This window comes from Mya arenaria, chromosome 8 (assembly GCF_026914265.1).
Source record: "Mya arenaria isolate MELC-2E11 chromosome 8, ASM2691426v1".
Classification (NCBI taxonomy): Eukaryota; Metazoa; Mollusca; class Bivalvia; order Myida; family Myidae; genus Mya; species Mya arenaria.
Window position 1 is genome coordinate 20,072,067 of NC_069129.1, and position 70,744 is coordinate 20,142,810.

At 34.4% G+C, this 70,744-nt stretch overlaps 1 protein-coding gene across 1 annotated transcript; it reads left to right on the forward strand.

Moving 5' to 3' along the window:
- The first annotated feature begins 43,589 nt into the window (after nt 1–43,589).
- Nucleotides 43,590–47,225, forward strand: LOC128243836 (uncharacterized). Its single transcript, XM_052961807.1, has 2 exons — nt 43,590–44,772; nt 45,622–47,225. Exons 1-2 carry the CDS (start codon nt 44,438–44,440, stop codon nt 46,985–46,987), a joined length of 1,701 nt encoding a protein of 566 aa, XP_052817767.1. The 5' UTR covers nt 43,590–44,437; the 3' UTR covers nt 46,988–47,225.
- Nucleotides 47,226–70,744: the final 23,519 nt, after the last annotated feature.

Below are 70,744 nucleotides of genomic sequence, written 5' to 3' on the forward strand. Positions count from 1 at the left end.
TTATATTAGTTTAGTAAAAATGCAATGTTTTAAGATGAAATAGTTGTATATCTTGATTTTCTTGTTCATTATTTGTCATGTTTATTATTTGTAGATGTTTTTATGAATAAAAGAATCACCTCTGAGTGATTCCAAAAAGAAAAAAAGATCACTGAAGCGCTCTTATTTTGAAGTATAAATTGTGCATTTTAATTTCAGTTCTTTACCTTGTCTCAAAGACTAATGTTTCTAATAATCAGTGTAATATCGGTCGGCAGGCAATAATGTTATTTACTAGAGGCTTGCGGGATAAAGTAAATTGATCAGATGCAAACACGTACAGAGATGGTATGTTTTTTTGAACGCTACTCACAGTCGTAGTTTATAAACAGTGAACACTTGTCAATGGAGTGCCTGTCAGTCAATCCTTCAGAGGAATCAAACATTGTGGCAGATAGCAAAAAAAACATTTTCCGACAGACGCATTTCTGGATAAAAGTTTAAATTTTCAGGAATGAAGAATAAGTTACTGAAGAACATTAATGACTAACTTGAGAATAATCTGTCAGTAATGCCATTGTAATTAAACCGATACTCATGCAATTTTATTTTCTAAGAGTTGTATCATTAATTTGCCAGCGCGTAAGATGCTTCACATTTTTTGCAATCTTTCCGATTCTACAATATCCATGTTTGTAAACGGACAAAAATCCAATGACTAGGGCTATTCGTTTTATACGTGTTTTTATTAGACGTGTTCTTATAAAAACATATGAATCGTTTAAGAACACTATTGACATAGACTGAAATTAAACTTTTTCAAAGTCTACAAAAGTTAAAGGTGTTCACCGACATATCCGTGAACCTGGCAGCCTTGAAGCTTGGCAGCGTGAATTAAGCAGCCTTACAACCTGGTACCATAATGTTGGTAGCTTGGCAATCGCACTGTCTTGCAGCGCGAAGTAAGCAGCCTGGCAGCGTGAAATAAGCAGCCTTACAGCCTGGTAGCGTACAGTTGGTAGCTTGGTACCTCTCACAGCCTGGCAGCGCGAAGTAAACAGCCTGGCAGCGTGAATCAAGCAGCCTTACAGCCTGGTAGCATACCGTTGGTAGCTTAGCAATCTCAAAGTCTGGCAGCGCGAAGTAGGCCGCCTGGCAGAGTGAAGTTTAATCGAGATGGATATCTTATATGAAAAAAGTGCAAGGAAAACACCAATTCATGCAGTTTCGATATATGCGGTAAGAAAAATGTGCTCAACATTACCTTTCTTGGAGAAGCTCCGGACAGTCTGGACCACTATAAAGCCAATTGATAAATGTAGTTTAATGTTGTTGTTTTTTCCTATCTGTATTATATCTAATTTAAGTAGAACACATTAAATACATCATTTATTTTTCTTCCCATTAATTACTAATATTTCATTTTCGTTTAAATTCCTCTTCTTTAAGGTGGAACGCGTCCCTGAGCGAATTTTAGAGTTAATTTCCAAGATTTTTTATAACAGCATTTGCACAATTAGAGACTGTTTTTAGATTTTAACGAAGTCGTTTTGAAACTACGAGTCTTCAAATTATAACACTGACGTCAATATTAAGACGTCTGTCATTTGTTTTGCGTTTAAGGTATATTAATATATATGTTACTATATATAGTAACACATTTGTAAAGGGAGTTCGCGATTATTTGCATGACTCAGCGATTATCAGTTTTGCGGCCCGGGCCGATTTTCGATTATCATTTTGCGGCCCGTAGAACGTTCGCAAGTGAATTCAATTTTCGCCTTAAAATGAATTTTGGCGACTGTGGAATAATGTCTTTACTAAATAATCAAAATTTATTGATCTGCTTGAACATATTAATTGTTAAAATCTTAAAGGGAGGCAAACGCGAACTCAGTTTAGAAGGATATGCTAGTGTTTGATAACCAGTGTGGACCGTTAGGGTGGCGTTTTTCATTCTGCGTTGACATTCAAAAAACAAAACAAAGGGAGCGGCAAAATTGAATTAACTTGAAAAACAGCAACTGTTCATACATGTTGACATCATTAATACGAGGTATTGGTTTATCTAAGTACAAGCAGTCTTTTTCTACTTGCTAGATGTTCAGACCATGAACAGAAAGATGTGAGTGATTCGTACAGAAAAAATCGGATAGACGTTGTGGACTGTTCAAAGTGATCAATTGAAATTGGAATGGGAACATAAAAGTGATAACAAAATGCTGTTTGCCTGTTTGGCTCACTCTCAAAAACGAAATAAAAGTAAATTTAATTTGAGGGTGAGTTAACTCATCGTTGTCAAGCGAGAGCAAAATAAGCACAATTGGATAGCAGGTAAACTTTAAAAAGCAAACTGTAGACTTACAAATAAGAAAAACATACATATGTATGAAAGAGGTTAATACACGGCGTAGCCGGGCCGTTGAGTGAAAATTGGCCCTCGTGCTCATAATGTCCCTCGACTACGTCTCGGGCCATTATGAGTCACTCGGGCCAATTATCACTCAACAACCCGGCTACGCCGTGTATTAACCTCTAATTACTGTCATTGGCTAATATTTTTTGATTTTATTCAATTATTCGTTTGCGCAATGGAATTTTCATTTCGAGTGCGTCTTGCGAAAACGTTGACAAGACATATTTTTCCTATTTCTTGTTTTACGTTCCTTACTGTAATGTTTATTGGTCATTGGATATTATAAGGTAAATTTTCGCTGTGAAAAACGTCGCCGTGTTTAGTTGAAAAAAGTGGTCCCTTCGTTAAAAAAACTGTACGCAAAAGTGTATAGATTCATAGTTTTGCTTTCCTATTTCTGTTAGATGAACAGTTTTAAATACACAGAAAACGATAATTTGGAAGAACAATACACACCCGGTAATGTCTTTACGACATGTATGTAATACCTATAAGGTATGTAGCCTTAGCAACATAACAACACGTATATAAACATTCGAAGATTATTTCGTATCAGCGTATTTAGTATACTTAGTAATATGGTTTTAAGTATATGAACACTTGTTTTAATTATATAAATCATAAGCGTTATGGACACTGTTTGCAATGGAATCAGACCTTGATAAACCTGTTATTGCCGAATCACAAGCGGAAGTTATCGAAGAGTCCCAGCCTCCTGTGAAAAGGGCCAAACGAAAATACACATGAAAGCCACTGTTGTCTTCACCCGTCATCGACCGAACAGAAGTTTATATGACAATAAACTTGATGGAGGATTCTTAACTTCAAATGTTATTACGTATCATACAAGAGACCTTGAGGATATCAATTTGCCATTAAATAAGCGGAATGGAAAAGAGAGGACCTCGTTTTAAACGAGTAAAACCTGACGAGAAGTGTTTAAAGGACAAGGCACACACAAAGCTTTCAAACAGGAAATTGATCGTGCAATTGGCCCACTCAACATCGAAAAAGCCTATGGAAGAATTCATCAATGAGAGGCCTTTCGACCCAGTTGGGAGCCTTTGTGACGAAAGAGTCTATCTACTCATCAATGGACGAAAGCACGCATCAGTCGGTATGCGATTCGAACAAGAGAGGACATGTCAGATGAAGAAGAAGAGATACCAGAGGAATCTGACCAAGAGACAATGGTTTTGAATCGCGGTTCACCTGATACGAAAATAAAGTATTTGATACCATTTGCAATATGGGAATGTAACAAATGTTACCCAATGACGGATATGACTAGATGTACCAGTTCTAGTACTTGAGAGCCAAGATGAATTCAAATGATTGGCTGTGGCAATAGTACGTGAAATAGACAAGTGATATGCACAATATCCTAAATCACGACAAAATTGCGAAGAAAACTTTGAAACTTTATTCAAAAACAAATACACTGTATGTCCCATTAATTAACAGGTTGGCTTATTCGCTCCTTCTGGCCAAGTTTACAACTAATGAAATGTTGTGTCAAAATGTATGGGTACGTACATATTCAAAACGACTCATATCAAAACTGTATTATGTCTGATTTTACTTAACCTTTACGCAGTAAACTTACCGGAAGTTACCTTTTTTTAGAAAATGAAATGTTCATATTTAAGTAAAAGATGTTGATAACGCTTGACACATAGCTTTTCCACGACATAGTTTCTGTAGATACATGCATGCAGGACATTTATTTGAGCCTTCCTGAAACAAACAAACAGCACCACAGTGATTAAAACTATTTGTTGCCAGAAGTAAACAAATAATCCCTTCCCAAAACGTTTTACATGCAGCCGAACCGTTTTTTATTACAGTAAATTTATGTATTTGCAGGTCAGAGCAGGACAACAGATCAGAAGATTCCATTTAATTCGAATGCAACAGCATACACAATGTATCCGAACTTGTCAGTTAGTGTGAATGGAACCCTTTATTGGCCATGTAATGTTTCGTATGCTCCAGCTGCGCCACACAACACTGCAATTGAACACCAAAGCTTCAATGAAATGATTGCCGAGATGACCTTTGACCCTAAAACCCTGTCCAAAAACACCCGGAGGTACATAAGCGCCCCGGACGACCGAACCTCTTCCGTCATTATTGGCACTTTCGCAATGGCCGTGATTTTTTCGGTGGTGTCATTTATTTTATTACTCGACAGTAGCAGGCTGGTCACATGGATAGCGAAAATGACTCCAAAGTGCAGAAAGCTTAAAATGAAGTCCCCTACACGCAGCTTGGCTAGTATCGAACAATCTTCTAAGCCTCATTGCAATGATTTCCGCGATGACCCTTTATCCCAATCACCTGTCAGAGACCTCACAGAAGTACAAGAACGCCCCGGACGTCCTCCCCTCCTCCGTCATCATTATAGACGATGGTCAAAACGCCGATTAGCTAGTGTCGTACAATCACCAGACAATGTTACATTGTCGGAAATAAATTAATGACGCATTGACTTTGATGATTCCCGAGAGCAGATGTGTCGTAACTGCTGCCATAGCTATAAATCATAAACTTTCACTTAGTTTCCAGATTATTCACAAACAAGCCATTATCAAACACGTACTGCTGTAGCCTCGTTTTGATGTTTTTGGTGATAGGAATATTTTAATACCTCCATTGGTACAAAAATAAGCAGTAAAAGGGACTACACTGTAGAGGAGTTCAAATATTTTACAATTATATGTGAAAAATAATATTGTGTTGATGTTACGGGGTTAGTAGGTGACCCGATATGGAATATACGGGGTAAAGGAAACCATATCTGGTAAGAGCGAAGCTGTATATCCCATATCGGGTCACCTAATAACCCCATATCGTATATATAACGTCACCAATCTGTTAACATGTTTAAATGTTTCTTTTATTCCTCGAAATCGAAAAATAGACGCCGTTTAGGTGCGACATAAATTTGGTGACACAATATGGAATATATATATATATATATATATATATATATATATATATATATATATATATATATATATATATATATTGAATGTTTCGTTTGTTTGTGATTTGTCCATTATTTGGTGATACAAATATTGCATGTTTTAATTTCCACCATGACATCGTAACTCCAAATGACACATATAAAAATGGCTTTTTTATATTTTGCGTCTATATTAAATGCTAGTACACAGTTAATAATAATGAAGTAAATCTGATCAAAATCTAAATGATTAGAGACAAATACGGGTACGAAAAGGCAAATATAAGATCTAATATTAAATTCGCAAACGAGAAGTTCATTACAATGCGGACACAAAAACATGCAACACAAAACGTTTTTCAAAATGCTTCATTTCGATTTTTAATAATATCTTTTGTATGATATGATCGTTTTATTGTTAAACATTCCAATTTCATGCATGTTTGTATTAATATTTTGTATGCGATAATAAGCTGTATATGCTTACATCGAAAATAAACCTAAGGCTTATGTAATCTTATGTTATGTAATGTTTTGCAATTAAACAGGACCTGTACACGTACCTTGTAGGTACTACTATATATGGTGGCCTTTGGAAAATGGTCGACAAATAATGCAAGAAAATGTTCTCACGTTCACATCAAACGAGGCTGGGACACAATTTCAACGACGTCATTTCCGAAATAACGTAACGTTCACGTACAATTTGGTGCGCTGTTCTAAATCTCTACAATTAAATGAAATGTTAGTATCTTTTTTAAAAAGACACTCGTATTTAAAATACATACACATGTTAAAAAACGAACATAAATTTTGAATAAAAACTTTAACTACTTACTTAATAATGCATTTACGGAAAATATTAATCACTGATGTCAGTGATGATCAATATTGTAACCTTGTATCTAACAGCTGAAAACGCACAAGTATGAAATAAGATTACAGTGATTAACTGTCGTCTGATATGGTAGAAATACCGTCTGTACTGCACCTTTCAAATTCAACACGGTATCTTTCATCAGACCCATTCTTTTCGAGATTTATTCATCCTTTTCGGTAATTTGAAACATATAAAAGCTTATAATAAAACAATTTGTTTATGTGAAAATGACTCCAAAGTGCAGAAAGCTTAAAATGCAGTTGCCTACACGCAACTTGTCTAGTATTGAACAATCTTCTTAGCCTCATTGCAATGATTTCCGCGATGACCCTTTATCCCAGTCACCTGTCAGAGATAATGAATCGTCAATATTTTACTAGTGGCTAGCTACGCCACCCGTGAAATGTAGCTTTTGTGATCTTACACTGAAAGTGACAATTGTCCTTTATGTTATAACGCTGATTTCGGAGGAACCGTCAACGCAAATGGTAAAGTTCAGAAGAAATTTATCTCTTTTTTGTGTTTAAAAAGGACATTAACGATACAGCAAAAGAGCACATCCAATAACACTTTGGAGCAGCAAGTGTTGTTTTTAACGATAGTGTCTAGATTTCTAGATTTTTAGAAGTGTGTATATTACCGTTGTTATTATCTAGGGGCGTAACCAGGCCTTGCTGAATGTTACGCACGAAAGGGGGAGGGTGTGGGAGTGGGAATAACCCTGTAGCCGGTGGTGGGTTCGGGGGCCTCCCAAGGGGAAAAAATGGAACTAACATGTTGAGCTCTGAAGTGTATTTGGAGGGATTTATAGGTTCGAGGCCGCCGACTTTGTAGTTACCACGTGATTTATTTAGGCTCAGTAACTTTAGCGGATTTTCCCTTTATTCTGATATCAATGTTTAGCTTAGTCCCCAACTTTGATGCCATTTTTGGCCATAGTTATTTTTTTTCATTTTTTAAACTGATGTTACGCACATGCGTAAGTGCGTGATGCTGGTTATGCCCCTGTTATCCACACACTACTTATTACTCTTCATTTATCATCAATCGTATACAACTTGGATTACCCTTTGAACATTCCTGTGAAAGTTGGGTTATCTCTACTACAGAGCGACATTTCGAAAACGCGGAATCACTCGCCACTCTTGTGTTCATTTTAGTTGTTCGCCAGTGAACAATAAACCAATTTTACGTTTCATTTTTTATATAAGAAGATACAATAGTTTACTTACTGCCTACAAAATACCCTCTTTTTACGTCATTTGTTTTTGGCTTGCATGCGTTTCACCTATTAGATGATATTCGAGGTATTAAGACAAAATTTCCTATGCGAAGACTTAATTCGACTTATAATAATAAGTTTGAATTTCGAGATTCTTAGTAACTATTTGGTGCCAAAAAGTCGAACATTCTATTGAAAAAAAAGTAACTATTCGAAGTTTAATGTAAATAAGTACACCTTTCGTGTGATTTAGTCGAAATCTTAATATATCTACACCAATATGACACTTACATGTATAAATATATATATATATATATATATATATATATATATATATATATATATATATATATATATATATATATATATATATATATATATATATATATATATATATATATATATCGGTTTGTTATACATGTGTTGTTGTTATACATTGTGTTGATAGTAGTCAATAAAAATATGTGCAAGCTAATGTTTATTGTATCTTGCCTAACAGAGATTGTGGGAAGAAATATGATTTCTAAATATGCATATAGCAATTGACTATAACTTATTACCTTAAGCTCGCTTAAGTACATGTTTTTCCTAAAAAACAGTATATTTGAAATATTGAAGTTATGTATTAACATAATCGTTGAGAGATAGCACTTTTAAAAATATATTTTGAAACTTGCTTTACTATTGCGTGGTAAAGTAAATAAAGATTAAGATTGAAATGTTTTGTCAAAACTTATATAATCCGCTTAGACAGTAATTACAATTAAAGATTGGCTTTATTTGTTATGCGACATAAGTAAGTGTGCTTTTTTGTATGAAACTAAGTATATATATATATATATATATATATATATATATATATATATATATATATATATATATATATATATATATATATATATATATATATATATATATATATATATATATATATATATATATATATATATATTGTCAAAACTTATATAATCCGCTTAGACAGTAATTACAATTAAAGATTGGCTTTATTTGTTATGCGACATAAGTAAGTGTGCTTTTTTGTATGAAACTAAGTATATATATATATATATATATATATATATATATATATATATATATATATATATATATATATATATATATATATATCCATGTATGGTTTCTTGGTGACTGGGTGAAATACAAATAACTTCGAACAATAAGTCGTATAATAACAGTAAATTACTAATTTCAGGTGAGTGTTTGATCTCTAAAATAATGACAGAAACAAATTAATGAAAACATTTCCGCCAGTGCTGTACTTCAAACATTCATAGATAAAGTCTAGAACAAATCAACATTGAAGTACCTGAGTAAACAGTCCTTTTAATTAAGTTTAAATTTCCTAGTAATAATATAATTATTTAACACTATAGCCAATAATGAAAACTAATTAATTCGATGTACGTTATTATAAAGTATTACATTTCATAAATAACCAGGAAGGTACTTCAAACATTTACCTAGGGCAAACAGTTGTTTAATTATCGCAACAAATATTTCGAAACCTTTCCTTATACCGTGATAGAAGGTAACTTAGAAACATACTTTGGTGAAAGCATAACAAAAATGTCATTGACCACTTCTAATTAGTTTCACATGTTACCGTTTTGCAACTTATATTATTGAAAATAGCTGTTATATGCCCCTATTTCCTTTTGAAGTATTCTTCCCATAAAACGTCGGTAGAATTCAAGAGCAATAAGAACAGAATAAATGATAATATGTTTTACCATGTTTATTTTACAACCTTTATGTTTGTTTGGAAACAGTGGGTTTTAGCGTTCACTGCAAAATGGAACTCATATCAAAACTGTTCTAAAAATCAACAACGTCTTTTGGGCATTTATTTTAAATATTCGTTACAGAACTAGACGAAATGGTATTCCAAGTTTATATTGTATCAAATACTGGCAAATGCAATCCTTTTCGTCTGAAGTTTTAATAATAAAATAAAAAATACAGGGACAGGCACAACAGTCGAAAATTAAGAAGCCTGTTTAGGGGCACAAGGCAATGTCCCAAACTTCAATGATCTATAGACATGTTACCCGTGCCCCGTCTCTTAGTATTTATAACGAAGGTTTCAGATTCACACTTTATTTAAACTCCAAAGGTTTGACTTTGAATAAATACTAAAATGTACAAAATAATCAAATAAGTTCTTAATACAAGTAAAGGTAATAAATAACACAATTCAAATAACATAAATAATTATCTAATACATCATGCACAAGATAAATTCAAAATGCAATTACAATACATTTCCAATAATACAAAGTACTGTAAAACAAACACTTACCGGGCAGTAGAATAAAATATGAAAAAGTTATCTTTGAGATGTGGTCACCTCAAAACCTGACTCGAAAGTGATTTGTAAAAATAAGAGCGGGAAATATGCAAAAATGTTAGTGTCTCTTAATAAAACTAATTAAGTTGAAAAACCAGTTCTCATACACACATAATAATCACCCATGAGGGCAGTGGACAGCACAATACATGAACAACACAACTAACAACTCAGTCACACTTGAGTTCGCATGTTAAATAAACCTGCTATTTTCCTTAAGGGATTAACTTATTAAAATTTGACTATGAAACCTGGGTAACAGACACAAACAAAATGGCACCACATACACAAATGCAATCACCCAAAACGAACTAAAATAACATACACAAATACAAACACCACAAACAAATCATTACCGTATTAAAATGCTTTACCGTTAAATGATGCATTTTCTAGGTCATTTATCTCATAGAGTCTTAATATGGAGTTATATGGTTAAACATTGACACGTGTAATACCCTAGGCTGAGTTCAGGGGACATAAACTAAGGCGAACATTTACGTGTTTAATAAAATATTGCCAATAGTTTAACATTTTCAAAATATTTACTAAACATTTATAACAATTCGAGTGTGTTGTCGTCGTGGCCTCTTCTTTCTACACTGTGATTTCTGCTATGTTAATTTGTTTATATCTCGGAGGGGATTGATAAGTGGATATTTTTTAAATGCATTTCTGGTATTATTTTCCGGATATTCAAAAAAAAAGTTCATGTTAGTTGGATAAATCTTTTACGACACTTCTGAGACTGTTCTTCCATTCTGAAGCGTACTTTAACAGGACGCAAATGTTTTTGTTTTTTTTTTGTTAAGGGAATAACATCATAGTATACTAATTTGCTCTGGAGACCTCACCGATCCACGATCTTTGTTCTGGTACCTGAATAGTTCTTTTTTTTTCGAATGTAAATAAGTGGCAAGGCACGTTGCGATGTATTTCTTTTTTATTTCGTTATTAGTGTTTGAGTGCAGTTGTGATTTGGCTTTTGCAGCTTTTATGTTTAGACTTTCATTGAAATGCGTTGCTGCTGGTCTTTTAAAATTTGTGTATTAACTATGATACTGAACTATCCACATTGACTTCTGGTTACGTCGGCAAATTTGACATTGCTTGTAAGGGCGACAAGATGTCTGCTTTGCACTCTTCCTTTGTCTCAGAGTCCCCATTTGAAATAAACACATTCAATTCATCAGCGTGAGTTTTAAATGCGATCCGTGTAAGGATTATACAGTTCATACTTTGCCACCGTATCAAAAAGAGTCATTTTTTGGTCCCTTATATGCACCATCACAAACGACATTCTTCAGTGGAAACGTATTCACTGGTGGGCAATATATACATTCATTTTGAAGTAATTCATTAAGGACTGAAAATAATTTCGCTTTTTTATACGATCTTAAAAGCCCTAAGTCAAACTGGATATTCCCTTATCTTTGGTAAAATGGCAGTTTAACCTAAAGCATTCACGGTGACATGAATGTCCCCGGTATGAATTTCAATCCGTATATTTACATGTATTCATTGCTTAATTCGTGAGAATTAAGGACATTTGTAAGGTGGTGTCGATTACTAACAGGAAATGACTCGTAGTCAAACCTTAGCTACACCCTATATATGTATTTTTGCCTGTACGCATATAAAACATTTAGATGCGTTTTTAATTAAATTTTTGACACCTATGTGAAAAAAAGAAAATGTAAAACGGTGACCCTCTACATTGAAGATTTTAAGTTCCTGCATTTAAAGCTTTCATTACTAGGCTTCTGACGCAGAAATTGCAAGAAAAAAACAGCACTTTTGAATTTTGTTTGAACTATTCGTTTTAAGTATAAGTCGGTCTGTTCATTGGTTAAAATTTCTGCGCAAGTAACTCGTCGAAGACAGTTGATGGAAAATGATTATCGTTTTTTTTTGTTGTTTTTTGTTTTGTTTTTTAAACTGAACAATGTTAATTTGTAAAATATACAGTGGCCTGGTATAATAAGTAATGCGCGAGTGCTTTCCAATCCTGCTCCAAACATGAAACAGAAAAAGGGCAATAAAGACTTCAGACATTTAGCTTTAAAAAATATTTTTCTATTTGCAATGAAACTTGCAAACTATCAAATTATGAAAACAATTTATGTCGATGTTGATTAAAATAATACAAAACATTAATGTCCAGGAAACTACTTCAGCAAGTTAATTGACGATTTCGATAACAAGGCACGCAAAGGACTAACGCAGAGTTAATTTTGAAAACTTTTCCGTAATCATCTTGATAAGTTCACCAGGAGGAAGCGTGTAACAGAAATTCAACTGACCGCTATTAATAAGTTTCGCAAATTACCGTTCCTTTATTACTACGCCATATGCCACACTTCCCCTTTGAAGTATTCAACCTATAATATATAAAAAAAAAGTTCTGCGTGGTATCAATTGAGGGTATTTCATTTCACAAATCAAAACAAGTCGATTATTTTATTTGGCACTCTTTTTTGGACTTTGACAAACTTGCTATCGCATGTATTGCTAGATGATCATAAAACTATATTTACAAACGAACTGCGTTTTCCGGGCATATTTTTGGTATTCAAATTGTATATTTTACCTCATCTCTGCCAAGATTTCCTAATCCATTGATCAGATGGTCTTTATAACGATGTTATAGCCAATATCAACACGTGGAATACACAGAACTACAGGCTGAATATAGGGCCATAAACTAAGCGAAAATGCTAGACTGAATAAGGGATCGTATAGGCTTTATTTAACGTACCTGCTTACTGTATGCCTACCGGTTTTGACTGTGTAGTCGACATGTTAATTGGGCACAGTATACTAATGTGAAACCAGACCTGATCCAGGGACGCCCCAAATTGGTTTCAATAACATTGTAAGACTGATTTCCTCCGTCTAGCAACCAGTCGTTAAAAAATCGGAAACCCCCTTAGAGGCTAAAATACAACTCCAAAGATATATTTTTATTTATGATGTTTACACGATTTACAAGAATGCATATAGGTACTGTACTGAGTCTGTTTACACCACCTGTTCCAAATATGTTAACATTACATGTACCAGTCATGTTAAGACCACGTGTACTAAGTATGTTTACACCACCTGTACTGAGTAGATTAACACCACACGTACGAAGTATGTCGCACCATTGCAATTAAGTATGTTTAGACCACTGTAATAGGTATATTACACCACACATACAAAGTATGTTTACACCACCCGTAAAGTATTTTAACATCACCTGTAATAAATATGTTTTGACCGTCTGCACTAAGTATGTGTACACCACCAATACTGAAAATGTTTCGACCCCCACCCCCTGCACTAAGTATGTTTACACCACCTGTAGTAACTATGTCTACTCCACCTGTATTAAGTATATTTGCACTACCTGTATGAACTATGTCTACTCCACCTGTATTAAGTATATTTGCACTACCTGTATGAACTATGTCTACTCAACCTGTATTAAGTATATTTGCACTACCTGTATGGACTATGTCAACTCCACCTGTATTAAGTATATTTGCACTACCTGTATTAACTATGTAAACTCCACCTGTATTAAGTATATTTGCACTACCTGTATTAACTATGTCTACTCCACCTGTATTAAGTATATTTGCACTACCTGTATTAACTATGTCTACTCCACCTGTATTAAGTATATTTGCACTACCTGTATTAACTATGTCTACTCCACCTGTATTAACTACGTCTACTCCACCTGTATTAAGTATATTTGCACTACCTGTATGAACTATGTCTTCTCCACAAGTATTAAGTATATTTGCACTTCCTGTATTAGCTATGTCTACTCCACCTGTATTAAGTATATTTGCACTACCTGTATGAACTATGTCAACTCCACCTGTATTCAGTATGTTTGCACTACCTGTATGAACTTTGTCTACTTCACCTGTATTAAGTATTGTTGCACTACCTGTATGAACTATGTCTACTTCACCTGTATTAAGTATATTTGCACTACCTGTATTAACTATGTCTACTCCACCTGTATTAAGTATATTTGCACAACCTGTATAAACTATGTCTACTCCACCTGTATTAAATATATTTGCACTACCTGTAGTAACTATGTCTACTCCACCTGTATTAAGTATATTTGCACTACCTGTATGAACTATGTCTACTCCACCTGTATTAAGTATATTTGCACTACCTGTATGAACTATGTCTACTCCACCTGTATTAAGTATATTTGCACTTCCTGTATGAACTATGTCTACTCCACCTGTATTAAGTATATTTGCACTTCCTGTATGAACTATGTCTACTCCACCTGTATTAAGTATATTTGCACTTCCTGTATGAACTATGTCTACTCCACCTGTATTAAGTATATTTGCACTACCTGTATGAACTATGTCTACTCCACCTGTATTAAGTATATTTGCACTACCTGTATGAACTATGTCTACTCCACCTGTATTAAGTATATTTGCACTACCTGTAGTAACTATGTCTACTCCACCTGTATTAAGTATATTTGCACTTCCTGTATGAACTATGTCTACTCCACCTGTATTAAGTATATTTGCACTTCCTGTATGAACTATGTCTACTCCACCTGTATTAAGTATATTTGCACTTCCTGTATGAACTATGTCTACTCCACCTGTATTAAGTATATTTGCACTTCCTGTATGAACTATGTCTACTCCACCTGTATTAAGTATATTTGCACTACCTGTAGTAACTATGTCTACTCCACCTGTATTAAGTATATTTGCACTTCCTGTATGAACTATGTCTACTCCACCTGTATTAAGTATATTTGCACTACCTGTAGTAACTATGTCTACTCCACCTGTATTAAGTATATTTGCACTTCCTGTATGAACTATGTCTACTCCACCTGTATTAAGTATATTTGCACTTCCTGTATGAACTATGTCTTCTCCACCTGTATTAAGTATATTTGCACTACCTGTATGAACTATGTCTACTCCACCTGTATTAAGTATATTTGCACTACCTGAATGAACTATGTCAACTCCACCTGTATTAAGTATATTTGCACTACCTGTAGTAACTATGTCTACTCCACCTGTATTAAGTATATTTGCACTACCTGTAGTAACTATGTCAACTCCACCTGTATTAAGTATATTTGCACTACCTGAATGAACTATGTCAACTCCACCTGTATTAAGTATATTTGCACTACCTGTAGTAACTATGTCTACCCCACCTGTATTAAGTATATTTGCACTACCTGTATTAACTATGTAAACTCCACCTGTATTAAGTATATTTGCACTACCTGTATGAACTATGTCTACTCAACCTGTATTAAGTATATTTGCACTGCCTGAATTAACTATGTCTACTCCACCTGTATTTAGTATGTTTGCACTACCTGTATGAACTATGTCTACTTCACCTGTATTAAGTATATTTGCACTACCTGTATTAACTCTGGCTACTCCACCTGTATTAAGTATGCTTGCACTACCTGTATGAACTATGTCTAGTCCACCTGTATTAAGTACATTTGCACAACCTGTATGAACTATGTCTACTCCAACTGTATTTAGTATATTTGCACTACCTGTATGAACTATGTCTACTCCACCTGTATTAAGTACATTTGCACAACCTGTATGAACTATGTCTACTCCACCTGTATTAAATATATTTGCACTACCTGTAGTAACTATGTCTACTCCACCTGTATTAAGTATATTTGCACTTCCTGTATGAACTATGTCTACTCCACCTGTATTAAGTACATTTGCACAACCTGTATGAACTATGTCTACACCACCTGTATTAAGTACATTTGCACAACCTGTATGAACTATGTCTACACCACCTGTATTAAGTACATTTGCACAACCTGTATGAACTATGTCTACACCACATGTACTTAGTATGTTTGCACTACCTGTATGAACTATGTCTAGTCCACCTGTATTAAGTACATTTGCACAACCTGTATGAACTATGTCTACTCCAACTGTATTTAGTATATTTGCACTACCTGTATGAACTATGTCTAGTCCACCTGTATTAAGTATGCTTGCACTACCTGTATGAACTATGTCTAGTCCACCTGTATTAAGTACATTTGCACAACCTGTATGAACTATGTCTACTCCAACTGTATTTAGTATATTTGCACTACCTGTATGAACTATGTCTAGTCCACCTGTATTAAGTATGCTTGCACTACCTGTATGAACTATGTCTAGTCCACCTGTATTAAGTACATTTGCACAACCTGTATGAACTATGTCTACTCCAACTGTATTTAGTATATTTGCACTACCTGTATGAACTATGTCTACTCCACCTGTATTAAGTACATTTGCACAACCTGTATGAACTATGTCTACACCACCTGTATTAAGTACATTTGCACAACCTGTATGAACTATGTCTACACCACATGTACTTAGTATGTTTGCACTACCTGTATTAACTATGTCTACTCCACCTGTATTAAGTATATTTGCACAACCTGTATGAACTATGTCTACACCACCTGTATTAAGTACATTTGCACAACCTGTATGAACTATGTCTACACCACATGTACTTAGTATGTTTGCACTACCTGTATTAACTATGTCTACTCCACCTGTATTAAGTATATTCACACCACACATAGACAGCAATATGCAACTTCCGCTTCAAATACAATTCCGTTGGAATTATGATTTTCGTGTTTAATGTTATATAATTGATGCGTTACCCTAATTATGGTAAAATACAACACGCAGGAGGATAACCTGTAATGTAATTGCTATAGGTGTTATTTACAGCAAAAATATGATCAACATTTATTCTCATGGCAACAGAATCTTTTATTATTTTCCTAGAATTGTACAAATAGCCATCAATATAAAAAAAATCGTTAACCGGGTATATAGGACATAAAGTGTTAAAGTGCAATAAACGAAGAGGGCACGGGACTCCATGAGTTTAAGATATTTATATATACCAGTTGGATGTTCCTCAAGATGGCTCCCTTTTCTTCTTTACACATTTTCGGCGCTTTTGAACCATCCAGATTTCATTCATTGGTGCCTTTATCATATTATGGTTTTGGCATTTACCCTATCAACCAGGTGACGGTATCTATTCCATTACCGCATTAACTTTAATTATAGAACAAAATAGTTCCGTCACCCAATTCCTATGTAATTGAAAATATTCGTTCGCATTAAAGCACTGATGTATAATTTCATAATCCGAAAAGCCTTTTCGTAAAAGTTAAATTGGTTTTATCGGAAACATTCTCTAATTTTAGATAAATGAATAATCAATAAAAAATATAAAATAATAACTATAATTAAATTGGACAGATGCGTATGGAACGCCGGCACTGTCTTTCGTAGTCCAAAAACTTTATTATTGTGTTTGTTTCTTATTACATTATGTACCAAGTGCTTTACATGGTGTACAAACATAGTTATGTTATGTCAGTTTATCTTTATTTGTTGTGGTTTTGTACTTATTTTATGACAGTTTTTATTATATTATGCGGATACATCTTTATATCATTTTATTACGTTATGTGCATACTTTATTATATCATGTCCAAACTTTATTATATTATGCACAAATATCATTATATTATGTCCATACTTTCATACAGCCCCGTATAAAGCCTCTTATCAACACAGGAGGCAAATTAGAGCCCGTCTAATGCCTTCTGTCAACACAGGTGGCAAATTAGAGCCCCGTATAAAGCCTCTTATCAACACAGATGGCAAATTAGAGCCCCGAATAATGCCTCTTATCAACACAGGAGGCAAATAAGAGCCCCGTATAATGCCTTCTGTCAACACAGATGGCAAATTAGAGCCCCGAATAATGCCTTCTGGCAACACAGGTGGCAAATTAGAGCCCCGTTTAATGCCTTCTGTCAACACAGGTGGCAAATTAGAGCCCCGTATAATGCCTCTTATCAACACAGGTGGCAAATTAGAGCCCCGTATAATGCCTCCTGTCAACACAGGTGGCAAATTAGAGCCCCGTATAATGCCTCTTATCAACACAGGTGGCAAATTAGAGCCCCGTGTAATGCCTCCTGTCAACACAGGTGGCAAATTAGAGCCCGTCTAATGCCTCCTATCAAAACAGGTGGCAAATAAGAGCCCCGTATTATGCCTCCTGTCAGCACAGGTGGCAAATTAGAGCCCCGTATAATGCCTTCTATCAACACAGGTGGCAAATAAGAACCCCGTCTAATGCCTCCTGTCAACACAGTTGGCAAATTAGAGCCCCGTATAATACCTTCTATCAACACAGGAGGCAAATAAGAACCCCGTCTTATGCCTCCTGTCAACACAGTTGGCAAATTAGAGCCCCGTATAATACCTTCTATCAACACAGGAGGCAAATAAGAACCCCGTCTAATGCCTTCTATCAAAACAAATGGTAAATTAGAGCCCGTCTAATGCCTTCTATCCACACAAATGGCAAGTAAGAACCCCGTCTTATGCCTCCTATCAACATAGGTGGCAAATTAGAGCCCCGTATAATGCCTTCTGTCAACACAGGTGGCAAGTAAGAACCCCGTCTTATGCCTCCTATCAACACAGGTGGCAAATTAGAGCCCCGTATAATGCCTTCTATCAACACAGGAGGCAAATAAGAACCCCGTCTAATGCCTTCTATAAACCCAGGTGGCAAATAAAAAAACCCGTCTAATGTCTTCTATCCATACAAATGGCAATTTAGAGCCCCGTCTTATGCTTTCTATCAACTCAGGTGGCAATTTAGAGCCCCGTCTTATGCTTTCGTTCAACACAGATGGCAAATTTGAGCCTCTTCTTGTGCTTTCGTTCAACACAGATGGCGAATTAGAGCCCCGTCTAATTCCTTCTATAAACACAAATGGCAAATTAGAGCCCCGTCTTATGCCTTCTATAAACACAGATGGCAAATAAGAACCCCGTCTTATGCTTTCTATAAACAACAGATGGCATATAAGAACCCCGTCTTATGCCTCCTATCAACACAGGTGGCAATTAGGAGCCCCTTCTTATGCTTTCGTTCAACACAGATGGCAAATAAGAACCCCGTCTTATGCTTTCTATAAATAACAGATGGCAAACAAGAACCTCGTCTTATGCCTTCTATCAACACAGATGGCAAATTAAAGCGCCGTCTAATGCCTTCTATAAACACAGATGGCAAATAAGAACTCCGTATAATGCCTTCTATCAAAAAAGATGGCAAATTAGAGCTTTGTCGTATGCCTTTTATCAACATAGATGGCAATTAGAGACCCGTCTAATGCTTTCGTTCAATACAGATGGCAAATTACAGCCCCGTCTATTGCCTTCTATCTACACGTGCCTTGTGTGTCTTTTATTGTCTTTAATTATCCTTGGACCTCATAATGTGCGTTATAACAAAATGCTAAGTGCAGGATGTGGTTCAGGATGCCCTTTTATGCTGGACAAAAACTTTGTGGTCTTCCGGCCTGATGCCTCATGGATTCCTTAAAAATCACGGGACTGAACATCAAAGTGTGTGATATTTCTTATAAGAAACGCTACATAGATTTTTATTGTTTAAATCAGTTGGTTTTGAACTAAAATTTAAGAAAATGTATTGTTGTCATACATTTGCAACGAAATAAAAACCCATGTTTTCAAATATGAAGTGTTGCCTGTTTGCATTGTTAAAAACGGATAGGGAAATTAATAAGTTTTGTCTAACCATATTTGTTTTCCCTGGGGAGAGTCAAAAGCGGTAATCCTAAAATCTGCGGTTGTTTGTTTTTGGGCTTTTGCAAGAATACTTGACCATACAGTGTTGGTTTCCTCATAAACTTACAGGAACTTTCAGTCCTATTTAAAGGGTTTCATGAATAAATTTTATAGCAATTCTGGGTCAGCTAGTCTTTAAAATGGAGGAAATATTATTATTGATGATCGCAGGTAAATAAAATAAATATTTTGAAAACACATGTTATGTTTATGTGTTAATTATATTAATAGTTAAATAGAGAAGATATATTTAAAATTTAGAAATGTATATATCAATAATATTTTATTATGATTATTATATTATAAATAAGGAAAATATTTTTAAAACACATGTTTATAGTAGTAGAACTAGAAGTAGTAGTAGTAGTAGTAGTAGTAGTAGTAGTAGTAGTAGTAGTAGTAGTAGTAGTAGTAGTAGTAGTAGTAGTAGTAGTAGTAGTAGTAGTAGTAGTAGTAGTAGCAGCAGCAGCAGCATCAGCAGCAGCAGCAGCAGTAGCAGTAGCAGTAGTAGTAGTAGTAGTAGTAGTAGTAGTAGTAGTAGTAGTAGTAGTAGTAGTAGTAGTAGTAGTAGCAGCAGCAGCATCAGCAGCAGCAGTAACAGCAGCAGCAGCAGAGCAGCAGCAGCAGCAGCAGTAGCAGTAGCAGTAGTAGTAGTAGTAGCAGTAGTAGTTGAAGCAGTAGCAGTAGCAGCAGCAGCATCACAGTAGTGGTGGGAGTAGTAGTAGTTGTAGTAGAAGTAGAAGCAGCAGAAACAGCAGCAGCAGCAGCAGCAGAGGTAGTAGTAGTTGTAGTAGAAGTATTCTTATTCTTATTTTTATTCTTTTTTGTAATTATCGATTTCGAAAATTAGATATCAAAAATCATGAGAACCGAGGGCTTATGCGTTTACTAAATTGAGTATTCCCCCTTAATCCCTTTTTATCAAAGTACAGGTTGTTACAGTTTGAAGATGTGGGCGAGTATAGTTCATACTTGTTTATTTCCATATAAGGCATTAATCTTGAATTTATGTTATTACTAATTAGATATCTGTTTTACAGGATTCACAGGATTTGCCATGTGTGAAACTAGTAAGTTCATTTCATTAGCATTTAACATAACCATCTTATAATACATGCGAAACATAAGATTTTAAATGGCTTTTCACACAATTAAGCTGCACCATGTTTATCCACACATGTATATAGTTTGCCATACTTAGCTGTAAAAGGCGTTTGGAAGTTTTGGAGATTTTGGCATGGAATCCCAACAAATAGTAAATCATACAATTTTCAACTTTTAACTCATGTGCTGTTATTGATAAGTATATAACACATATAATAAAGCATAAACGGCCCATAAAATGAATCTCAAAAAATATTGTGAGATACATACAAACATCTGATAACGTATACATGTTTAGCTTCAGAAATATACAGCGCACCTTACAACCTACGTAATCAATTAAATCAGCATAATGGTTTATTCCTCTTTTTTTTAAATGATGAACAATATTCTTTATTTTAGGATATAATCATTGGTTCTCTATCGGATCTTCCCTTAACCGTCGATTTTTTGTGACCGAAACAACTTCAACATATGAAGATTGTACCAGGGAATGCCAGAACTTACGTCCGTCAGCCGGGTATTCAATTATTGCACCAAGGGATGACGAAGCTTTCAAGTTTATAGTAGCTAATCAAGATGGTGGTGTTCAGCGATACTGGTACGATAATTTGTTTGACGCTGTGTCAGAAACAAACATCAACTGCACGATTGGACTTGGTGCTCGTGGGATGTTTATTCAAAGCCCCGGGTTTAATTGCGATTTGCCAGCTCATTGTATTTGCGCCAACATTATTCAAACGACCGTAGCCACAACAACAAAACCAACACGTGCAACAACAATAAAAACAAAGACTTCAGCAGCAACAACAACACCACGAACAACAACAACAACAACTGCTACGACAACAACTTCGATAACAAAAATAGCACCAACAACAACAGCAACAAAACCTTCAACAACAACAGCTTCAACAATAAAACAAACGATAGTTACATCTTCAGCAAAACCGACCCTCACAACGACGCCAAAAACAACTGCCAGACGAACGAAACTTCGATCCGTTTATAAACTACAGCGAACGTTTGCTTTGTCACCAAATGCAACTCCTTTGTTGTCCTCAATGCGACCCAATTCAATCCGCTGTGCTGCTTTGTGCGAAATAACCTCCGAGTGCAAATCGTTCACAACGGACACTAGAAGTCACCTGTGCACTCTCTACAACGACACATTTCCGACATCCGGATGTCAACAAAACGACTTGGAGTACTATGTTAAGTTGAATATTTAGCAATGGTTTCAAAGACATTTATGCAGTCAAACTGTACATACAATTTCGTCAACTAGCTTTCGTCATCGGATGGACACATTTATTAAAAGGACGACTTGTGATACGTATCCTTATATAATTTCTAATTATAATTATAATTTCTATCTCATTATTTTAGCTTTGCCAATAAAGTTCTCTTGTTGAATTTCTCTTGTTTAATCAAACAGTGGCGTTGGCGTCCTATGTCAAGCTGGATATGATGTTATGGACATTATCGGATTCTAAGTAACATTTGAAGTCACGTTTTCTGGCCATGAATTATGTTAAATGCCGTAAAGAACCAATTCTTTTTTTTTTAATGTGTGCTGTTTTCGACCATTACTACCTAATGATCATAATTCTTTTTTCATATAACTTTGCAAATTTATGAATATTACACTGACACACATTCTGTCTGCCAATTTGCAACATATCAGCCACGTGCACGTGTGCCATCGTCAAATTACTTAAACGGCTGACAGTGCCTTTCAAATTGAAATAGGTATTCGATATATTTGATACTACTTTAGAAATATTCCAACTTAGGGACTAGTTCATAAATTGCAGAACAATGCTTTCAATAGTTTCCACGTTGCATGATAAAATATGAAATTTAGTTTGTTTTATAAAACTTTACACTTTAATTGATAATGAAACCTTAAATTATAAAAGCCCTGCTTATCATTATGAAAATTTTGATTTCAAATACCAACTCAATCATAATAACAACTTGGCCATCTCCGAGATAGATACAGGCCGAGGTGTTCTGATTGATATCAAATAGATGAAGGTTACACGGTCCTATTAAAATATCCTTTATGTTTGTAAACCGCCTACGCAGTAATCTCCCTTGGTGACAGCAAAAATGCCGAGTTTTGAAAAATTAACCTTGAGCATAATTGTTTATTTTGAAAATGTCATTCGAAAGAATGAACTGCAGATAATTCTCCTTTGATGTATATTTTTTCCCCGTTCTATATACTCATATGAGTGAAATGTGTTACAAAAACTTATACAAAATATAAAGCAAGGAATTCACATAACATGCCGGTACAAATAAAAGGTGAATTTCATGCTATTGAAATCTATGTATTAGACCAATGACTCTATTTCATCCGAAGAAACGAATGTATATTTTTGTTATAATTTAGTTTAAACCGGGCCCCAATTTCTCGAATCTTCTTAAGTCCCTTATAACAGGATTAAGTTAATCTCACTATTTTTGTTATTCTATAAAATGTGTTATATTTACTTCTTCAAGAATTTTCAGAAATTATGTAGGAATAATCTGTATGATTATCAGAATAAACCATTTTTTATTTACCAAAAAACATTTTCAGTATGTATTTTAGCTAATTGAAATAAGCGACTTAAGCCTGTTAAGCTTAAGAAGTTTCGAGAAATTGGGGCCGGAGGATTAGCTTGGGGAAAACGCAGAATATCTATAATTCCGGGCTTAAACTATTGTAACAATATTATTAACCATAATGTCCTTCGAGCATATGTACACCCAACATAAAACAAACTATTATCATTGAAATAATAACCATTTTTGGTTATCTGCATGCACGTTTTTCTTCTAATTTCATTGCGCCGACGTGATGCTATGCATCAACTGTTTTCTTGTTTGTGTTCTGAAACTACATAGGTTTACAACTGACAGAATTACACTGTCGGCGAGTTCTCGTCCGCCATCCGGGGAAAATTATGTGAATGAAAAAAACAGGTAGTACTACAATCTATGTCAAACAAAATGTATAGCAGTTCAATGGAGGGACGTTGCCATACAGTTTCGTTGATTTCTTTTTCAAGTTTATTCTAAATGTGTGCTCGTGTTTAACAACTATATAATTAAAAATAAAAAAATAAAAGGGACAAGTACAGTCATTCGAACATTCGAGTATATATACCTTGTTAAGAGACACAATGAAATGACCTAAGTGACACGGAACGAGAGGAACAATCGTACAAAACACTATAGACAGAAAATGCACGCAATAAATATTTTTATCAAGAAATGATGAGATTATTTCCTTAGAATGGTCAGTGAAAAACATTCTTTTCTAAATTCTTTAAACGCACAAGCAGGTTCTTAGCAATATTTAATAATTTTGAATCATCTTCAACAATTTTATTAATTAAAGGTCACTATCTCCTAACATCAATTTCAGACAAAATATTTTTGTCAATTGTTGTTATGTCAGCATCTAACAACACTGATGCATTACTAACCTCTTTTTCCAGAGCATGAAAGTACCGTGGTTGTACTCCTTTCAAGTATACAACGTTTGTCGCGGCCATTTTCTTTTACTGATATCTTCACACTTTTATTTTCAAACACTTTGATAACTTACAACACCTTTTCTCAAGTTATTTTTACTTTCCCTCTTTACCACCACTGTTACACTTTAACAGCTCCCATCGTGCAATTGTATTCCTGTTTTAATTCTTTAATTTCTTCTTATTGTTTTTTTATTATTATTTCCCGTAATATTCCCGGGTTCCGACATCATTTAATGTGGCGGTGTTTTTATTTTAGCCACATTAGATTTTATGTCTTAACTATGAAAGACCACAAACATAATGTTTCACTGTTTCTTTCTTTATTTATACAGTTTTAAGTCAATAAAAATTCACACTAAATGTCCTAAATAGTGTATAGTAAGTAATGAATTTATTTAAGGAATTAATTGCGGGATTGGTGATAATGACATCATTTCCGCAATTCATTACTTATATTTACACCAATAACGCATTATTTCATTCGAAAATTGTTTAAAAATACTTTATTTCAATTAAGAATACCTTTCAGTAATCCTTTCTTACCCATTCCGTAAATATATTTCTAGCACACCGGACAGGCATTTCCGGTGAATTCAGCCGTGCTGGAAACTCCATCTGGCACTCCCCCATGCCAGATGAGTCACGCGCTGTGACGTAATAATTTCAATTTCTTTTATAATAGAAGTTATGTAATCATCATTATGAGATTTAAATAGATGAGTTCCATTAACATTAACTTTACAAAAATATACTTTAAAAAACAAAACAAAATAACCCTTAAAATACGTAATGTCGAAGGAACTTATTGACGTATGCAGTGAATACAAATTACTGCGCGTCCTCGGGCGCTCTGCGTTACCTCAGCAAGCCTTGTTACCTGGCAATGCAGGTGCCCTCGGGTCGGATTTTTCTATCCGGAACGGAAACACATGACAGATATTGTTATTCTAGAACACCGGATAGGCATTTCCGGTGAATTTAGCCGTGCTGGAAAATTCCATCTGGCACCCCCCCCCATGCCAGATGAGTCACGCGCTGTGACGTAATACTTTTTATTTATTTCATAATGCACTTTATGTAACCATTATTATTCGATTTCAATAGATAGGTCCATAAACATTACCTTTACAAAAATATATCATCAAAACAAAATAAAATAATTCTTAAAAGACGTGATATCGTAAGAACTTATTGACGTATGCAGTAAATACAAATTACGCCAGTAAAGTCATGACGCCAGTAAAAATAATCGCACGCGCTTTTTTGTGAATAGAACAAAAATGCGCTATTTATGTATTTTCTTCAAAAACAATGTGATTTAAGGTATGCTAGAACAAATATCTATCACGTGTGTCCGTGCCGGATAGAAAAATCCGACCCTCGGGCACGCTGCATTGCCGGTAACTCGGCAAGCCTCGTTACCTGGCAACGCAGGTGCCCTCGGGTCGGATTTTTCTATCCGGAACTGAAACACATGACAGATATTGTTAAGAACGACCCGACTTTAACCGGAAACGTTTTATCAAATGACGTCACGATTACGCGGGAAAAGATCAACCACTTGAAATCACTTTTAAACGTAAAATTGAAACACTTATGGCAACGATATATTTAACATATCATATTTAAACACTTTCTAAAAACAATATTTATATTTTACGGCACCTGCAGACACAATACAAACAATAACAAGATCAAAAATGTTCATTTTTATTTTTATGCGATAAATAGCGATCCGAACATATCCGAAGATGTTGCGTTCATCGATTGATAAACGCAATTTCCGAAAGGCAGTTTATTTAGGGAATGGAAGCTGAGGTGTAAATATTTCCAGATGTTAACACTTTCTTAATAATGAAATCCAACAAGTTATCATATATCCAATTTATAATTGATAGTCCGATGTTATAAACCTTTTCAAGTTATTTTTATGTAACTCCTTTTAATTCACTTTTAACTCGTTTTACTTCTAACTGACCTCTAAATGCCTAACAAAGGCCTTTAATACTATTATTTTCCGCCAAAACAAACATGAAGTACACGAGTATTGTGGGTAGCACGAATTCATGTGTTATTCGTGCGACTCCACCGGAGCAATGACACCGTTGAAAGCACCGGTAGACTCATAGCGATTAGTGCTAACGAAAAATGTTATACTTCAAAGTTGTTACTGTAATATTGTAAAAAGCTTCAGATAATACAAATTAAAGTTTAAACAAATGATAACCATATAACATCTGTATAACATAAGAATCATTCTCAAAAGTATTGCATATTTAACTAACTCATATTAAAATACAAGTCTGGTATTTCGCGATGTTCGCGATACTCCCGCCGCAATAATAATTACTATTTATATACACACACATGGGTTAACTTTGGCATTAAATTATCAACCATGAATGCATTTTTATTACAATTAAACAAATAACAAGTAATACGTTACACTGTTAACAAGGCGTATCAATAATATTTACAATGAAAATTAATACGAAAACAGTTCATATTTCAACATGTCTTCTTTTTTTTAAATTAAAAAGAATCTTAGCGAAGGCGACCTTCCCCTCATCAAAGTTACTCTGTACGTCTCTGATTAAAGTTAACACATTGTTTGAATTTTTCCCCTGGCCGTTTACAAAGCTTCACGTACACGACGTTGTAGATTGATGAGCACTTAAGTCTTTATCTCCAGAAAAGGTTGCGCATTTGTCACTGATACCCTGGCTACTAGAATATTCAACCGGAAACAACAAGTTGATAGGTCTGTTCATAAATAACACTTCCGGTGGACGTACGAAGCGCACCTGAACGTACTAACCCATCACAGCTTAAACGCATCTGCAATATTTTTCCAAGTTTCCACTGTCCTCGCGGTAAATCTTCTTTTATTAGAAACACTTTTGTCAAAGAGGGGTACTTTTCAATGACAATTGTTACTTTGTTTACATAAAATAACTTGGTGATTATGATTTACAGGGTGAACATGAGGTTACTAATTGTTTATGTGGTTATTTGGTGAACATGAGGTTATTTTGTATACATGAGGTTACTTGGTATGCATGACGTTACTTGGTGTACATAAAGTAACTTGGTGGGCATGAGTTACTGTGTGTTCATGAGATTACTTGGTATACATGAGGTTACTTAGTATGCATGATGTTACCTGGTGTACATAAAGTAACTTGGTGTACATGAGGTTACTGTGTGTTCATAAGGTTACTCGATATACATAAGGTTATTTTGTGTACATAAGGCTACTGAGTATACATGAGGTTACTTTGTATACATGAGGTTACCTGGTGAACATAAAGTAACTTGGTGTACTTGAGGTTACTGTGTGTTCATAAGGTTACTCGGTATACATAAGGTTATTTTGTGTACATGAGGTTACTGAGTATACATGAGGTTACTTTGTATACATCAGGTTACTTTGTATACATGAGGCTACTTGGTATACATGAGGTTACCTGGTGTACATAAAGTAACTTGGTGTACTTGAGGTTACTGTGTGTTCATGAGGTTACTCGATATACATAAGATTATTTTGTGTACATGAGGCTACTTAGTATACATGAGGTTACTTTGTATACATGAGGTTACTTGGTATACATGAGGTTACCTGGTGTACATAAAGTAACTTGGTGTACATGAGGTTACTGTGTGTTCATAAGGTTACTCGATATACATAAGGTTACTTTGTATACATGAGGTTACTTTGTATACATGAGGTTACTTGGTATACATGAGGTTACTTGGTATACATGAGGTTACCTGATGTACATAAAGTAACTTGGTGGACATGAGGTTACTGTGTGTTCATTAGATTACTCTGTATACACTAGGTTACTTGGTGTGCATGACGTTACCTGGTGTACAATAGGTTACTGGTTGTAAATGAGGTTACTGTGTATACATTAGGTTACTTGGTGCACCTGCGGTTACTTGGTTTGGTTTAAACAGTATTTATTCATAAAATCATGTTGTTAATATATCAGCATAATATGAACTAAGGCGCTGCCTCTACGGGCTTGAAGTGCTATTGCCGGACACTTTAAGTCTACTTAATGACTAAGTGAAACATACTAGGAATAAAAGAGAAACGTTTTTTTTTGTATATATGTTAATAACACTTTTTAAATAACAAGCAGTTCTGTTGCTGTTAGCAATTTATTTAGTGTATATGCAACAATCTTCAATAATAGTGTATGCATAATATATAATGCATTACTCTATATTCTATATGAAGTTTAGAGTTATTCTTCTTAATTAACTTAAATAAAGCTACAATGCATTTGAGATCAAGTACACAAACGCATTTGAAGAATTTGTTACAAACAGAAAATAAATAAAAACAAGAGCTGTCACAGAGACAGCGCGCTCGACTATTCCGCCGCGACTATTCCGCCGCTTTTCGGTGTATGGACAGAAAAGTTTTAAGTTGAAAAAGGGGCATAATTTTGTCAAAATGCTTGATAGAGTTACCGCCTTCTGTGTACAGGTTGGGGGCATGATGGTGAACAAGCGTGCAAAGTTTCAAACCAGATGTTAATGGACTTTGAAAATATGTGTGGTGGTACCCAAACTTACACGTAAATTCTAAGTAAAAAAGGGGCATAATTCTGTCAAAATGCTTGATACAGTGACCTCCTCCTGAGTACAGGTTGGGAGCATGATGGTGAACAAGCATGCGAAGCTTCAAAACAGTATGTCAATGGACTTTGAAAATATTTGAGGTGGTTATGCAAACTTTAACATAAGTGGTAATGCTGATGCTGACACTCGGGTGACTAGGAGCGCTCTCCTTATTCATCAAATAGTCAAGCTAAAATGATCACATATCAATAATGTTGCACTAAAGTATATTACAAGCAGGGGTAATTATAATTTTAACTAGAATTGAATGGGTAAAAATCTGTTTAAATATGATGGTAAAACATGGCAAAACATTTAATCAATTACTAATAATTATGATTGTATATGAACAATATGTAGCCAAGCAGCTCTGGAAAATTGTCTGCAAAATATCTCAGTGAGAATACAGAATATATTCTTATTTGTTTGTTACAAAAACACACCACATCCCCGCCAAAAAAGTTGCAAAATGTTAATTATGAACAAATGTGTTGTTTAGATTTTAAGGGCAAATACAATTCTGCTTTAATTACAGAATTATCTTAACGATGCTTTCAATAAACTTTAAAATAATTTGTGTTTGCAATGACAAATCTGACAAACATCATGTCAAATGATCAAAATTATCTAAATTTCAATTAATGAATATTGTGAACAGCTTTGCTAAAATCAGGTATAAACCAAAAGACCTGTGACAGTTAAATATGCAGCAACACATGTATTTTTTACAGATCACCAACAGTGACCTTTTTGTCTTGCTTTTTGATAAAATGGTTGTTGTTTTTTACATCTGGTGGGAAATAAAATTGTATAAATAAATTAATGTTAAAATTTTCTAACTTCTAAAGGCCATATATGTTATGACCTCTTATGAGGTATATTCTAAAAGAAACATGAAAATAGTCAAAACCAATTGTTCATATCATGGGACTTTCAAGACCCAGTGTATTAAAGATTAAACTTATCAAGGTGTAATTACAAACAAATGACTTCTAACCCTCACTTAATGTTTAACCCACAGGGTGATCTAAAAAGAAATGATAAATTGCATTTACAATCAACATTCAACAGAACTGAAAATATATTCTAAATTTAGCACCTATATAGAATATACAATAAAATATATAAAATAAGAACCCAGTGAAAAACTGTCAGCTGAGCTCACTAAGCACTATTTCATATATTTTTTTATATTTGTTGAGTGTACCAGCCAATAGAGCAAGACCAAATTTCAGTTCCAAAACCATTTATATATGAAAACAATTGAAACAATTAAAATGATTATATTATATAATTTATACAGAATGACATCATGAGGTTATTAAACTATTCATATATGTAAATATGCACAACTTAAGGCTACAGTTATCTACTATTAATTTATAGATATTTGAAAAAATGATTGCAATATGTACAGTGTCAAATTATGTTGATAAATTTCAGTGTTTTCAAAAGCACAATCAATGTTTTCTGTACTGACAGCTGGATCTTCAATGTTTAACATATATATCAGTTCGACAACATACAGTGATCTTGGATTCATTGACAGTTAAAACACCATAACTACTATACACCAAACTGGTGTCTTCTTGAAAAAATCATGAATAAAAGAAACCGAACAAACCAACAAAAACTGAAAGTATCTGGTTTTAAATGCTAAATATGGCACAAAATTAACAGAACAGAGTTTTGCAATTGTCTATACGCTGCTCAATTATTACATATTTGCTGTAAATGTCACATTTTGTGCTATTCACACAAACAAGTTTGACAGGGGTGACTAACATCTGCATTCTCTTGAAATATGGGATTCTGTGCTGAATCCAGTTTCAAATTGTTTGACCACTTCAGGCTGCTGGCACATCAGAATCTGCAAATAACATAAATGCAATGTTTTTAACAGAATAAAAGTACTAACTACTACTGTGAAGGTATACCACTAACTACTACTGTGAAGGTATACCAGTTAACAATCATTTGAGGCATACACACTTCTTTATGTTGTCATAAATTTGATATAGTCACATATGGTGATAATTTAAGAAGTCCAACTCCAACACAAATTATTTATTTATGAAACAACGTTTCGGCCATTCAGCCTTCATCAGGTTGTATGTATATAATGAACAGGAAATGACGTGAACATCAGATGACGTCAACGTTGATAACGTTGATATAGTCACATAATGATAGTCAGAGTGGAATTTGACGGATTCAAAGATCAAGACAAAATAGATGAAATATATTATGTTTGAATATTTTGCAATGAGTATTAAACAACTCCAAGGTAATTGACTACAAAGAAGCATTTTGGAGGAGTCAGAAATGCACTTGCTTAGAATCTCTTCTTACTTGAAGACATTTTCCATTCTCTGGAGGTGATATGGAATTCCAGACAAAACTATCTTGAATAGGATTTTTTGTCCATAAAGGTCCTCTCGAGCTTCAGCAACCAGGTGGTTATAAAAAAAAGAACCAATACATTTGTGCTTTTACAGAATGTTCAAATGTATTAAGAAGTGCTGAGGGATAAGTCAAAAACCTAAAATTTATAAAAAAAAAAAAAAAAAATAAAAAAATAGTTCATTAGAAAATGATATAATCTCATGGCCGTGACCGGAAATAATTTACAAACATCATGAAACAATGTTATTTAGGAATGGAACAAACAGAAAAGATAAACTTAAAAGATTCAAACCCGCTACAGTTTTGATACATTTTCATAAAGTGATTGTGAAATACTAATAATTTACCGCATGATGTCTAATCCAATTTGAGTTCGGCTGGCTGGTCTGTCATCATCCCCATCTCCAACCTGTTGCAAACAATAACAAATTAATAATAAGGAAATGGATTACTAAAAAATGTCCACTATACCTGGTTGATGTAATTACTAAAAATCTTAATTTCATAAGGACATTCACCAAAGGCTTCGAGTTGGGTTGGTGAAGCTGGCATTTATGCACCAGTCAATTGTAACTAAAATGACAACTTTATTTTATGGACTATTGTCATTGTAATTTGCTAAAATAGTGTAATGATTCATGTACACTGAACTCCTTCTCATTGTGCTGTACCATTGTATAAAGTTTTATTACATTCCATCCGGTAGATTTCAAGTTAAGCTCCGGACAAGAAAAAAGTAACACAGCACAATAACTCTGTAATTGGCTCAAATAGAATTGCGGTTTCTATACACTGCACTTACTCTCATTATGATCTATCACTGTATGAAGTTTATCAAATTCCATCCAATAGTTTTCAAGTTATGCTCCGGACAAGAAAAAATAACAAAGGGCAGTAACTCTGTAATTAGCTGAAATAGAATTGAGGTTCCTATACAGTGCACTTCCTCTCATCATGATCTATCACTGTATGAAGCTTTATTAAATTCCATCCAATAGTTTTCAAGTTATGCTCGGGACAGGAAAAAAGTATTAAAGGCCATAACTCTGTAACAAGGTAAAATAGAGTTATGGTTCTTGTGCACTGCACTTCCTCTCATTGTGCTTTACCATTGTATGAAGTTTCAATAAATTCCGTATAATAGTTTGCAAGTTAATGTCTGGAAAAACAACAACAATTGGAACACAAATAAAGGGCAATAACTCAGTAATTAGCTAAAGCAGAGTTATGGTTCTTGAACACTGCACTTTCTCTCATTGTGCTTTACCATTGTATGAAGTTCCAATGACTTATACTCCGGACAAAAAAGTAACAAAGGGCAATAACTCAGTATTAAGCAAGAATAGAGTTATGGTTATTGTACACGGCACTTCCTCTCATTATGCTTTACCATTGTATGAAGTTTAATCCAATTCCATCCAGTAGTTTTTAAGTTTTGCTCCGGACAAAGTTGCAACGGACCGACTGACAAACCGACCGATCACAGGGAATAAATATTATTAAAAGTTGGAAAAAACAACAACATGATAGTATTTAACAGTTTTTTTCCATCGATCTTTTAATTGAATTGTCCCTGACATGAGGAAATAGTAACTAGAATATGTTTTACTTCTTATATTGATACTTATTGTTCTGGGTGGTGAAAGTTATATTCACAGATTTCCTAAACAAAGATGAAGTTTACAGACGCAACCTTACATTTGACAGTTTAGACATTAGTTTTTGTATTAGATGAAAGAATCAGCTTATTTTTGTAGCATTACAAAAAAACAGATCTCATGTGTATGAAAATGTCCCATGAATTACACTTTTTCCTAAAACATTATTAAGTAACAGGGCTTTTTCTGCCCAATTTGGGAAAAAGCTCTAAACATTTTGGATAATTTTGCGTCATGAAAATGCTGAAATTGGGAAAATTAACTGTTATTGTTAAAAGAAAAAGTTGTCTAGTCTCCTGCAAATTAGGAAATGATATTATATTAGTTTAATTCCCTTTAATAGAACCAAAATGGCTGAAATATCAATACTTGGGTGTAAATATCTATTGCAATTAATCAATCATGACAGATAATATTTCATACAGATATATCTGAATGTGATGAAAATCAATGATTTCCGAGTACAATTATCAAAAAAACTTTACATAATTTATTAGGATATTGAAAAAGACTTTCTAAAAAAAAAATTCTGAATATTGGGAAAAACATCTTATATTTTGCTTTGGGAATGGGTCCGAAAGTCGAACCTGTGGGTACTATTGATAAAGCCCTGAGTAAGTACTACGCTCTTAGCAATGAAACATATTTTTTTTAATAATAAATTCCAATGAAACTGTCCAATTATGTATCTAAAACTCACATTGGCAGCTAGATGGTTTATGAAAGGGCTAGACACCAGATGGTCTAAAAATCAGCAAATATATTATTTCCCAGTTCATATTGTGAATATTTAGCATGTAAAAGTGGCTTGATAAAAACAGACTCATATACTGACAATATTTTAAATCAACAGGTATTTATATGGTACACAAACAGTTAAATTTTAAATTGGTCAAACACAAAAAAAAAAACAGCAAAAGAAGCATTGCGCCATTAGCAAGGGTTTTCACTATTTCTTTTTTCTTGCAACTGTACAATCTGGTGTCCCTTAAAGTTGCACTCCCACAGATTTAACGTTTTGACAACTTTCTTATTTTTGTCTTTTAACGAGCCAATTTTTATGTAAATGCATGAAAACAAATTATATAAGACTGCTGACAAAAAAATGATCGCAGATTTTTATATCTTTTTAAAAAAAAGAAAGATATTTTATTCATTTTTCTTAAACCGTTAGTAACGTTTTAAAAACATAAAACATTAATGCACAAGTCAAATGACGTAACCACGCCCCAACCCCAGGTCCGGGGAATAGCGGGGACTTTGACTTTCGGTCCAGCCAACCCCGGGTAAAATCACCGCTCTGCTGGAACGAACTGGTGGTAAAACCCCGACCAAATGCCCCCGCACCCCAGAGACTCAATATAAGGCCAAATTTCCGCTAAATTTAGCGCTAAGACAAAACCACCATGGTCACCCGGCCCTGGGGGCCACCTGGAAAGTAAAAACACGGCCCATTTCCCTGGCTATCCCCGGTATGCCCCCGGACCTGGGATGGGGGGGGGGCGTGGTTACAATTGACTGGTGCATAATTTAAAGGAAATATAAAAATCTGCAATCAGATATTTTATTAGCAATCTTTTATCATTGGTTTGCAGATATTTATGCAAAAATTTGCTCTTTCCAAGGCAAAAAAAGGTAAAATGTAAAAACGGTAAATCTGTGAGAGTGCAGCTTTAAATTCAATCACTGAGAAATGAAAACACATGACATGAATAGGATCATAGCTCGACCTGCTAAATTGTCATTATTTATTGTCAGAATTTGAATTTATCCATTGAAGTACAATTGGGACAGAAAAATGTACGACAATTGCAGGGCTGGAACCCGGGACCCCTTCGCTAACAGGGCGAGTTCTTCACCAACTGAGCTACTGAGATGCATTCACATTTTCTGACAATCTAAATAAAGAGGATGGTACCATGCCATAACCTATGTGCTATAACTTAAAGAAAGAATAAATAGTGAATTTGTTTTGTTTTAGTGTAAAATCCTGATGTACATGAATTTCACTGCGTGAGAATCAAAAGCTATATTTTAAGAGTAATGAACTGAAATATTTTGCAATCTATCACAAACATAATAATTTAATGTCAGATCTTAAAAGTGTATAAAATGGCATTCAATTATAATTATTGAAGTAGGGCAACAAATTATAATTTGTATACAAAGGTTGCATTATTTTGGCAATGAAGTTGTTCAAATTGTGTCCCAGCCCTCTTAGCACTGGCATTCAATATCTATTTGAGAGCTGGCTGAAATTTCAAACAGTAAAAAAATATCAATATGTTGGAAACAGTGAAAGATTGTTTTTCTATTGTTTATAAATGTCTATAAATCACCACAAAGCATATATAATAAAAATGTTTTGAATTTTCCTATGCCTATGCTTTACTATATATTAGAGCTGGCATTGTAAATTTCTTGTTCATTTTACATGAACAATATCGCTTTTTAAGTAATTCATATAGATTGTGTTTGAAGAAAAAATTGAGAAGAAAATATTTCTCGATCATATTCTATCTCAAGTCGAAACAGCAGTTAGGAAGAGTAAATTGCACACTGCACGAAGAAAAATCACTCATCTACAAGCGTGTTAAAAATTTCTGAAAAATATTGCGAAAACCGCCACTGTTTTTGCGCTGAATTGATGACCCCGCATTTTCTGATTATATGCAGAAGAAAAAGGTATTATAAACATTGCTTGTCGTGAAGGGAAACCGCTCCCGAACCCACCTCATTTAAATAACTAATTACTTAAATGTCATTTTTTACTTTGTAGGAAAGAGTTTGTCTAAAACTGTCTTGCATGCTTATACATGCCTCTAGCTGAATAATATTGAAAAGATGTTAACTTAAAGAAATTTTGTGCGGAAATATGTGCCAGTTCAAGCGAGACATGTCAATATATTTCATCTCGTCTAAAGGTATCCTTCTGAAAACCTTGGTAAAAAAATCACCAGTAAGACGCTGTAGCTATAGTGTTATCATGTAATTCTGCCAAAAAGAAAACGCTGCCTTTTATGCTGAAATCTCCCCCGGGTTCATAATCTATAATACTCACATTATTATGCTTGTTGAAACCAGGTCAAACATGCCAAATTTGATGGTTGTCGGGAGGGGTTTCCCTCCCGAACCCTCCCCTGAAAAACAAATAATGAATTACTAAACATTTGATTTCATTATTTGTGCTAAAGTGGTTTTCTGTAATTTAATTCATAATCTTTATCGCTTAAAGAATTCGCGAGTCATCTGCCCCACTCTGCCATGACAAAAATATTAATTCTTATTTTATCATCTGTGAGACAGCCCTTTAATGGCGGACAAGTCTAGCCTGTGTGACCAGCTGCCCGTTTAACTCAGTTGGCAAGAGCGCCGTGCTAGTGTTCCTGCAGCCATGAGTCTGAGCCCCACACCAGGCACACTTTTCTTCTCAGGTTTACCATAATCATGCAAAATGTTTTTTTTTAGATTTAGTTTTCACTACTTAGCGATGAAAAAGTCGATTGAAGGACCAAAAATCTAAAATATTGAAAAATTCAACTTCTATGTAGTTTTAAGGTTCAATATTTAACAAGCATGACTTATATATCCGATGCAACATAAAAAGCTGTAATTAGGAGTTGAACATTTTTTTATGAAAAGAATATTTTATTAGATTTCTATTCAAAAAGCATAAATTTAAGCTTTCCCGGAAATGTCGTAAAGCAAAAATAATGTATGTTTGAGAGTCAAATTTATCGGGACTTCCCAATCAACGATGTCTTGTGGATTTGTGTTGATTGCAGCTATTTTTAAAAAGATTTATGCATTTTTGTAACCCGGAAAGGAATTTCAACCGCGAAAATTCATTATTTTTTCTGAATAACATTCTTATTTGACAAAATATTATCAGGATCTCTCAAGACATTGTTGGATAAGTAGTCTGTAGCATTTTGACATAATGACGAAGTACTTAACGTCGACAGACTTTTTCGTTATAATGTGAATGCTTTTTGATCCATAATCCGTTAAAATCTTTTTTTGTAAAATTTGTTCAACTCCAAAATAACCCCAAACATGTCGCCAAAAATAAATGTTTCAACCCCCAAAAAGATCGTTTCTCAAATCTAAATAAAACAAGCATTTTCAACGTTTTAGTTTTTGACCTTCCCCACCCACTTTGGAATTTAAGTGGATACCGTTTGCATCACTTTTTTTGACAAACATATAGTAAGCTTTGGGCTAAAAAAAGTCATTTTCGCGGAAATAAGATTTTGATAAAAATCTGAAAGTAGGGTTAGTTTTGGCAAAAATATTTTTTTTTGACAATAATGTATTGAGTTTTGACTAAAATAAAGTTATTTTCGCGAAAATCAGATTTTGATAAAACTCTGGGTTAGTTTTGGTGAAAATAACCTTTTTGACAAACATATGGTTAGTTTTTAGATAAAATAAAGTTATTTTTGCGAAAATAAGATTTAAAAAAAGAAGAGAAAATGCCTTCTTCTGTTGTCTTAAATGACAATTTTTAATAAAAAATATTAAAATACTTTTATTTGGTCTACATAACACATATGACCGGTGCATTAGTGTTTCGAAACAATTATGTTTTTAGGAAAATTGAACAACGATTATTGAAAGTATTTTAACATGTTTCTGTTGATCACACCTCCATCCGAAATGTGCAACATCAAAGCGGTTATACACACTTGTTTGTCATTAAGCGGATTAAGTTGATGACAAAGACCCATAATTATAGACCGTTATTGCTACCCATAATTATAGACCGTTATTGCTACTGAAGCAGGTACACGATAAAACTAAAGGGAACAATCGAAGATATATCCTACAACTTAAGGAGATGCCGACATATATGCCTATGACAGGCTGAGCCTAAAATGTAAATCGTGGTGCGCTCGCCGAGTATAACTTGTAACTATTATAACCCGAGTGGCGAGTGTAAAAAAGCTCACCCAACCACCCATGCCTATGGCACGAGTAGAAGAAAGTTCGAATAGTTTTTCGCCATAAGTAACCAGATTTTTATCAAAATGTTATTTTCGCGAAAATAACTTTATTTTAGCCAAAAATCAACTACATTTTGGTAAAAAAAATATATTTTCGCCAAAACTAACCCTATTTTCAGATTTTAATCAAAATGCTATTTCCGCAAAAATAACTTTATTTTATTCAAAACTAACTAAATTTTTGTCAAAAATGTTATTTTCGCCAAAACTTTCCAGATTTTTACCAAAATCTTATTTTCGCGAAAATACCTTTCGAAAAATGCTATTTTCGCCAAAACTTACCAGATCTTAACCAAAATACCTTATTTTAGCCATAAACTTACTATAATTTTGTCGCAAATGCTATTTTCGACTAAACTTACCAGATCTTAACAAAAGTCTTATTTTCGCGAAAATAACTTTATTTTCGCCAAAACTAACCCAATTTTCAGATTTTTACCAAAACTTATTTCCGCGAAAATAACTTTATTTTAGCCAAACACTAACTACATTTTTTTCAAAAATGTTGTTTTTCGCCAATACTAACCCTATTTTCAGATTTTTACCAAAATTTATTTCCGCGAAAATAACTTTATTTTATCCAAAACTAACTATTTTTTTGTCTAAAATGTTATTTTCGCCAAAACTAACCATATTTTCAGATTTTTACCAAAACTTATTTCCGCAAAAAAACCTTTATTTTATCCAAAAACTAACTACATTTTTGTCAATTGTTATATTCGCCAAAATTTAGATTTTTATCAAATTCTTACTTTCTCGAAAATAACTTTATTTTAGCTCAAACTAAGTACATAATTGTTAAAAAGTGTTATTTTCGCGCAAACTCACCTTATTTTCAGATTTTTATCAAAATCTTACTTTCGCGAAAATAACTTTATTTTCATAAAAAAATACCTTATTTTCGTATTTTAGTCAAAAAAGCTATTTTCGCGAAAAAAAGTTATTTTCGCGAACATAACCTATTTTCGTATTTTAGTCATATCCCTTTAGCTTGTTCATTAGGCCACTACTTTTATATAAATTGGTTTACAAAACCGGCGGGTCTAATTTTCCGAAAAGTACAAAAAAAATAAAAAATGAATTTCACTTTTTTTTTCCAATTTATTTTCCCGACCGTATTGATTTTGGTGCGAAACGAAAGAAAAACGAACGGTAAGAGTACGAATGCAGTCGATTTTGACTGGTTTGTTGTTCCGTAGCCGTATTCGCCAATTTATAGTGATAGTATGTGAGCCAGTCAACTGTTATGGCAGCGCCGTTGGCAATGGCGGAATTGACAATAGCAGTCATTCTTTGTATGAAATAATTAATTAAAATATGCAGGAGCTGTTAATATAACAATAGCAATAAACATTGGCAGATTTAACAGCCGACACAAACAATAGCTGTCACGTGACTGTTGTTTTTCCCCGCAAATTTAGGTCATGAAAATATTGTTGTTTATAGATAAAAAATAAAAGTGTCAGCGGCTGCCATCGAATTAGTAGACACAAATATCTCTAAATTATGTGTGAGAAAAACATTTTGTAACATTTTATGGTTAAATATCAAATAACAGTGCACTAAGTGGGAATGTTCAAATCGAAAGTTAATTTTCTAAGTTGACACCGGTGACCTAGATTCACAAGTTCGGTCGGTGGTGTTTATGGATTTTAAATCACAAAATGGTTTGGAAATACTTGTCATTGAGTCAATGTAAAGCTTGTGTTTATTTTAGATTACATGTTTATTCATGTTTGGGTTAATAGTAGAGTAAAAACAATGAAAGAGTTGAACACATGTGTCAATGCCAGGAGTTTTGTGCAAAACATTTAGCTAAAACAACACGGAAAACTATTTTGAATAAGTCCATTTCAATTTGTAATGAACTTGATATTTCACTATAAATGAGATTTGTTGTTGTAACCAAGGAATACTCTTTAAAATGAAAAATAAACAAGCATGAAGTATAGATAGATGCACTGTGAACGCATGTTTACACAAAATGGCGGAGTTGGTAGAAGATGAAAATGCGTTCCATAATTATGGATTCCTCTGTTACTATCATTGGTACATAAAGTTAAGTCACATGCAAGATTTAATATTTTGCTATGTGTTTTTTATGTACTGATGTGGTAATTTGCTGCAAGATTTGAATTTAAAATGGATTTGGTGAACATCCCATGGTAAATATCCCGGTCCGAAAATATCCGGACTTAGCATGGATCGGGTTACACACAACTAGGACCCCTCATGGTATAGGTTATATATACTCAAATCTAGGTCTAGTTTGTTTTTAGTTTTTCAGGAATTGTTTTCGCAATATTAAAGCTCAAATGTCTTTATAAAATGCTACCTCCTTATTTACAAAATTGGTAATTATTTCACTTTATTGACAAAATCCAATATTAAAATAACTTAAATAATGTTTAGAAAATGTTATGTATTGTTTTAATACAGCGCAATTTTTGTGTATTTTAATGCGTAAAATTCGCCTCCTCTTTTTTTCAATTTAATATTGGTAAGTTTTTAAGTGTTCTGCATTCACTTTTGCTTTAGCATACTCTTAAAGCTAAACAAATGTCTTGCTGAGTGATATTCAATGTATCTTTGATTAAAAGTGTAGTTTATACATGTAAACATGTTTTATAGTCAATATCGTTGATGTTTTATATGCACAGTATGTAAGATTTAAACTGTGTGTTTAATAAGAACTTTGAAACTTTGAGTGTATTAAAACATGCATTAATAGCAGTTTAAGGATTTAAATGACAAGTAAATGATATAAATTTTGACTGTGTTTATGTTGTTTTCTAATTTTCACCCTTTAAGAGTATGTTTTGTGACTTTTTTCTTCTTTTTTTTTTTTTTTTTTTCGACCACCCAGTGGACATTTTTTCCAAAAATTCTTGTAAACCAAAATATAAAAAAAGGAGTGGCCTTACGTAAAAAACAACGTTATGTCATTATGGTGTCCAAACAGCAACGTCTGAGCGATTGAATTTACAATAACAAGTGTAATTCTTAGTTCAACTCACCTTGAAAACAATGTTAAATCCGTGTTATTGCATCATGATATTGATATATGCAAATCATTGTTTACATCAACTGTCGCAAAATGCGCATAAATACATTTATCTTAATTATTTAGATATCCGGTTTAGACGGTATTTTTTAAGATGTGGGGTTAAAAAAACAATTGTTATGACAAACCCTGTTCGTTTTGTATTATTTTTGCAGAGTTATGAAATATAATTTCCGGTTAAAAGAAGTACTCTTTAGACGTGTATTAATTATACGTGTTCTCTACTCCTTTTATGGAAGTGCCGAAGGTGGATTGTACATGTACCTCGGGTATTTCCGTATTGATTTTCATTGGTTAACGGAGGTTAAACCCCGCCCTAAACATGTACAATTTGCTTGCCGGCATGCACGCGCTTTATATGAACAATGTATGACGAGCTTTTTTGGTTCTTATTTTCACGGTTCAGTGGTGCTCAAATTTTTTAATGCCTATCACTCCGGCAAAAAAGAAGTAGTCCCTTGCACACACGTACAAACCGTAAGAGGGCTTGTACAGACAAACGCTTCTCGTTTTGTCTTCAAGCCCGTATTACAAGTATATAGGGGATAAGGATGGAAGAGATAGCTTAGGGCAAATATTAAGACTTCTCTCCTTCTTAGTTTACATGAGTTTACATCGTTTACATAAGGTTACTTGGTGTACATGATGTTACTTGATGTATATAAGGTTACTTGCTAAACATGGGGTTACTGGGTATACATGTGGTTACTGGGTGTGCATGACGTAACTTGGTGTACATAAAGTTACTGGGTGTACATGAGGTTACTGTGTGTGCATAAGGTTACTCGGTGTATATGGGGTTAGTTGGTGTACATGAGGTTACTGGGCGTATATGAAGTTACTGGGTATGCATGACGTAACTTGGTGTACATAACGTTACTGGGTGTGCATGAGATTACTGGTTGCTATTGAGGTTACTGTGTGTGCATGAGGTTACTGGGTGTTAATGAGGTTACTTGAAGTACATGGGATTATCTGGTGTACATGTGGTAACTTGGTGTACATGAGGTTATTTGAAACATATCAAATCACTTGGTATACATGGTGTACATTTGTGTACATGAGGCTACTTGCAATTGGTACCCAGGAGGTTCCTTGTGTTTAGAATGTTACTTGATGCACATGATGTTACTTGGTTTAAATGAGGTTACTTGGTACACATAAGGTTAATTGCTATACGAACGGTTACCTGGTGTGCATGAGTCTACTTGGTATACATGAGGTTACTTGGTGTACGTGAGTTTACTGGCTGCACATGATGTTGCTTACTGTACACGAGGTTACTTGGTTTACATGAGGTTACTTGGTTTACATGAGGTTACTTGGTTTACACGAGGTTACTTGGTACACATGGGGCTAATTGATGTACATGAGGTTACTTGGCGTACTTGAGGTTTCTTGGTGTTGATGAGTTTACTCGGTGTACATAAAGTAACTTGGTGTACATGAGGTTACTGCGTGTTTATGAGGTTACTCGGTATACATAAGGTTATTTTGTGTACATGAGTTTACTGAGTATACATGAGTTTACTGTGTATACATGAGGTTACTTGGTGTACATGAGGTTACTGGCTGAACATGAGGTTACTTACTGTACACGAGGTTACTTAATTTACATTAGGTTACTGGGTACACAGTGGGATACTTGATGCACATGAGATTAATTACTTGGTTGTGATAAGTTTATTGGGTGAACATGAGGTAACTTGGTGTTTATGAGGCTACTTGGTGTACATGCGGTTACTTGGTACACATGAGGTTCCTTGGTGTAGATGTTACTTGGTATACATAAACTTACTTGGTAACCATGAGGTGGATTAGTACGCTTATGTTATTAAGGATTAGTACACACGTGGAACTTTCTTCCGAAATATTTATGTTTGGTTTCGTGAAATTGCTATAACTGAGTGTTATTTATCGTGCAAATCGGCCATTTCACGATATAATTCATTAGAATACTATTTAGTGTTGTGTGACCCCAACTACTAGGTGTCATTCGGAACATCTGCCCATTTTCTATCGAAAACAACCTCGGATGTAAATGGACGGTCTACATTGTTAGAAATATTTTTTTGTTACAACATTTAACTACGCTGCAAGCAGATCGCGTAGTAATTTTAATTGAGCAGAAAACCATAATGACTTAAGCACCCCCCCCCCCCCCCCCCCCCCGATAGAAAATTGTCCAAGTTTACTCTTTATTTCAAATTAGGAGAAAAAAGAAATAAAACTCGCACAAAACTGCACCATTCCGCGCTAAAAATTGTTAAATAATTTCGCGGAGTACCCACAAACACCCCTGCCAGCACTTTAAACTAAATAAATTTCGGTTCTGAGGGAGGGTCGCAAGTCAAAAGGTTTTTCCCTTAAGTTACGCACCTTAAAACATAAATTCCTGGATCCGCCCCTGGATGCCATGATACACTTAACACACGCAATCATTTAAACTTACAAAAAACATATTAAAACACTACACTTGATACTATTCTTTAAAACTCCGAACTTCTACTAATGTACCGGCAGTCAACCGATGCTGATTTCGATGGAAAAGGCCGAGGAATTCCGAATGGATCGGGATGGGCAGTCGTGACATTTCGGCAGACCTCGGCATGATCGGGATATATTTATTTCGTTGTGCATTCCGAGTGTAGGAACGCCTATTAAACAGTCGATATCAACTATTGAAATTTATTTTGGAGATAAATCTCGGCATGTTTTAAAGGGCTATTTGTTTAGATTTGGGAAAATAATGAATGTAAATTAAGCACGGTTTTAACAAGGCTTATCGTTTGGATATTGTGTAATATGTCAGTGTGATATTGATCGTAAAATGTGGTTTCTTCGTATCAGTACAAAACAAATTACTTCCTTGTTACACAATGCTGTGATTGAATGAACATCTATTTGTTTTATTTCGCAAGTCTTTTTTAAACTCGAGAGAGAATATGAAATTTTGGATCATCAATATCTTCCGACAGATGGTGTTGGGGTTCGAGAAGCACTTGAACTCAGTGTTACTTTATCGTGGAAATGGGTCAATTCGCTTTAGAATTTACAGGAAAAGAACTTCCTACAAATATTCGGCAATCTCCGGTCAGCTCGGGATAGACAATCGCTACTACTCGGTAGTCTTCGGCAAGCCCGGGAAGACAAATAACCGTGTGTCTGAAGGCATACTCGACATTCGATAACTAGTTTTAATGTTGACACAGGAATATACAACAGCATGTTTAAACACATTTTTTTGATTTGAAATTGATTGTTAATTTACCACGGTTGTAACTTCGCTTATCATTTTGATATCGTGTTAGATGTCAGTGTTTAATGATTGAAATATTGGTTTTCTTCGTATCAGCTGAGTGCAAAATAATTTACTTCTTAGTAACAAACTAAACAGAAACCGACAGTTTGAACTAGTTTATGAGTCATTTTTAATCCCAGGAGCGAAAATGGCATCTAATTTTGAATCATCCATTCAGAGGGGCTGTGACTTCATACATGATTTTTCCTGCTTTCCTTGTGCAGAGAACGGATTTAACACAGAAGCTCAACATTATTGTACTCAATGCAAAACATATTACTGCAAAAGCTGTGTTTCAAAACATAACGTATTATATCAGAAGCACGCGGTGCTCGGCCGGAAGGATGTGAAGAAATGGGAGGCAGCCCCAGGGGTTGTGGACGCCCTGGAGAGATGCGCAATGCATCCCGGGGAGGCACTGAAGCTGGTATGTGGTGACCATGACCAGCTGTGTTGTCCTGTGTGCGTCGCCGTGGACCACAGGTATGTTAGAAATATGACAAGTTTAAGGTACACAACATAAGTGAATGCAATTTCTTTTTATTATTATTTATAAAATTATAAGGTTAAAGCTCATTTGACTTTTAAAGAAAACAAAGCTTACGATTTGTGTATATTACAGGAATATCAGCTTTTATATATAATAGTTTTCATTTAATAGCTACGTGGCCACAAATTCCCCAGATTAAAGAGTACAAAATTCGAAAATCATTGACATTTTTTATCCGTATACACAGCATATCCCTTTTTGGTTTTGACCGTTAAAATAAAAAGTAAGTTAAACATTATCATGCATTTTTCGCGTCAACCTTTATTTTGCGCCTTTGCTGTTATTCGTGTGTAGCCGTGGTCCACAGGTTTGAAGGAAGAGAACGTCAATTTAAAGGCACACAACATAGGTTGATGCAAAACTATTTTATTGTTTTTATAAATTATGATTTTTAACTTATTTGACTTTTTATGATCAAAACAATAAAGGCTTTTTGTACATTTTACAAAAATATTAGTCTTTGAACATGCAAATTTCAGTTAATAGCTACGTGGCCACATATCACCAAGTTTAAAAAAAAACAACACTGAATCTGTACACAAATAAAAAAAAATCGGTTTTGATCAATCAAGTCAAATTAATAAACTATAATAATGCATTAAAATTAAAGGAGATTCATTTTTGCATGAAGCTATATTGTGCGCCTTTAAGACACAAAACGGTAACTAATCTATACATACTAGCGCCAATTTTTAAATCATTTTCTATTACATTGTCCCACATAAGCAAGGTCACATTTATGCACATCTGTTTACAAATGTTTCAAAACTTCTTTGTTTCAGACAATGTTCCAAAATCCATCCCATTCCAGATGTAGCAAAAGGTATTCAGAGAAATATTGAGTTTCAACAAATTCCAAAGAAGATAGCTGAACTAGAAAAGCAATTCGAGCTGATGAAAGAAGCCAGAATAAAGAATACGACATCTCTGAAAAAGACGCGGGCAGCTATTTCTGATGAAATTAAAATCATTAGGAAAAAGATCAGCGAAATCCTTGACAAGATTGAGAAAACAACCTTACAGGACTTGGACGGAATGATAGCCAAACTTGAAAACAACATAAAGAAAGATATAAAAACTTGTGATAAAATGACTATCGAACTGCAAAACATGATGGCCGCTTTTCAAACCAAAACAAAATCAAGCGAGTCAAAAGCATTTATTGCGTACAGAAAGAGCCAGGATATGATTTCACGAGGAAGCGATAATCTTCGTAGCATAACAGCTATTGAGTGTTACAATGTAACATTTCAATCCAAGAACCTTATCGAAGAACTTTTATCTTCAACAAAGACCTTTGGAGCGCTTGAAGAACAAACTGTTATTACCAAACAGCAAAAATATCCGCTTTCCGATCCAAACCACGTATTCAGTGTTGCAGAGTACAAGGAGTACAACGTGAAGATGAGGAACGACAAATGTCAATGCTATATCTCTTGTGTATGTGAAATGCCTAGTGGAGAGTTTGTCATAGCAGACTGGAAGAATTGTATCGTAAAGCTCCTTGACAAAGAGTACAGGGAGCTCGCCCACTGTGGTATCCCGGGGAAACCATGGGACGTGTGCCACATTGACGGAAATGAAGTGGCCGTTTGTGTTAGCCGTGAACTTCATTTCATTAGTGCTACGCAAGGGAAACTCGTTACCTCGAGAAAGTTATGCTTCAACCATTCATGTTTTGCCTTAGCTCATCATGGTGGCCAGCTTTACATCGCCTCCTATAACGCACTGTACGTCTACACGTTGTCGGGACAGAAGGTGAAGATGCTGTACGAGGACAAGTCACGGGGTATCACGGTGGACAAATGTGCCATCAGTAACGACGGGAAGTCAATCTACATTACAAACTGCAGTAAACATCAACTGATCACCCTAGACAACAACGGCAACAAGCTGGCTTTACTCACTGACCACGACATGAAAAAACCTACCGGAGTACACGTGACACCTGCTGGACACGTGTTCATCTGCTGCCGTGACTCCGACACAGTGCTGCAGGTTGACAAAGACGGGAAGAAGAAGTTGGCCACACTGACAAGGAAAGAAGACGGAGTAAACGGACCACGTGTTTTATTTTTCAGCAGCCGCTCTTCTTCTCTGATTGTTGGTGGAGAAAAAGACACACTTCTTGTTGTCAAGTTAATTTAATAATAAAAACTATGAATGTTGATATGGTACTACCGAACTGGGATCTTTATTATTGTTGCAAAGTATATTACGGTATTTTCATATATATATATATTTTGTTTAGACAGCATGCTATAAGTAAAACAGATATAAATCCAAAAGCATATTGTGAATACTTTTACGTTATCATATTTTGGACAATTTATATCCCACAAACTATGTGAAAATGCTTTATCAAATTCGTTCTGAATAAATACGTTTGCACTTTCAGAACACCGTCATATTTATTTAGTCAATTTAAATATAATCATGATTTACTTGCATAATTTACTCAGTCAGTTGAATTACAATAGAAAAATAATCGAACAACCTCGAAATTCAATGTCGGTGATAGGGTTCGCGTGAACCATAAGAAAATCATCTTTTGAAGAATGCATAATCGATTTTGAACGTATACTGATTTTTTTTTGAAGAACAGATTATCAAGACCACAAACCAAAAGCACAACATACATACTACGCATAACATCGACAATCTCGGTAAGTTTGGGCCTTAAGTCTCACGTATAACATCAACAGTCTCGGTTTGATTCAGACTTACATCTCATTGCATATCTCGATTAGACTGAGACTAACATCTCAGGTGAGACAGGTTTAATTGAGACTTACATCTAAAGTTACATCGACAGTCTCCATAAGATTAAGAAGTACATCCCATATGTACCATCGACAGTCTCGAATAGATTGAGGGTTCACATTGACACGTGTTATATGGACAGTCTCGGTTAGTTCTAGACTTATTGCCCACGTTTGATATCGACAGTCTCGATTAGATTGAGGCTTTCATCACATTTGTAGCATCGACAATCTCGGTTAGTTTGAAAAGTACATTCCACGGTTAACATCGGCAGTCTCCGTTGGACTGGGACTTACATCTCACGACATTTTCGGTAAGATTGATACCTTCATCCCACATATAAAATTGTCAGCCTCAGTTGGAATACGACTGCTGATACACTGAAATGGTAGGTGCATTTCAGTCCAGTATGAACCATAACGCCAGTGTTTTTGCATAAAAACGTGTTAAACGGTGAGAACTGAAACACTTAGATGAAAAAATCACAAACATTATATGTTTAGACTAATATTGTCGTTAAAATGAAACTTATCATTTACTGACGATAGATCATTCTTTTTTTAATAATGTGGTGTTATTTATTTTAGATGAAACCGTACACAAACTGTATTAATTTTAACCTATTACAACATTATATTTATCATTTTCGTTGGCACGATGTTACGCGAGAGTGTGGTCTTGTGTTGTGAGGGAAACCGACTTACACGGGGAAACCCACTTGTCCGGCTTGGTGACCACACGCCAAACTCACATGTGCCAAGGCCGGGAATCAAACCCGCGTTACCTCTGTGCGAAGCGAGTTCACTAACCACTGCGCTTACCGGACAACCTAAAACAGAAGCTGGCCAATGTGGCTATAATTTATAATCAATTTTTTAACATCCATAAAACTTAGTTGTAAAGTTATGTTTAATACGTCTTATGCTTATATATTATTATTTCTGTACACATGACTTCCCTTGAAATGATATCTACTTAATATGCGGTCATCTGGCCGTGAATTTATTAAGGGAGACCTGATTTCAGGAAGGGACACCTGATTTCAGGAAGGGACAACTGACTTCAGGAAGCGACACCTGCTTTCAGGAAGGGCCATATGATTTCAGGAAGGGACAGATGATTTCAGGAAGGGACACATGATTTTAGGAAGGGACCCATGATTTCAGGAAGATTAGCATGATTACGTACAATTTAGTGTGTCTAGCTATATATAGGCGTGACGCAGGATTTTGGCTTATGCCATTTCAAATTTACAATGTTTATTTTTTTTTCAAGAATGCTTCCTGAAAAATACGAGCTTAAATTTTATTTTTATCATTTTAATTTTTTTCAAAGCTTTTTACTCACTCTCAAAGATTGCCCGTTTTGATCACTTGTTTTATTTTTTTGTCTATGAATAATCCAATTATTGCGTGAATATCTGAACAACGGTAATAAAAGACTACTGACAAAAGATCAATTAAGACTTTCTTGTTTACGTTAAAACAATATCTAATGCGGAAAAAATCGTTAATCTTAAAGCGTTAGTAACGCTTTTAGCAATACACCTTTAATTTTCGAACGCACATGTAATACGATGGTATTCAACATGCAATTTAAATCAATATTATGGTTATACATTATTGACTTAGGTCCGTTCTTTACACCGAACAATCCGATAAGCTACATCGTTTTAAGAGCTAACAAAGTCCATGATGAATTTCAACCCCGTGGCGGTATTCATAAAACTTTTTAAGTCAGTTTCTAACTTAAGTCACTTTCCTAATTTTAGAATCTCTTTAGTCATATGAAATAAAAATGAAGAATTTCCAAAATTCATTATTTTATTGAACTTAGTGAGAAAAAAATACACTTTAATTTTAAAAAAACACTAATAAATTTAATTGAATGTGACTTTGAAAATTTAAAACAAATCAAATTAAGTAAACGATTGATTTCAACAGGTTACTGGTTATTCTCTGGCTTAAAATAACATACATCCCTTCTCTCACGGCCCTGTTTTATTATGCATTAGGTATACATTACAACTCACTTAAACGATGTACGGTAAACAACTGATAAATTTAAATATCCGAAGTATTAAAAAATGAAAAAAATGGTTGCATTAATCAGTAAACATACGCGTAGATTTGATCTGACAAGTATGTATAAGTCATAAAGGAATAAAGGAATTGGATTAGTTTGAGATGTATGTTTAAATAACATGTTCTCAACGCCTGTTTAAATTTATAAACACATTTGAAATCACACATTGTGTGTTGACAATAAGACGTGGTGTGGTTTTAATGCACCATTTTGTGTTAAAAAACATATAAGGTGGATTTTGTTTGTATTTCTGTTAATAACCTTTTCATAGATGAATAAAGGATTATGTCTAATGCTTACTTTTAATTCAGTTCCGGATATCTTTTATTCAAGTGATTAACCTTGACATTTTTTTACTTTTGATTTGTTTCAATCTGTTTCTGAAATGTTTGCTTTTAAAAACTGCGTCTTAGTCAACCGATAAAACACCAATGTTCAAACGCTTTGACATTCTGCTCGACATCACAGAACAGAACGGAACATTTATTTAGATACTGTCGAACCCCGTTGGCTCGAACCAAGCAGGTATGCTTACCTTCAATATAAATAATGGTCCTTATATCCAGTTCGAACCAAAGAGAAATTCGAGCCGAGCGAGTTCGAGCCAACAGTTAAAGCAGAAACAGCATATGATCATCAAAACAATCATCATAGCATGAACAACTGCGTAGATAAGTTATCGATATCACAAATATTGTTGTTAACTATTTTGTTTGGTTTTCAATGAATTTTACACGTTTCAATCAAAAACGTTCTGGTATATTATTGGAAGAGTTGTGACAACTATAATACTTCCATTATAACTTGTCAGAAATGTCATCAGTGTATGTAAAGATGACTTTTAAACGTGTATCATGTATTCTCCACATCTGCAATAAATCTATTCAACATCACATCACGCCACTCCCTCAGAACCAAAATGTTATTTGTTTTAAGCGGTAACATGGGGTTTGATTTCTACTAAGAAAAACAAATCCAGCCCGAAATGCTGCTTTTTTGTCGTTTATTACTTCTTTCTTCTTTTTTTCTCCTACATACCAATAAAAAGTTTGGCGATTTAAGGGTGGGTTCGCCGTGACCCCCCCCCCCCCCCCCCCCCTCGTCCTAGATCGGCCTGTTCTTACTTGCGTCAAATTGGAATCATTCTATAATATTTTCCCACATATGCAAGGTATATGCATAATTATACAGCTTATGCATATCTGATTACAAATATTTCACATCTTCTTTGTTTCTGACAATGTTCCAAAATCCAACACATTCCAGATGTAGTAAAAGGAATTCAGAGAAATATTGAGTTTCAACAATTTACAAAGAAGATAACTGAACTTCAAACGCAATTCGAGAAGATGAAAGTAGCACAATTGAAGAAACGACATCTCTGAAAAAGACGCGGGCAGCCATTTCTGGTGAAATTAAAACCATTAGGAAAAAGATCAACGAAATCATTCACACCATTGAGAAAACCACTTTACAGGACTTGGACGAAATGATAGCTAAACTTGAAAACAACATAAAGAAAGATATTAAAATTTGTGATAAAATGACTATCGAACTGCAAAACATGATTGCCGCTTTTCAAACCAAAACAAAATCAAGCGAGTCAATATCATATATTGCGTACAGAAAGAGCCAGGATATGATTTTACAAGCAAACGATCATCTTCGTAGCATATCAACCATTGAGTGTTACAATGTAACATTGCAAGCCAATAACCATACAGAAGAACTTTTATCTGCAAAAAAGACCTTTGGAGCGATTGAAGAACAAACTGTTATGACCAAACAGCGAAAAGATTCCCTCTCCGATCCAAACCCCGTCATCAGTGTTGCAGAGTACAAGGAGTACAACGTGAAGTTGAGAAACGACAAACATCGATGCTGTAACTATGGAGTATGTGAATTGCCTAGTGGAGAGTTTATCATAGCAGACCAAGATAATTGTAACGTTAAGCTCCTGGACAAGGAGTATAGAGTGCTCGACCACTGTGATATCCCTGAGAAACCATGGGACGTGTGCCACATTGGCGGAAATGAAGTGGCAGTTTGTGTTTACAATAGAAATGCTGATAGACGCGGACATAATTTCATTAATGCTACGAAAGGGAAATTCTTATCTACGAGGAAGTTAAGTTTCAGCCATGAATGTGTTGCCGCAGCTCATCATGGTGGCCAGCTTTACATCTTCTCTTGTACCGCCCTGTACGTCTACACGATGTCGGGAAAAAAGAAGCTGTACAAGGTAGAGTCTTGGTGTATCACGGTGGAGAAAAGTACCATCAGTCACGACGGAAAGACAATCTACATCACAAACAACATTAGAGATCAATTGATCACTCTTGACAACAACGGCAAAAAGCTGGCCTCTTTCACTGACCCTGACATGATAGAACCTACAGGAATACACGTGACACCATCTAGACACGTGTTCGTCTGCTGCCGTGACTCCGGCACGGTGCTTCAGGTTGACAAAGACGGGAAGAAGAAGTTGGCCACACTGGCAAGGAAAGAAGACGGAGTGTACGGACCGTGTGATTTATTTTTCAGCATCCGCACTTCTCTGATTGTTGGTGGAGAAATAGACACACTTCTTGTTATCAAGTTAATTTAGTACTTAAAACTAGTCATGTTTGCATTGGTACTATCGAACTGGGATTTTTTTTCTTAATTGGTGCAAAGTTCATTGCAGTATTGGCATACATAATTGTTGAGTTTGAATTGTTGGTTATAATTAATGTGATATGAATCCAAAAGCTTCTTCTGAATTAAATTCTTATATTTGATCAAATTTGGGAAAATTTTATATGACACAAACTATTTGTAATAATATGTTTTTTTCGATGAATGTAGATTGTTCAATACTCGTGTATATACATTGCCTATAAACTAGCAAATGAACGTATTGCTGTTTTTTTTAGTTTGCTGTATCCTTTTTTAAAATCAAAAAGAAGCAAATAAACCGCCTATCAAATCCGTTCTAGTGTCTATTAATACGTTGGCACTTATTACTTTCAGAACACCATCAGATTGAATTATTGATTCGAACTATAATGAACGTTTGCTAGCATAATGCACTTACAGTCAGGTAAATTGCAATAAATAATAATAAAACAATCTCTTAATTCATCACCAAAGCACATCGAATGTATAACATCGACAGTCTCGGTTGGATGTATACTTAGATCTCACGTTAAACATCGACAGTCTCCGTTGGTCTGAGACTTACAGCTCACGTATAACATCGATAGTCTCGGTTAGATTAAGACTTACTTATCACGTTTAACACTAACAGTCACCGTTGGAATAATATTTTTATCTCACATATTATATATACAACCCGTTTTGATTAAGACTTACGTATATTACGAAAGACGTATAATATCGTGAAACATCGACATTCTCGGTTAGAATGAGACTGACATCTAACATAAACAGTCTCCAATGGAATGAGACTTACATCTCACATATAACATTGGCGTCCCGGTTAGATTGAGACTTACATCTCACATATAACATCGACACATGGCTAGTTTGAAACTTACATCCCACGTTCAATTTCGATAGTCTCGATAAGTTTGGGCCTATCATCTCACGTATAACATCGGCAGCCCCGATTATATTGAGACTGACATCTCACGAGTAATATCGACAGTCTCTGCTAGTTTGAGACATACATCCCACGTTCCACATCGACAGCCTCGGTTATATTGAGACTGACATCTCACCTTTAACATCGACAGTCTCGGTTGGATTGAGACTTACATCCCACCTTTAACATCGACAGTCTCGGTTATATTAAGACTGACATGTCACGTATAACATATACAGTCTCGGTTAGATTGAGACTTACATCCCACCTTTAACATCGACAGTCTCGGTTATATTAAGACTGACATGTCACGTATAACATATACAGTCCCGGTTAGATTGAGACTTACATCCCACCTTTAACATCGACAGTCTCGGTTATATTAAGACTGACATCTCACGTATAACATAGACAGTCCCGGTTAGATTGAGACTTACATCCCACCTTTAACATCGACAGTCTCGGTTATATTAAGACTGACATCTCACGTATAACATATACAGTCCCGGTTAAATTGAGACTTACATCCCACCTTTAACATCGACAGTCTCGGTCATATTAAGACTGACATCTCACGTATAACATATACAGTCCCGGTTAGATTGAGACTAACATCTCACGTATAACATAGACAGTCCCGGTTAGATTAAGACTAACATCTCACGTATAAAATTGACAGTCTCGGTTATATCGGTTGAAATTGTCGGTTTCAGCTGGACTGCGATGGCTGATACACTGAACTAGTAAGTGCATCTTATTCCACATTTGAACGATAACGCCTGTCTTTTGTTACATAAACCTATACAATTTGTTAAGAACTGAAAATAGCATATAACATATGCAAACATATTATGTTTAGAAAAAGATCATATTTTATTTCACGAGTGGTCACAGAAAAAAATGAAAATATTATTGTTACGTTACCACGAGTAACTGCGCCATAACCTCTGTGTCAATGTTACTCCTATTCGCGCGAGCAGTACGTCCACTTATTTAAAATATATTGCCCAACCTTATGGAAATGGTTGTTGCAATTGAAATTAATTTTACATAAAACTTTACTACCAACAACGAAACCTATGAGTTTTAACATTTACTGGAGCATGTGGCAATTTTGTACATTCAAGAACAATTTCAACATATTTAGATTAAAACTGCACTCTCACAGATTTACCGTTTTGACAAAAAAAAATGTCTTTGAATGAGCAATTTTTGCGTAAATATCTGCAAACCAGTGATATAAGACTGCTTACAAAAGATCAGATCGCAGATTTTCATATTTCTGTTCGGAAAGTAATGTTCTATGGCTAAAACCGTTACTAACGGTTTAAGAAAAATGAATAAAACATCATTTTTTGTACTTAAATAGGAAAATCTGCGATTTGATTTTTTGTCAGCAGTCTTTTGTCATTGGTTTACATGCATTTTCGCATAAATTGGCTCGTTCCAAGACAAAAAATAAAAAGTTGTCAAAATGTTCAGTCTGTTTGAGTGCAGCTTTAACAAATATGGACTTATAATAGTGTGTATGAGTTAAATCAACGGAAGTCTGTTGTCTGTGTTGATCGTAGTGTTTATATATTCACTGTCGCTCTCAGACTCGGGATCTTACGGTATTTTTTCGGGGGGAATTCATGTTGTGCAGCCAAAGGATGTTTTGTTGTTGAGATAGCGAATTAGTTTTATATCTATTTAAGTTGAATGTCACGTTTCCGTTCGGGTTTACGAAAACCCCAGAAGGAAATGTCTAGAATGTTCCCGAAGATGCATTTCAGAAGGATGTAGCGCAGACTTAGGAAGTTTTTTCGACAAGATGTCTTAAATCGCCATGGCGTCGTTGGTTTTTCAATCTACTATAATTGTTCAACTGTTTATGGCCGATGATCTAACTATCCGATTGGGTGGGAGACCTTTATCGATCAGCTTTTGGACAAGCCAAGCCTTTTCAAAGCATTATACTATTTTTTAAAAAGAAAACTGAATTGATAAACTGATGAAGGAAATAAGTCAAATTCAAAATGCGTGTAGAGTTTGTAGGTAGAAATGATCCACAACCCTTTTACTAGCACATGCGGCCAAGTAAATATTCAACCGATACCTTCCAAGAAGGGGGATTATCTGAGGATGTTGTTGTGAAAAGTTTTTCTCTAATTTTTCATTTTTTTCATAGGAACAAAATGGACTAAAGTGACAAGTATCAAACTAAAATATTACTTGTGAATCAGAGTCTGTGATATGGATATTTTAAAAAAGAAAAAAGAAATGTTACAAGTGATGAGTTATTAGCAAAAATATGAATTATATTTGCCATTTCCATACCTGAGTAATTTCATACTCCATACCTGAGTAATTATCACCGCCAGGAGAAATACATTTACTCTGCATTATATTGGATTAAGGATCAGGGATCAAGAAATATTTTCGTTACTTTGGACATAACTCCTATAATTGATTAACCACATAGGGAGTACATCATGATTGGAAAGGTTCAAACACAGAAACCCAAACAGACCGTGAAAGGGAAAGTAAACGCAGAGCCTCCAAACAAAAGGTCATATTCAGAGGTCAGCAATGAGAGTGTGGGAGACATTTCAGCAATAAATATCCACCTCGATGAGATAACTAGTGATATCTCAAAGCTACGAGCTGATGTTATGAAGAAAGATGATATTGAATAATTAGTTTCGGGTTACCACCATAACGAAAACTTAGGAAGTAAAAATGCAAAAAGAAATAGCAGAAAAGGTGAAGGAAGAGAGTAAGGAATTGCACACCATGAAAATTGACTCCTTAAAATTTGACAACAAGCAGCTGGAAGATAAACTTTCAATTTGTTTTCAAAGTTACCAAAAACAAATAATTGATCTTCAGCAAAAAGTTTTGGCAAATGAAAATAGAACGAAAGATGCTCTTAAAATGTCAAATTATAATGAACAATATTCGCGTAAAACTAACATCAAAATTGATGATGTGAGCGAGGAGCGGGAAGAGACCGAGGCGCGATTGACGGAGAAGGTGGACGTTATCTTGAAGGCCCTGGGGGTGGAGCTTGGCAAGTCCGAAATACTTGCTATACATCGCATTCCAACGAGGGGGGATGGCCCAAGGCCTGTTCTCATTAACGCGACTCAACACGGGACTGACTAACAGACTGTATGAACACGAGCAGATAGAGAGTGCATGTTTTTTAATGGGTCAGTGATTGCACAAACGCAAAGGCAAGAACGGATTAAGTTTGACATTGATAGTGTAGCACAGGTCATCAGTAATTATCGATCAATACGGGTAAAGAACAGAACAGAACAGATATTTTATTACGACTTATACTAACGTACATCGTCTACTCTCATATAATAATTCACTTAAATATGTCATGTGTATGTACAAGGTAAGTTTAAAAGTTGAACAAACATTTGTGTTACAGGAGCGTTATTTAATTATAATCAACTACTATAAGGTATAAATATGTAAACGCAGTAGGGTAACAGCTTAATAAACAGGTTGTAAAAGAGGATGAACAGAGTTATGTATCATTGTTTAGAATACAGTTACGGATACATAGTGATTCTTTAACGTATTTACAGACTAATAAGCTCAAATCTATTAACAGAGTTTAATAGTTGATGATATTTAAACACGGAAGGGCGAACATAATAATAGCGTTTTATGTATTTCTGTCTAATAACTAAATAACATGAGCATATACATTCAAAATGGTATTCATCTTCAATATCAAGATGGTTACAACACATACAGTATAGGTTCATTACGCGGAGTATTATTTCTGGCATATCGTCCAGTTTGTATCCTTAATGGATGTTCAGATATAATCGTAATCTACAAATATAAAGGCGGTATTTCCTTGGTAAGGCCAGAGTTTTTTTATCTTTAGATTTACGGGAGATTTTTCAAAAAGTTGGGTAAGGAGGAGGAAATAAAAATAAAAATAAAATGCATAAAATGTCCCAAAGGAGAAATAAATAAAAATAAAACGGATTTTTCTCCGATTTTTTTGATTTTTTAAATCTTCTTATATCATGAAGACAAAACACACCTTACTTGTGTCAGCTATTTCATAGGCTGAAAAAAGAGTGATAGATCACCATAAAGTTTCAAAAGCATAATTAAAAGATCCTTTTAATGACTGAAAATATTGACCTCAACACTGTGAGTTCAAGCGCTTATTGAAATTAATTGTATATATTTGTTCGAATGCATCTATGCATATGAGGTGCATATATTATCAACCCATGGATTTTAACCAATGAAACATGTCAGTGTAATAAAGAAGTTTAAATGGCCAATTCTAACCTTTTGCCCACAATATAAGCATATCCTTTCCATTGTGAAGTAATCAAACATTGAACACAGTTTCAGACACGGTATAATAAGGAGGTCAAATGTGTTTTTCTGTCTTTAACGAAATAGCACCGTGACAATTTACCGTGATGTGGTTTTTATATAGAAAATATAACCCAAAAAAAGATGAAGCTCTGATGGAAATTCCTCTTCACTTCAAAGTTTGACAGGGCTTACGGATACACAGACAGTCAAAATCTACATTTATGTACTTCACCAAAGAAAATTCGGGAGCATTAAGATAAATTTTACAAGTGTTATATGTTTCAAAAAAACAGGTCTAAGAACTGATTTTAGAATCAGTCCTGAAAAATATCCTTCTAATTCCAGCTATGCCCGTTGGCAATAAGCAACGGATAAGTTTGACTTCTTGCACTGACTGCTAGATATCTTATGTTCAGATTTTTTCTGTTTTATCGGAAACACACACTATGTTATTATTACATCAATTTCAGTATTCTATAACGATTTAAATTCTAAATCATTATTAAACTAATTAACAACTACGAATATCACGATACCTTGTGTTTTTCTCTTCAAATATGTGATCGTGAAGCAGTGTGTTCAATGCTCCCCAGAGTCAAATTCAGAAAAAAATATCCATTTTGACTATGATGAACACGATATCATTTTGCAGTTTGTGTTTGTCAGAAGCTATACATTTTTGCGCTGTAATCCAATTCATCCTTGTTAATATACGACGTGCGCCAACGACTTTTAATAGACAATACAACCCACGAATTTCTGTCTCCTTATTTTGACCGGAAGTTTCGCAATCATTCCACGAAACACGAACAACATACTGAATCTACCAAAAAATCACAATAAACACGCTCTAAGTTCACCACGGTTTGATTTAAATAATGAAACATAAACATCGGAACGTTTTTGTAGTAAAACATTTCTATATAGCTGCAGAAATTGTGAGAAATAAGGGATATGACAAAAAGTACTTTCACTTTTGACAGGACGTTGTTATGGTAACGAGTACCTGTTCTGTTTCCCCGCGTTTTTCCGACTGGTTTACGTGGTTTGTGCAGTAAAAAGACCGATAATGAATGACAATTGGTACACCAGTTGGTTCTGAGATATGGGTTATAGAACACTAATTTTATTTTTTTCTTAACATTGGAGCAACGTTCGTCGGAAAAAAACAAAAATAAAACTACGAAAATGAATTTTATTTTTATTTGGGTTTTGCAATATTTAGGTACGGCGCTCCCGTAAATCTAAAGATATAAAAACTCTGGCCTAATATATTCAGATATTATTCATACTGGAATGCATTTTTAAATACCTTACACATATCAAGAACAGAGCTATTAAATAATGAACTATACCATTCCTGCTTAAATGTATCTATAACTCTACATTTAAATTTGTGAACAAATGTATTTACGTTTACATTTTGTACATCATCAAATATATGTGTACAACCATAATCATTAAGAAGTTTTTTAACATTGGTAAACCAAGTGGAATATCCTTTATTACTATCAGACACTGCTTGTAGATATACAACACGTAACAATATATTATTAGTATTAGCTATTTTCAACCAGCACTTAATTATACGTAAGTATCAAGTAATATATAAAGGATATCTACCTTATTCTCCATATACACTAGCAGTACAAGTGTTGATTTTAACATGTAATAATTTTTCACAGAACTTCAAATGAATACGTTCCATTTCTTTCGATTTAGTATAACCCCATATTTCACATTAATTTAATAGTTTAATATAGACCCTACAAAAGCATGAAACAACTGACAAAATATATGAGGTATTAAATCATACTCTTTACATTTATACAGTAACACATTTAAAGCCTTTAGAGCTTTTCCAGCTAAATATTCTTGGTTTAATGTACACCTACCAGTATAGTTAAAAACAGTACCTAGGTAGTTAAAATCACTAACGACTTCGATGTTTTGGCCATCAGATATCCAGCTTACATGCGGTAATAAACGTCCGCCGTTTACGAAATACCATAGTTTTGGTTTTATTAGTATTTACTTATAAGACCCCAGGTATTACAATAAGTATTTAGTAAATCCAATTGTTGTTGAGTTTCAGCCGGTGTCTTTCCTAAAATGGCCATATCATCGGCAAACAGTAACATAATTAATACAACATCATCTATGTTTATACGAGAATTAACGCTATCTTCTAAAATTTATTCTAGGTCTTCGACAAATAGTGAAAATATTATGGGGGAAATAACCTTCCCTTGTCGTAAGCCAACTGCATAGCTAAAGTATTCTGAATATGATGAACATGAGTTTACACATGATGTAACATTCTGATACATAGCTTTCAAAACATTCAATATTTTCCCTTGAATACCACATTTATATAATTTTAACCACAGTGCATTTCTATAAATAGTATCAAAACACTTCATCATATCGACAAATATAACGTACAATCGTTTATTTTCATTTATATAATTTTGCACTAAAGACGTAAGTAAAAATATAGCGTCGACAGTTGATCGACCTTTACGAAATCCGAACTGGGCGTCCGAAATAATATTATTGTTATTGCATATCAATTCAATGCGTTTATTCAATGCAGTCGTAAACAATTTCGAAAAGCAACTTACTAGAGTAATACCCCTATAATTGTTAACATCATTTACACAACCTTTTTTATGCAATGGTACAATAATCCCTTCTGACCATTTATCCGGATAACAACCGGAGTTCAAAATACAGTTAAATATATTACATATGTGTGTAGCAAGTATGTCGGCACATTCAATAAAATATTCATTTAATATGCAATCATTACCATTGGATTTACAACGTTTTAATGCTTTAATAGCTTTCTTAACCTCATCAATACTAATCGGATTATCTAATTCAGGGTATACAGTATTAGGCTGGCTGAAGTCATTATTATCATAAAACGGTTCTGCTTCTTCATTGGAACAATCTACTATATTATTACTAAGATTTTTAAAAACAATTTAAACTCATCTAACGAAATGTTGTTCTTTGCACTCTTTCTTTAGATTTAAAATACTTCCAAAAATCTTTTGGCTTATGTGTCTTTAAATTGTCTATTTCCTGCATTTTACGTCTATACATTTGGCCTTTCTGTCTACGAATCAAATCTTTATATGCTTTTCTCTTTTGACATAATATCAAACGACTTTCATAGTTTTTATTTGCATTGTACAATTTCAAAGCTTCTAAATAACAAGTGCGTGCATTTATGCAATCTTCATCAAACCAATCTGCATTTTTCATGCAATCATCGTTGTCAAATATAGGTACATCACTAAACGTACATTGTTTGGAAAATAAATGATCCGCTACACTCGATATATGTGAACGAATTTGCAACATCATTAACCGATTCCTTATTTGTACAATCGATATGACTAACAACAGTATTTAATTGTGGTAACATTGAAATAATTCCTGCTCGAAACTGAGCTTTACAATTATTATCCCATATATACTTAACATTATTGAACTTATTTAGCTTTATAGGTGTATTATTATTACAATGCAGTGAAAAATGTAACGGGTCATGATCACTCCACTCATTAAATGACTCGATTGTAAAATCATGAGATGAAATAATATTTACAAAAGTGATTTATATGTTGCGTTTTAAATATTGCTTTTCAGAGCGTGATACAACGGTTCATTTATGTTTATATGTCCGCACTCCTTGTAATGGTTCAAATTGCAAATCCATTTTAACACAACTAATCCTTTTAGGACTATAAATTAACATTTTCACAAAGCTTGTAACGTTTTGACTTTATTTTGCACCCCTGTCTTAAACCATTTAATCTCTAGGAAAAACCTCGCGCGTTTGGATATGCCAGCAGCTGGTTTTCTCCTAACGTATACGATATAAGATATTGAACATTTACAATCTATTATGACAGATGTATGTCGGTAAAATGAAAACGTTACCACAATTATTTAAAACAAATCTACCAAAAGGTATTGTTACAAATATATATTTCTGGCTATGTAATAAAGTGTAAAGCTTTTGGTAGCTGTTGTATCACTTGATTTATATATGTATTTGTATATAAATCTACTTTTGTAGTCCACATAACGGGATCTTAGCCTTTAAAGTTTAAAGCTTTTTGTGGATTTCCGTATGCTAATGCCTGCTGTTTGTGTTTTTTTATCTTCTTGTTTGCAAATTTATTGCCTATTCTTATTTTTATTTTAAATTTACATATTTTTGTAGTACATAATGACAATTTAGGGTGGTGCGACCTTCATTGTTTTTTGTTGTTGTTTTTTACTATTGCTGAGAAACTCGTGTGAATTCTAAATGTGCATGAATGAAATTTACATTAAGGTGTGTTAAGATTTAATAATACAAGTATAAGGATGTTAAAAATCGCCGTAGTAAATCGTGTTTTTTTTCTATTCGAACTTATTCCGTCCTTAATAAATGTGTCAACTGCATGTGTCTATTGTTATGCATTTGAATAATAAAATATTTAAGCAAAACGGTCAAGAAAATAACTTAAACAATATGGTATCATATCTTGATCACACAGAAACACAACTCCTGGTAACTATTGTTTTTCTTTTTCTCATCAACTAGCTTGGGTGTACCAAATGTCATAGTTTGAAGATTATTATATTCCCAGCCATTAATCGTTTGTTTATTTTTTTTGTCTGTGTACATTGTGTTTAAAAAAAAGTTTAAATACTAGTAAAAGTTTCTCTTCAAAATTATTCCCGACTATTTTTTTATTTTTTTTATTTATGCAAACTATTTAAAATAAAATAAAGTCTATTGATGAAGGGAAAGTACTCCACCCCTTCAGGGCAGAAATCCTTTTTTGTCAGCCAGCTACTTAAATAACTATTTTCATGCTCTGGCTTATTTCTATAGAGATCAAAATTATATTATATAGAATTTTGTTGAATTCACCAAGATCATTTAATTTAAAATCTGTATTACTTCAGGTGTAACATATAAACTTATTGATTTTGATTGAAATATGCATGTCTCCAGTGACGGAAAAATAAAGGTATTTATTGACTATTGCTTGAAGAAGATTTTATATATATGTATGCAAAGCAATCGCCGAATGAATCATTTCCAATGGCGAGGGAAAATAAGGTCAACCAAACCCCAACCCCTTCCTTCAATCATAAGCAAGCTTCTAAAAACATGTATATTGAAGCGAAAATCTTTGACGTAATGCAAATTATTTATAATATTTTCTCTGAGTTAGATACAATTCAAACTCTCTCCTACAGTATTTTACTTTCAGCGGTGGATTTAAAAGGTCAAATTTGAATCAAGTAGCACTAAAAGCATATATGAATTGGTGTCATCTAAATATGTATGAACCACTTTTTGAGTGCTACGCCATCCAGGTTGGCATCAAACTGTTCGAAAGAATAACTCGTAAAAGGGTGGTTGTTTAAAATTATATAAGGTGTACCGTTTTGCTATATTATAGGTTTAACCCAACGTATCGCCCATTTGATGTTACAATTTGGAGGCCTATATTAAAGGTGAAAAAGCTTACCACTGTCTGAGTTGTAAACCCGAACAGAATACATATAGAGACAAATCACGGTTGTTTAACAGCGATTAACGCCGAACATGTTTTGTACACTTCGCCTTGATTTACGTCGCATATTCCAACAATAAGAAACGCAGTGAGTAAAATATTTTCTTGATTACTGTGAAACAAAACCAAAAAAACCCCAGATCGATTGATTTATTCTCTATTTTCTAATCGACTTGATAAGTTCAAGTCAATTCTTTTAAAAGCTTATGGAAAGGATAGTATAACAATTGGGTCATTGCCGATGGACTTTCTACATGGCAAAAAAGGCTTGTGCAGTATTTACAGACTGCTCATATGCAATGAAAAAGGTATCTAGATCTTCATCCTTATAATAAGCTGTTGTTAAACATAAACACTTACACCCCCTTCATAACCTACACTTTTCCTTTCTCCGTTCCATTCCAATTGCGGTTGTTGCCGCCCCAGTTCTATTTTTAGAACAAGATAAGGCAACAAAATGTGCCCCCTCGTTTTACCTCCATGGACCAATCTGGGTGACCATCAACGTCTAACTATCGCCTCCTGTAACCAATCAAACATCCTGAAAACTTTAACATTTGATACAATGAAATATTTGCAAATTAACCCGTCGTTTTAGCTCGTTAGAAAACGGTCAGGTGAATTGTGATGTCCTTGGTGTCGAAATCTGCGTCGTCGTAGTGCTTGACCATAATTCATGTCCTTTATAAGATTTTCACATGAAACTTGATACCAACGTATACTGCCAAGCCGTAACTATTGTTTCAAATCTTATAGATTTCAGTTTCTCTTTTTCTGTTTCAGGACTTTTAAATGAAAATTATGTTAAAGGCATGATGTTAATCACGATTATACCGGGCCGTCAATCGGCGCTCGTTTTATATACGTACGTAGATGAACTTCTAGGAGAAGCCCAGAAGTCAAAAGTCGTAATAAAAGTGGAAGCCCGGAATTCAAAAGATGGACTGCAATAAAAGTAAAGAAGTCAATAATTGAACTACCAAGCCGGATCGTACAAAGTTGACGCAAAGTAAAACAGTTTTTTTATTTTTTTATTTTAATGCATTATCATGTTGAATTCGCTTGAATTAAAAGGTATAAACTAAATTGCATATGATTTATGATGAAGTACTAGCTACGTGGCCACAAATTCCCCAGCAAACGAGCGCCAAAATGTCGCTTTTTCATCCGTATGCAAATCATATGATTTTTAGAGTAAGACAACTAAAGTCAAATGAGATAATGCTTTAATACTAAAAACGTTGTTTGTATCAACCTATACTGTGCGAATACACGAGGAAAAGTTAAAGCCTTGCAGACAATAAAAGGAGACACACGACGTCATAAACATAAATAAAGTCAGATAATACACTTAAGGAGGACTTAGAACGCACATGAAATGTTCAAGTACTCAAATATATGATTCTGTGTCAAACGTACAAAAGAAATTAAAGATTTTATCAACATTTTATCAAAACGCGGTTTATCCCTCTTAAAATGATCGATTTTTTAAATAATTTTTGCTTGAAATACAATTTTGCAAGATTTGTTTCCTCACAGTTTGCATCAATTACGATCCAATAGAAAGATATTGCCTCAACATCACTGGGAATATCAGATGTCCGGTGGATGAAAAAGGTACTTCGTTATAAATGAATAGGGAAAATACTTTATACATCGGAAATTGTACTTTTTCATTACAAAATATCATTAATATGAAATGAAAATAAGTATCTCAAACGAAAATATTCATCAGGTGCTCAGTAGGATTCAGTTCTACGCTGAAATAATTATTTTGTTTCTAGCTGGTTTTCCCAGACTGGGTCCCTGTGGTTCAGTGCAGGTAATCATTTTTTGCTGACATGGGAGATTTGTTCTCTTCATTTCCTTCCTGGTAATTGTTGGATGATAATATAGTGAAATCATCCCTTTTTCCGGAAATTAAGAGGAGTCAATTTCATTTCCTTAGCTGTGTGATATAAAATTGGTATTGTATTACCTTTTAATAGGAGATAAAGTTTTTGACGGGATGATTTTTTATTTGCGTGGTATATTAATCACGTAATGTTACAAACCCATTTCACTAAATTAATAATGTGTGGTTTAAAAATAAATGTGTCTGTCAAGCACTGTGAACTAGATGAACGTTAGTGGAAGTTAACGGAGGAAATTATATTGCGATATTTTAGTAAATGTATTCATTAACTTAACAAAATTAAATGACATCACCACCCAGAATTTGTCTAACCCTAATCCTAACCCTAACCCTTTTATGATGTCTGCAATGTAAGCGTCTTTAGCGCTTGTGGGACAATGATTCATGAATTTGACATACTATCATTAATTAATCAGGTATCAATCAAACTTGTACCCTTTCTTAAGACTTACCTTAAGCGCGAGCGATGTATTCATAACCGAGATAATTAGCTGGTGGCTATCGCTAGCGACTTTACAATTATGAGTAACACTTGGCATGTAGTTAACGACTGGTTGGAGGCTAGCTGGTATATTTATAGTCGTAAAAAATCTTGTCGGTAACATAAGATTATATTCGACGAAGAAGTGACGAGGATGCTGTGACAAACATAGAGACCAAACTACAAAGTTATCAAAGTTGTTGTCATATGTGCTATATCGTTTTTACCATGTACAAATGAATGTGATTGTTTTATTTATATACTGTACACTTATAAGGTTATAAAGGCGACCACTGGCCGGTTGATCTTGTAATGAATGTAGGAAATAATAACAGAATAACACTGCGTTGATTGATAATGGGCATTAATTCAAAATGCCATAAAATAAAATCAAAGTCAACACGAATAAGTTGACATTCTTGTTGACAAGTGTTACGTTATGTTCGCAATACAATATCTGGGTGGGTAAACAGCCATTACTATATCTGTGTTTGTGTGAAACGTGAATTAATTAAATTTGACAAATATAATTAATGTCATCTTTCAATAGTAAGTTTGCCGTTTTAACGACGATAATATAAACAAGATCGTTCAATTGCGGATGTAAACATCGGAAATAAATCGGACTCAAATGTGTTGGGATTAGTGATATTTTTGTAAATCGGATACGTGGAATGTTCGTTATCTCGACTGTTTTAATATGTCCCGACGAACTCGACATAACGAGTTTCGACTGTATAATGTACGATTGGTTCTAACGAATTCAGTCGCAACCAAATTTTTGTTTGATATATGCAAACATCTCGCTGCTATTGTAATCACTCGAACGATATGATACGATTGTCAAATACTGCCGGAGATAGCACAGTATTTCCATTTGGTTTTGCACGATTGTCCACGATCTTCAGTCATAGATAGTTTTATTATGTCGCAAGAGATGGTATATTATACTATAACTGGTGTAATACAGTTTGAGCAGCATTTTTCTCCCACTTCAGATAAGTAGATCCCATAACTTAACAATGCTAGAAATTCTTATCTTGCCCACGGGCAAAGATAAAATGCCCGTATGGAACTCCTTTTTAATGGCCATCACATTGTAATTACCTCCCTTGTTGAAAACTGTCGTCTGTAACATCATGGAAACCTTGTCTTACGGCAATATTTAGAACGCTAATTAATTGTTTCTCGCTTCAAATGTTACCATAAAACAGTTTTCACGCACCTTTCAAGAAATAATGCTTCTCTCTCCTTAGAACTATTTGGCTATTAACATAATGTGTATCACTGTGCGCATATCCATGACAACTACGAATTATCGCATATCCATACACAATTATGTTCACTAAGCACAAAAGAGTTCCAGCAAAAAAATACACTTTTACTTAATTTTGTTTAACTGAGGTGGGAGAAAAAACATCTACCATAGCCGCTCGTGTAAGATAGGTTCATTCCGACCCTCGCGCAGGGTCTTTTGCGGAAACTCGGTAAACCTCGTTTCCGTAAAACACCCTACGCTCGGGTCGGAATGAACCTATCTTACACTCTCGACCATGGAAGATACTTATAATCTATGATAGACATAGATGTGACCCACTCACAGACACTGCATAGTGAAAGAGTGATAATCCTTCGGAGACACCAACTACATCCATAGTAAGGAAACGGCATTTTCGGCTTGATTGGAAATGTGCATCGACGGCAATGGTAACTGTGCCACTGTCCATACCTAGCAAGTACTCGAGATAAGATTCATTGAAGTCGGAAAAACGTCATGATAAGGGCTTGGTTTTGTTTACATTTGCATATGTATAATAAAGAACAATTCAGGACAATGCCTAGCGGCGAAAAGTCCATAACTAAGAGTAAGAACTTAGTGCCCAAATAGACACTCAAGAGACACACAAAGAAGCACGCATAGTTTACAAAGACATTTCAATTTGTTTTTAACTTAATGTTTTGATAACCACCCTGGAAGTGACATTGGTCCAAGTATTAGTATTGAGATCTTCCGGCCTGTCCTAGTCGTTGTTCAAGTCTTGGCACCTTGCATTGCAATCAGGACATTCGACCTCCGAACTTGTGTAAGTCGTGGCACCAGTCGTTGCGGCGACTCTTGTATAAATAGCCAGCATTGAGACCACCAAGGCTCTCTCAATCTACGTCGTACCAGGCGCGGCGTCTGTTCTTGCATTACTTATCTGTATTGTGACCTGCTGAACTGTCCCAGTTGTGGTACCAGTATTGGTGTCTGGTCATACATAATTTAATAGTAGTGTGACCGTCCCACCGTCACAGTCGTGTTAGCAGTCGTTGCGTCTGGTCTAATATCACTCACGATATCTTTTGTCTTATATCAGAGGTTTTGTCTTAAATAGGTCGTTTTTAGAAATAGTTCGTCTAATGTTGTGAAAGGATAAAAGTTTGTCGAAGGAATACCGAAGTATTACAAAAAAACAACAACATAATTTGAAATTATCGGGGCATGTAGCATCATTCAATCTTTTTCATTTATATTTTTTACATGAAATAAACCTACGATGCGTGATAGTTCAATGCATTATTGCCTTCTTGTCAATTGAATTGTATTCGATATTTGCTACCATATGTTTAAGGTGTGAGTTATAACAGCGTTGCATTTAGCAAAAGCTGACAGTCACAATACTGAGATTTCCAAGTCTTGAATTTATTTTAATGATCTGTCTTTTCTCCAAAATTTATTGTGGTTTTGCAGCGAGGACCAGTAAAAATAATGGCGATGCGTTGTGAATTAAACACTATTTTACATTTTGATACGTGTAATTTTTATTATCTTATGATCTAGTCGTTAATTACAATGCCAGCAAACGCTTTACAATTTGCGTAATATGTTCATTTTGGGCAAGTATCTGCTATGACCATTCTTTTCAACAATTTGACATTTTGACACGTGTAGTTTATGTGCACATCGTGCAAACTAATGCTTTTTAAACATATTCACATGGTGCAATTTGTAATTTCAGGTAAACATCGTGGATAACAATGAGGTGCCTAGAAGCGCTATTGAGACAGGTTTTTTTGGAAATGAAATAGGCAACAGTAACAAGACTTTGTGTCCGTGTATTGTCACATAACTGGAACAATTTGCAGGTTAGAACCGCGTACATAATATCGCGTATTGGAATCTCGATGACAATCGTTTTGACGTCAGTGTGACGGCAATGATTAACACATTTTTCAGAATAAAGGGGTTAAATGTCTCTTTGATACAAAGGACCCTTATATACAGGTCCCGATTTCTCGAAACTTTTTAAGCTTAACATGCTTAAGAAGCTAATTTCAATTAGCTAAAATAATACTTAAATTGAACTTTTATGAAGGAAAATCTGATTATCATAAATTTATTTTCTATTTAAACTATAAAAGTTTTAAAATAAGTAATTATTACGCAAATTATTGAAAAAAAACGGGCTTAGCTTAATCCTGTTATAAGGGACTTAATAAGTTTCAAGAAATTGGACCCTGGGCATTAAGAAGTTAATAAAGCATAACATAAACAAACTCAACCTTCTACAACTGGTGAAAACATTTATTAAATACACTGGCTAAAAGTTTAGAAAGTTCTTTGATTAATAGGCTCTGAACTCGCATGCTTTGCATCCGATTCTACGTGCGTCTGTTTCAATGTGAAGGTTTTGCAACTATTTACGTTTGACACTTTTGTTTTTGTTTCTATCAATCAGAGGTAATAACCAAACGCCTCGGTCTGGTAGAACAAGATCGAAAGCCGTCCGGTTTAAGAAAACATTTCGCATAAAAAAAAGCTGATATGACATATTCTATTATAAAGTTGTCAGTCAATGAGACGCTTTTATTTCGTGTCGATATATCTAGAACATTCGCGTATCCATGATGCCTCTGTCAAAATCTAAAATCTTATCATTCTAAGACAGGCAAACAAGATTGTAGCATTTTGTTTATCTGAAATGTCTACTTCTCATCACCACGATAATATCAGATCGTAAACTGTAGTTGGTTTATTGAAACAGTTATTGCAAAACAATAATCACAAAGCATATCAACAACCTTAAGTTGAGCGGCAAAAACGTAATGGGTAATGTTTTGCAGCTTTCTAAAAAGTCGTCAACATTATGTTTTGTTACTCTTAGCTGTGTTATTAAATGAGCATCCATTATTAAAAAACACATACAAAAATATTTAATGATATTGCAGTCTTAGAAAGATAAAACAAAAACAGTCACAGCATTTAAAGACTTTTTGTTGCATGAGTTTCTTATGAATGCGCATTACATTGTTTTTACTAAATTGATCTTGAGAGTTTGGGGGAAAGATTTTTTTTGTAAAAAGGTTACATTGAATGATGACAGACCTGAAATATGATGTCGTACATAAGATTACCTATGAAGCTTATAAATTGTCGGGTATTGTTTGAATTTGCTAAGGAAGACCGACGTATATACATGTATATACGTATATAATATGGGGACATCCAATTGTAATTCTACATTGCACAGTTCTGAAGTACGCGATAGGCACATTGTGGCCCGGATATTGTGGTAAACTATGCAGGGGTCAGCCGGGAACGGACGATAAGTGGGAGACTGACCTTGACATCAACTTAATGTAATGAATGCACAGTTTATAAATTCTCGGGAATAAATTATTTTCTCCCAGGTGTAGCTTCAAAAACGATACATTTATCGAACTACCTGCCGTCTACATTGTGCATGTCTGTTTGAAACGCGATAAGCCTTTTTTGCCAAGAAAAATCTGAAGGAAAAAAATGTATCCATGATTATGAAAACTTTGCTATGAAAAACCACTGTGAAACGTCATTCAGGTCCTTTTTTTCACGTCCAAAAGATAAAATATTTGGGTACGCGACTAAGATATGAATGAGGCTTGAGGTGATAGGCGGTGTGTCATCATCAACACCATGGCCAGAATGGCTGGTGAGCAAACATGTCGAATGCAGTTCGGTCGTTTACTGAAAATGTTGATCTCATATCAGAATTATTATAACACAATTAAAGTAGGAGACCCATAGTTCTAAATGTATAACAATGACGCCTCACAGGCCGGACTGGATCAGGCGGCTATTAAGACATGTGTTGAGCACACTTTGACATAGTTGAAA

What these genes read in the sequence shown, in the direction of transcription:
- LOC128243836 (XM_052961807.1), top strand. Translation starts at nt 44,438, where the DNA reads ATGGCATCTAATTTTGAATCATCCATTCAGAGGGGCTGTGACTTCATA. An exon ending in TGCGTCGCCGTGGACCACAG is followed by an intron (nt 44,773 to 45,621) that starts GTATGTTAGAAA and finishes TCTTTGTTTCAG; the next exon opens with ACAATGTTCCAAAATCCATC.